Source organism: Accipiter gentilis, chromosome 17, assembly GCF_929443795.1.
Source record: "Accipiter gentilis chromosome 17, bAccGen1.1, whole genome shotgun sequence".
Classification (NCBI taxonomy): domain Eukaryota; kingdom Metazoa; phylum Chordata; class Aves; order Accipitriformes; family Accipitridae; genus Astur; species Astur gentilis.
The window spans coordinates 11,463,490-11,521,560 of record NC_064896.1 but is presented as its reverse complement, the minus strand read 5'-3'; the positions used below and the strand labels follow the sequence as shown (position 1 = coordinate 11,521,560).

The 58,071-nt window shown below is 41.4% G+C and overlaps 2 protein-coding genes across 2 annotated transcripts; one reads left to right on the top strand and one right to left on the bottom strand.

Annotated features, from left to right (window-relative positions):
• Window positions 1-9,151: 9,151 nt before the first annotated feature.
• On the top strand, window positions 9,152-10,540 carry LOC126047276 (uncharacterized). Its single transcript, XM_049820697.1, has 2 exons — window positions 9,152-9,583; window positions 10,208-10,540. Exons 1-2 carry the CDS (start codon window positions 9,152-9,154, stop codon window positions 10,538-10,540), a joined length of 765 nt encoding a protein of 254 aa, XP_049676654.1.
• Window positions 10,541-12,002: 1,462 nt separating this feature from the next.
• Window positions 12,003-43,872, bottom strand: LOC126047275 (mucin-5B-like). The gene is made up of 36 exons (XM_049820696.1): window positions 43,695-43,872; window positions 41,894-41,962; window positions 40,939-40,992; window positions 40,266-40,527; window positions 39,742-39,856; window positions 39,190-39,280; window positions 38,233-38,342; window positions 37,805-38,021; window positions 36,752-36,877; window positions 36,161-36,278; window positions 35,193-35,331; window positions 34,017-34,127; window positions 33,358-33,427; window positions 32,405-32,542; window positions 32,156-32,320; window positions 31,582-31,676; window positions 30,657-30,783; window positions 29,647-29,902; window positions 27,480-27,532; window positions 26,975-27,075; window positions 25,976-26,127; window positions 25,406-25,544; window positions 25,205-25,318; window positions 24,492-24,671; window positions 22,983-23,222; window positions 22,114-22,270; window positions 21,702-21,830; window positions 21,201-21,327; window positions 20,467-20,510; window positions 20,184-20,375; window positions 17,916-18,905; window positions 16,930-17,792; window positions 16,026-16,416; window positions 13,150-15,590; window positions 12,106-12,636; window positions 12,003-12,017 (listed from the first exon to the last, which is right to left on the bottom strand). Exons 1-36 carry the CDS (start codon window positions 43,870-43,872, stop codon window positions 12,003-12,005), a joined length of 9,300 nt encoding a protein of 3,099 aa, XP_049676653.1.
• Window positions 43,873-58,071: the final 14,199 nt, after the last annotated feature.

Here is a 58,071-nt window from a genome sequence, read left to right as displayed (position 1 = left end):
GAAACAACATCCACAGCCTTTCCCTCCTCCACTAAGCAGGTTGCCTTGTCACAGAAGGAGATGAGGTTAGTCAAGCAGGACCTGCCTTTCACAAACCCATGCTGACTGGGCCTGATCACCTGGTTGTCCTGTACGTGTCGTGTGATGGCACTCAAGCTGATCTGCTCCATAACCTTCCCTGGCACTGAGGTCAGACTGATAGGCCTGTAGTTCCCCGGATCCTCCTTCCAGCCCTTCTTGTAGGTGGGCGTCACATTTGCTAACCTCCAGTCAACTGGGACCTCCCTAGTTAGGCAGGACTGCTGATGAATCTTTGAAAGTGGCTTGGTGAGCACTTCTGCCAGCTCCCCCAGTACCATTGGGTGATTGATTAAGTTGACAGACCAGTATAAATGAAGCCATAGCGATGCTAAAGTAAGATTTTGGAACTTACACTGAGGAGCCCGGACAAGTTCCTTCACAGTATGCCAGCTCAACAGGTTCATCAGATTCACAGTTACCGTGGCGAATCACAGTTTCTTTGCTGTAAAGTTTGCAGGGCGTAGCTTCGTAAAAAGAGGGAGGGGGGGAGGAGAAACATATACTTCAGATTTCTAGTTCTGAATGAAATGAATGCTAAAACAATTTCAAAGTGCATGATGTCTGATTATTGAGAATCTGTAGTATGTGATGGTGGGGATACTGTGTAATGTATCTGGAGTTTTCAGGTTATTCTTTGATCTCAGCTGTACAGTGTCTTTGGAAGATAATGCAGAGGTTTGAGCATTGGTGGTTGGAGTTGTGGTATTCTATATCAGGAAAACAAATTTTCTTTTTCCTTTTGAATAAATAGTGAACCACAAGGTCTTGATAAATAGAAAATCGGGGGGGTGAGGAATCCTTCCATCCACTCAAAGATAGAAGTTGAATATGGCGCTCTTCAAGCAGAAAACATGAACACAGCATTACTTACGTTTACATATTTTGCAGCAGCCATCAGGAGTAGTGTCTACTTCATCCTTTACAAAAATAAAGGAGGATTTGTATTAATGCACAGATGAAAATCTGAGTAAGAATATGAGTTAGCATTACTGATACTGGATAGAAGGCTTCTCTGTTTGATGAACACTGAATGAAACAATGGATGACTTAACTGTCCCCACCACAGAAGTCTTGAATCCTTGTAGCCTCATGTAAAAATACTAAGCTTTTCTTATTACTAATGTTACAGCAAGATGAACTTCATTCTTAAGACATTCCTGCAACTTTAGTGAAAGTGATTTGTTGTATTCTTCCTTGCTCCCCCTTGTTCTTTTAAACTGCATTCAATCAGTGAAGAATTGATTAAAACTTACAGGTTCGCACTCTCCTGGGTTGTACTCAGGGCATACTTTTTTAGTTTGGACTGCAACAAGTTGATCTTCAATTATTTCACATTTGTAATGGCTGCAGTGATCAAGTAGCAGGATTTCACCAACCTAAAATTTTATAAGAAAAGCAAACAATTATTTTTTTCATTGTGATAAAGCATAGTATGATTACTTCAAAAATGTCTGAGCTAATTATGTTCTCACACTTCAAAGATTCTCAGATGCTTCTGAGCTTCTTTCAAGTGGCAAAAGTGAAATTTTGCAAACTGTGGCTGGCTTGAAAGTTTAAATCCTGGTTCTGAACACTTAGACAACAAATGAGAAACAATTATCTAGTTAAACACACATATCAAGAATTTGTTATTCCAAGTAGGTGTTCAATTGTGGTGAGTTGACCCTGGCTGGACACCATGTGTCCACCAAAGCCACGCTATCATTCCCCTCAGCTGGACGAGGGAGAGAAAATATAATGAAAGGCTTGCGGGTCAAGACAGGGAGAGATCACTCACCAATTACCATCACGGGCAAAACAGACTCAACTTGGGGAAATTAGTTTATTTCATGACCAATCAAAACAGAGTAGGATAATGAGAAATAAACCCAAATTTAAAAAACACCTTCCCCCCACCCATCCCTTCTTCCTGGGCTTAACTTTACTCTTGAGTTCTCTATCTCCTCCCCCCAGCAGCGCAGGGGGATGGGGAAGGGGGGTTGTGGTCAGTTCCTCACATGTTGTCTCTGTTGCTCCTTCCTCCTCAGGGGCAGGACTCCTCACATTCTTCCCCTGCTCCAGTGTGGGGTCCCTCCCATGGGAGACAGTCCTCCACAAGCTCCTCCAACCTGAGTCCTTCCCACAGGCTGCAGTTCTTCATGAACTGCTCCAGCATGGGTCCTTTCCACAGGCTGCAGTCCTTCAGGAACAGACTGCTCCAATGTGGGTCCTCCACGGGGTCACAAGTCCTGCCAGAAAACCTACCCCAGCACAGGCTTCCCACAGGGTCACAGCCTTCTTTGGGCATCCACCTACTCTAGTGTGGGGTCCTCCCCGGGCTACAGGCAGATATCTGCTCCTCTGTGGACTTCCATGGGCTGCAGGGGGACAGCCTGCCTCACCATGGTCTTCACCATGGGCTGCAGGGGAATCTCTGCTCCGGCACCTGGAGCATCTCCTCCCCGTCCTTCTTCACTGACCTTGGTGTCTGCAGGCTTGTTTCTCTTACATGTTCTCACTCCTCACTCTGGCTGCAGTTGCACAGTTCTCCCCCTGCCCCCCTTAAATACATTCTCCCAGAGGCACTACCACCATTGCTGACAGTCTCGGCCTTGGCCAGCGGCAGGTCCATCTTGGAGCCGGCTGGTATTGGCTTCATTGGACATAGGGAAAGCTTCTAGCAGCTTCTCACAGAAGCCACCTCTGTAGCCCCCCTGCTACCAAAATCTTGTCATGCAAACCCAATACATCAATTCAGAAAACTAGTTTGTTGTTTTCAGAGTAATTTCAGTATTGATTAGATTTTTACTAGTAAGGGACATGAGTTGAATTTTAGCTGTTCTAACCAGTATTGGCTAATAGGGAGATGTGAAAATGAAAGGAATACTTACACTGAGCTCATGAACAGTGTTGTTACTTAGTTTGATGGTGCAAGATCTTTTACTACATTTCCCACAGCACTTTCCATCCTCGGTCACGTATTGATGACCCTACTCACAAGGAGATGAAAGTATGTTGCATTGGTGATGGAGAATTCTAGTCTTCCTGTAATTGAGGGCTGACTAGGCAGCCTAGAGAATCTGAACTCACCGGTGGGCAAGATTTTTCACATTGAACTCTTTCACAATGCCAAATATTTTGCCAAGATGCTTTATCTATCTCAGATATGCAGGTACAGTTCATACATGAATCGGTTACTGTTGATGCTCCAACCTGGAAGACAGAAAAAAAATCAATTGGCAACAGTTTCTATATAATGTATAGGCAGAGGTGAAAGCATTGCTAAGAACCATTAAGGTTGCCGAAATGTAAGTGTGACTGAGTTGTTCAATTCTCTTCGAACATACAGTTGTTTGGCTTTATGCCTTGCAACAAAGTACACATTAGGAGAAAACTAAATAAAGCAATATAAAAGACAAAAGTAAATTAATAAAATGCAAGTAAGGCCGGTTTGTAGTGCCTTATTATTTTACCAGCTTTTCAGTGTTCCATTTAAGATTTTTTTCCCTGTAAGTCATCCTCAGTGGTTATAAAACAATTATAATTTACAAATGGAGATTAAAATAATTGGATACATATGCAGATATATAAGCAGAGATAAAAATTTACACACGGATTTCAGTCTTTCTGAAATGTATCCCCAAAATGCTCCAGTGCTAATGTTTAAATTTTTTGACTAAATGACCTAAGTACCAATTTTAGCAAAAGATTTAGGTATCAATTAAAGCAAAAATCCTAGCTATCCTTTTTGAAGGTTCTCTGGGCTTATTTCAAAAAGTGGTTAAGTTTGGGCTATTCATCAGCTCATTTGGAAAATTCATTAATTCCAGAAGTGGGAGAGCGCTTAAAAAGAAAGTACATCACTAAAAATGGTACACTTATTTTATGCTACATGTTGAGGAACTCTTCTGTGACAATTTTGGGTCTGACTTTAGAAAAAAAACCAACTTCCAGTTAAGGGCTAGAGATAAAAAAATGTACTGGGAAAAAGAACTTTCTCAAAGGCTTATTGTGGTAGAAAATGTGTACATTTCAATTCCAGCAATATACCACTGTAAGTGTAACATTCTCACCTTGTACGTTGTACCATTAATCACACAGTAGTCAGGCCTTGGTCCTGAAAAAAACAAACAAACAAACAAAAAATTCCAGAGTAAACTCAAATTGTGAAACTTCATGAGAAGTCAAGATGTTACCAAGTTTTGTTAGTAACACAGAGATTATGGAAGACTTGAATTCAATCCCCCCTACATACTTAGACCTCATGTTTAGTATAGCTGGATGTTTAGTATAGCTGGATGTTTAAGTAAAGTTTCTTTTTTGAAATTAGCTGGAAGAGTTGAGGAGGAATGGCTTCAAACTCAAGCTATGCATGAAAAAAATCCCTTTTTTGCCCTTTCGATATCAGATTCACTTCAAATTAAACTTTGAAGCCTAAATGTCCAGTAACTTTCAAAGATGCCTTTGTTATTGATTCTTTATGACCTCTCAGAACATGGTGTGCATGGAAGATTGACTCTGAGTGAAAAAAAGGTATTCTAACTGCAGTAATATAAATAATTTGACAACATGGCGGAGCGCATTCATGTCTTTCACAGAACTACTTCAAATTGGCTGTTCCTTTGTTTTGAGCTTCCTGTTTCAGGCTTAATTTATGGCTACCTTTTTATTCTTTTCTATAAATGTATGTGTATAAAAATATATGTATATAAAAAATTATGTATGTATGCAAACATATATAACTGTTGGACTTCTAAATTTTCATGAGCATTCAACAACAGTGTAAGTATAATTATTATTTTTCATACATTGACAATTCAGTTACTGATTACAATTAACTTTGTATTATTGCTTCACGTTACTTGCTTTTGTAGTTAACTGTTAAGCTTTCTGCTGGCTTATTCTTAATGTTTATGCACCTTAGTTTAGCTACAGTTAGGCTAAAGTTAATGTGCTCCAATGTTACATTAATAACATTAAATAAAATGTATTAATTATTTAATGTATTAAAATGTATTAATAACCTTTATGATTACAGATAGTTGAGCTACACAGACCACTTGAAGGTTCCAAGTATTATCCTGCTCTCCCACCCATTCCAATACTCTCAGCAAACTTCATTGAAAATAACATTTTGTTTCTAAATAAACTTCTAATGCATACTTAGCTAAAAAATTGATACATGTTCACTCAGCCAGAATAATTTAAGGAAGGTTTTGCTGTTATTGTGATACATGAAGAACTTGCTTAGATATTAACAGAAGTGCAAATGTAACTTACCAGTGTGTAGCCTGGTCTTTATGTATGTATTTTTAATACTTACGGCATTCATATTTAGGACAACATGGGTCTTCTAGTGGTAGTGCAGTCACAACAGCAAATTCGGGGTCACAAATTGGTGTCTGAGCTGTTTGGCATGGGAGCGGCTGGCATTGTACCGTAGCATTGAGGGGGTCACAGACACACTTACGGCATTCACTTATCCAGTTCTCTCCAGGCTGAAAATATGTAAATTATTTATTCTTAAGTGCTCTCTCACCCTAGTTGTTTCAACTTGAGATAGACTCTCAAAATTGGTAGGGAGTTCAGATTACAGTTTTCTTAGCATATGATTTCAGGCCTTAACAGCAGGCAAGCTGAGAATAATCATAGAATTTTCTTCTGTGTAGGGAGAATGAGATTTTAACACTTTCATAGCTGGTCTACTTATTTCTATGACATTTAAATGTCTTGTATTAAAAAATAAGTTTCTGCCATGGTATTAGTGAGCTTTTCCATCGCCAGATTACTTAGAAGCCTGGTAATGCCAGGTTGAAGAATTGTGTGCCATCAAGTCATTTGTAACATGACCAACTTTGTTACTGAAGTACACACAAGTTGATTTGAACTGGCTATTAGAGGACAGAAGTTGGGTTGGTTTTGCAATGGTGGTATATTCGAAAATAAAGAGGGCAAACCACCTTTCGTGGAGGATTGACATCAGTACAGTTTCTTTCTACTGAAGTTGTGAGGGATGTTGCTGTGGTTGGTGAGACAGAAGAAAATACATGTTCTGTGGATGAGGTGGCTTGTGTTGTAGTTTCTGAGGTGCCTGAAGTGAAAGGAGTTGTCGAATAGCATGGCCCCTGGAATGGCTGAATTTCGCATTCCTTGCTGCAAAGTGCATAAAAGTTACAGCCAGCCCTGTCTGTTCTGTTGTATACCACTTCCCCTGCAGAGGAAAATCAGAAGAGAAATTAAAAGACCAATGAATATACTTAGGGTAAAAAAGCCAAGAAAATATTGTGAAAATATAAAGTGTATTCGTGTATCAGAAGTTCTATGTTTAGGTGATTTTCACTGGTTATATTTAATTAAATAGAGTATTAAGGGTTTATATTGCTATGAAAATTTTTATAACCATAAAATAAGACACTTACCAGGAGAAAAAAGGTTACCAAACACATGACAAAAACACGGAGTTGTTCTGCTTGATGTAACATATGTACTTGCTTCTGTTATGATGGGTGTGCTGGGGGAAGAACTGAAGGGTGCAGAACTACTTGCTGTAACATGACTTGATTGTGGTGTACCAGTTGTAGCCACTGTTAAGCACGAGACATACTTTAGTTTGCAGCACAGAATTTTGATCTCATAATTTTAACATATTGGAGAGGACTGTTCAACATTCCAGCAAATCAAGCCAACATTTTTGTTAAATTCAATGATTTCACCTGTTGCTAAGTAGAGATTGTGGAAATCTTTGAGCTCTACACTGAATATCATCTGGGATTTGGCAAATCTTATGACATGTAGCTCTAATGTTTTTTAAAGTTTCAAGGTCAATACTGTCTCACTCGATAAGAAATATCAATCCATGGGGTGCACTCATACACTTGTCTAACACAGATACTAGTAGCAGAGGGACAGAAGGATTAAAAAGTGGTTTATGTGTTGGAAGAAATAGGCATGATAGTGGAAGAAGTCACAGAATACAGTGAAACCAAGGATATTCTGATGAAATAGCTATTTTGAAACCTTTCCAGAGATAGACAGGGACATACCTGAACTGTTTGTGGTAGTCAAACTTGTAGGAAAAACAGTGGTGGCAGTACTTTGTCCAGTTAAGGAAACAGAAGTTAGAAGAATATCTGTACTGAATATGGTGCTTGTAATTCCTAAGTGGGCTGAAGTGGAGGCAGTAGTAGGAGAAAATGGAGCATGGGTTGCCACAGTAGAGATTTCTGCGGGTGTAGATGGGGCTTTGGACATTGTGGTGGTTGTTGTGGTGGTCCTGGAGGTGCTGGTAGTGCTCCTGGCTGAGGTGGGTGCTGTGGGAGTGGGTGGGATGCTGGTGGTTGTGCCTGCTGTTGGAGATGGAGAGGTCTTGGTGGTGCTGGCCCTGCTGGTGGTTGTGCTGACGGTCGTGCCTCGTATTGGCGGGGTAGTGTTGCTGGGGACAACCGTGGTGGCAGTAGCGGTTGTCCTTGCTGTCGGTGGGAGGGTGGAGGCAGTAGTTGGTGGTGCAGGAGTTTTGGTGTTTATGGTGGAGTATTCTGCAAGAGGAGATGTGGTGGAGAAGCCTGCAGTGGTGCCTGTTGTTTCTGATGTTGTCTCGCAGTGGTTACGGTCACAGCACAGCACCTTGATCTCGTAGTCAAAGCACATGGGGTACTTTTTGATCTGATCCTTATTTCTGCACACAAGCCCAGTGTCAAGGCTGCACTCAATTTTCTGTCCCAGTTTGTCCAGACTCCTGTTAGGGTAATCTTTAGCACGGCACCTGATGTCTTGTGGCTCGTCGCACAGTGCATACCCAGCAGCTCGGATTTTTGCAAGCGTCTCTATGTCTCCATTTTGGCTACCGGGGCTAGGGGAATCCAAGTCAAACCACTGCGTCCAGGCACAGTGCTGCGGGCAGCTGCTTGTGGTCATGGAGGTGCTAGCAGTGAAGGTGGTTGGTGAGGTGGGTGCTGTTGGAGTGGGTGTGATGCTGGTGGTTGTGCCTGCTGTTGGAGATGGAGAGGTCTTGGTGGTGCTGGCCCTGCTGATGGTTGTGCTGACGGTCGTGCCTCGTATTGGTGGGGTAGTGTTACTGGGGACAACCGTGGTGGCAGTAGTGGTTGTCCTTGGTGGCTGGGAGAGGCTGGTGGCGATAGTGGGTGTTGTTGGCGTCTGCACTTTCAGAGAGGAGGTTTTTGTGGGCACAGATGTGGCTTTGGACGTTGTGGTGGTTGTTGTGGTGGTCCTGGAGGTGCTGGTAGTGCTTCTGGCTGAGGTGGGTGCTGTGGGAGTGGGTGGGATGATGGTGGTTGTGCCTGCTGTTGGAGATGGAGAGGTCTTGGTGGTGCTGGCCCTGCTGGTGGTTGTGCTGACGGTCGTGCCTCGTATTGGCGGGGTAGTGTTGCTGGGGACAACCGTGGTGGCAGTAGTGGTTGTCCTTGGTGGCTGCGAGAGGCTGGTGGCAGTACTGGTTGTTGTTGGCGCCTGCATTTTCAGAGAGGAGGTTATTGCGGGCACAGGTGTGGCCTTGGACGTTGTGGTGGTTGTGGTGGTGGTCCTGGAGGTGCTGGTAGTGCTCCTGGCTGAGGTGGGTGCTGTTGGAGTGGGTATGATGCTGGTGGTTGTGCCTGCTGTTGGAGATGGAGAGGTCTTGGTGGTGCTGGCCCTGCTGGTGGTTGTGCTGACGGTCGTGCCTCGTATTGGTGGGGTAGTGTTGCTGGGGACAACCGTGGTGGCAGTAGCGGTTGTCCTTGCTGTCGGTGGGAGGGTGGAGGCAGTAGTTGGTGGTGCAGGAGTTTTGGTGTTTATGGTGGAGTATTCTGCAAGAGGAGATGTGGTGGAGAAGCCTGCAGTGGTGCCTGTTGTTTCTGATGTTGTCTCGCAGTGGTTACGGTCACAGCACAGGACCTTGATCTCGTAGTCAAAGCACATGGGGTACTTTTTGATCTGATCCTTATTTCTGCACACAAGCCCAGTGTCAAGGCTGCACTCAATTTTCTGTCCCAGTTTGTCCAGACTCCTGTTAGGGTAATCTTTAGCACGGCACCTGATGTCTTGTGGCTCGTCGCACAGTGCATACCCAGCAGCTCGGATTTTTGCAAGCGTCTCTATGTCTCCATTTTGGCTACCGGGGCTAGGGGAATCCAAGTCAAACCACTGCGTCCAGGCACAGTGCTGCGGGCAGCTGCTTGTGGTCATGGAGGTGCTAGCAGTGAAGGTGGTTGGTGAGGTGGGTGCTGTTGGAGTGGGTGTGATGATGGTGGTTGTGCCAGCTGTTGGAGATGGAGAGGTCTTGGTGGTGCTGGCCCTGCTGATGGTTGTGCTGACGGTCGTGCCTCGTATTGGTGGGGTAGTGTTACTGGGGACAACCGTGGTGGCAGTAGTGGTTGTCCTTGGTGGCTGGGAGAGGCTGGTGGCGGTAGTGGGTGAGGTTGGCGTCTGCGTTTTCAGAGAGGAGGTTTTTGTGGGCACAGATGTGGCTTTGGACGTTGTGGTGGTTGTTGTGGTGGTCCTGGAGGTGCTGGTAGTGCTTCTGGCTGAGGTGGGTGCTGTGGGAGTGGGTGGGATGATGGTGGTTGTGCCTGCTGTTGGAGATGGAGAGGTCTTGGTGGTGCTGGCCCTGCTGGTGGTTGTGCTGACGGTCGTGCCTCGTATTGGCGGGGTAGTGTTGCTGGGGACAACCGTGGTGGCAGTAGTGGTTGTCCTTGGTGGCTGGGAGAGGCTGGTGGCAGTACTGGTTGTTGTTGGCGTCTGCATTTTCAGAGAGGAGGTTATTGCGGGCACAGGTGTGGCCTTGGACGTTGTGGTGGTTGTGGTGGTGGTCCTGGAGGCGCTGGTAGTGCTTCTGGCTGAGGTGGGTGCTGTGGGAGTGGGTATGATGCTGGTGGTTGTGCCTGCTGTTGGAGATGGAGAGGTCTTGGTGGTGCTGGCCCTGCTGGTGGTTGTGCTGACGGTCGTGCCTCGTATTGGCGGGGTAGTGTTGCTGGGGACAACCGTGGTGGCAGTAGTGGTTGTCCTTGGTGGCTGGGAGAGGCTGGTGGCAGTACTGGTTGTTGTTGGCGTCTGCATTTTCAGAGAGGAGGTTATTGCGGGCACAGGTGTGGCCTTGGACGTTGTGGTAGTTTTGGTGGTGGTTCTGGAGGCGCTCGTAGTGCTCCTGGCTGAGGTGGGTGCTGTTGGAGTGGGTGTGATGCTGGTGGTTGTGCCTGCTGTTGGAGATGGAGAGGTCTTGGTGGTGCTGGCCCTGCTGGTGGTTGTGCTGACGGTCGTGCCTCGTATTGGCGGGGTAGTGTTGCTGGGGACAACCGTGGTGGCAGTAGCGGTTGTCCTTGCTGTCGGTGGGAGGGTGGAGGCAGTAGTTGGTGGTGCAGGAGTTTTGGTGTTTATGGTGGAGTATTCTGCAAGAGGAGATGTGGTGGAGAAGCCTGCAGTGGTGCCTGTTGTTTCTGATGTTGTCTCGCAGTGGTTACGGTCACAGCACAGCACCTTGATCTCGTAGTCAAAGCACATGGGGTACTTTTTGATCTGATCCTTATTTCTGCACACAAGCCCAGTGTCAAGGCTGCACTCAATTTTCTGTCCCAGTTTGTCCAGACTCCTGTTAGGGTAATCTTTAGCACGGCACCTGATGTCTTGTGGCTCGTCGCACAGTGCATACCCAGCAGCTCGGATTTTTGCAAGCGTCTCTATGTCTCCATTTTGGCTACCGGGGCTAGGGGAATCCAAGTCAAACCACTGCGTCCAGGCACAGTGCTGCGGGCAGCTGCTTGTGGTCATGGAGGTGCTAGCAGTGAAGGTGGTTGGTGAGGTGGGTGCTGTTGGAGTGGGTGTGATGATGGTGGTTGTGCCAGCTGTTGGAGATGGAGAGGTCTTGGTGGTGCTGGCCCTGCTGATGGTTGTGCTGACGGTCGTGCCTCGTATTGGTGGGGTAGTGTTACTGGGGACAACCGTGGTGGCAGTAGTTGTTGTCCTTGGTGGCTGCGAGAGGCTGGTGGCGGTAGTGGGTGAGGTTGGCGTCTGCGTTTTCAGAGAGGAGGTTTTTGTGGGCACAGATGTGGCTTTGGACGTTGTGGTGGTTGTTGTGGTGGTCCTGGAGGTGCTGGTAGTGCTCCTGGCTGAGGTGGGTGCTGTGGGAGTGGGTGGGATGCTGGTGGTTGTGCCTGCTGTTGGAGATGGAGAGGTCTTGGTGGTGCTGGCCCTGCTGGTGGTTGTGCTGACGGTCGTGCCTCGTATTGGCGGGGTAGTGTTGCTGGGGACAACCGTGGTGGCAGTAGTGGTTGTCCTTGGTGGCTGGGAGAGGCTGGTGGCGGTAGTGGGTGTTGTTGGCGTCTGCACTTTCAGAGAGGAGGTTTTTGTGGGCACAGATGTGGCTTTGGACGTTGTGGTGGTTGTTGTGGTGGTCCTGGAGGTGCTGGTAGTGCTTCTGGCTGAGGTGGGTGCTGTGGGAGTGGGTGGGATGATGGTGGTTGTGCCTGCTGTTGGAGATGGAGAGGTCTTGGTGGTGCTGGCCCTGCTGGTGGTTGTGCTGACGGTCGTGCCTCGTATTGGCGGGGTAGTGTTGCTGGGGACAACCGTGGTGGCAGTAGTGGTTGTCCTTGTTGGCTGGGAGAGGCTGGTGGCAGTACTGGTTGTTGTTGGCGTCTGCATTTTCAGAGAGGAGGTTATTGCGGGCACAGGTGTGGCCTTGGACGTTGTGGTAGTTGTGGTGGTGGTTCTGGAGGCGCTCGTAGTGCTCCTGGCTGAGGTGGGTGCTGTTGGAGTGGGTGTGATGCTGGTGGTTGTGCCTGCTGTTGGAGATGGAGAGGTCTTGGTGGTGCTGGCCCTGCTGGTGGTTGTGCTGACGGTCGTGCCTCGTATTGGCGGGGTAGTGTTGCTGGGGACAACCGTGGAGGCAGTAGCGGTTGTCCTTGCTGTCGGTGGGAGGGTGGAGGCAGTAGTTGGTGGTGCAGGAGTTTTGGTGTTTATGGTGGAGTATTCTGCAAGAGGAGATGTGGTGGAGAAGCCTGCAGTGGTGCCTGTTGTTTCTGATGTTGTCTCGCAGTGGTTACGGTCACAGCACAGCACCTTGATCTCGTAGTCAAAGCACATGGGGTACTTTTTGATCTGATCCTTATTTCTGCACACAAGCCCAGTGTCAAGGCTGCACTCAATTTTCTGTCCCAGTTTGTCCAGACTCCTGTTAGGGTAATCTTTAGCACGGCACCTGATGTCTTGTGGCTCGTCGCACAGTGCATACCCAGCAGCTCGGATTTTTGCAAGCGTCTCTATGTCTCCATTTTGGCTACCGGGGCTAGGGGAATCCAAGTCAAACCACTGCGTCCAGGCACAGTGCTGCGGGCAGCTGCTTGTGGTCATGGAGGTGCTAGCAGTGAAGGTGGTTGGTGAGGTGGGTGCTGTTGGAGTGGGTGTGATGATGGTGGTTGTGCCAGCTGATGGAGATGGAGAGGTCTTGGTGGTGCTGGCCCTGCTGATGGTTGTGCTGACGGTCGTGCCTCGTATTGGTGGGGTAGTGTTACTGGGGACAACCGTGGTGGCAGTAGTGGTTGTCCTTGGTGGCTGCGAGAGGCTGGTGGCGGTAGTGGGTGAGGTTGGCGTCTGCGTTTTCAGAGAGGAGGTTTTTGTGGGCACAGATGTGGCTTTGGACGTTGTGGTGGTTGTTGTGGTGGTCCTGGAGGTGCTGGTAGTGCTTCTGGCTGAGGTGGGTGCTGTGGGAGTGGGTGGGATGATGGTGGTTGTGCCTGCTGTTGGAGATGGAGAGGTCTTGGTGGTGCTGGCCCTGCTGGTGGTTGTGCTGACGGTCGTGCCTCGTATTGGCGGGGTAGTGTTGCTGGGGACAACCGTGGTGGCAGTAGTGGTTGTCCTTGGTGGCTGGGAGAGGCTGGTGGCGGTAGTGGGTGTTGTTGGCGTCTGCACTTTCAGAGAGGAGGTTTTTGTGGGCACAGATGTGGCTTTGGACGTTGTGGTGGTTGTTGTGGTGGTCCTGGAGGTGCTGGTAGTGCTTCTGGCTGAGGTGGGTGCTGTGGGAGTGGGTGGGATGATGGTGGTTGTGCCTGCTGTTGGAGATGGAGAGGTCTTGGTGGTGCTGGCCCTGCTGGTGGTTGTGCTGACGGTCGTGCCTCGTATTGGTGGGGTAGTGTTGCTGCGGACAACCGTGGTGGCAGTAGTGGTTGTCCTTGTTGGCTGGGAGAGGCTGGTGGCAGTACTGGTTGTTGTTGGCGTCTGCATTTTCAGAGAGGAGGTTATTGCGGGCACAGGTGTGGCCTTGGACGTTGTGGTGGTTGTGGTGGTGGTCCTGGAGGCGCTGGTAGTGCTCCTGGCTGAGGTGGGTGCTGTTGGAGTGGGTATGATGCTGGTGGTTGTGCCTGCTGTTGGAGATGGAGAGGTCTTGGTGGTGCTGGCCCTGCTGGTGGTTGTGCTGACGGTCGTGCCTCGTATTGGCGGGGTAGTGTTGCTGGGGACAACCGTGGTGGCAGTAGTGGTTGTCCTTGGTGGCTGGGAGAGGCTGGTGGCGGTAGTGGGTGTTGTTGGCGTCTCCATTTTCAGAGAGGAGGTTATTGCGGGCACAGGTGTGGCCTTGGACGTTGTGGTAGTTTTGGTGGTGGTTCTGGAGGCGCTCGTAGTGCTCCTGGCTGAGGTGGGTGCTGTTGGAGTGGGTGGGATGATGGTGGTTGTGCCTGCTGTTGGAGATGGTGAGGTCTTGGTGGTGCTGGCCCTGCTGGTGGTTGTGCTGACGGTCGTGCCTCGTATTGGCGGGGTAGTGTTGCTGGGGACAACCGTGGAGGCAGTAGCGGTTGTCCTTGCTGTCGGTGGGAGGGTGGAGGCAGTAGTTGGTGGTGCAGGAGTTTTGGTGTTTATGGTGGAGTATTCTGCAAGAGGAGATGTGGTGGAGAAGCCTGCAGTGGTGCCTGTTGTTTCTGATGTTGTCTCGCAGTGGTTACGGTCACAGCACAGCACCTTGATCTCGTAGTCAAAGCACATGGGGTACTTTTTGATCTGATCCTTATTTCTGCACACAAGCCCAGTGTCAAGGCTGCACTCAATTTTCTGTCCCAGTTTGTCCAGACTCCTGTTAGGGTAATCTTTAGCACGGCACCTGATGTCTTGTGGCTCGTCGCACAGTGCATACCCAGCAGCTCGGATTTTTGCAAGCGTCTCTATGTCTCCATTTTGGCTACCGGGGCTAGGGGAATCCAAGTCAAACCACTGCGTCCAGGCACAGTGCTGCGGGCAGCTGCTTGTGGTCATGGAGGTGCTAGCAGTGAAGGTGGTTGGTGAGGTGGGTGCTGTTGGAGTGGGTGTGATGATGGTGGTTGTGCCAGCTGATGGAGATGGAGAGGTCTTGGTGGTGCTGGCCCTGCTGATGGTTGTGCTGACAGTCGTGCCTCGTATTGGTGGGGTAGTGTTACTGGGGACAACCGTGGTGGCAGTAGTGGTTGTCCTTGGTGGCTGCGAGAGGCTGGTGGCGGTAGTGGGTGACGTTGGCGTCTCCATTTTCAGAGAGGAGGTTATTGCGGGCACAGGTGTGGCCTTGGACGTTGTGGTAGTTGTGGTGGTGGTTCTGGAGGCGCTCGTAGTGCTCCTGGCTGAGGTGGGTGCTGTTGGAGTGGGTGTGATGCTGGTGGTTGTGCCTGCTGTTGGAGATGGAGAGGTCTTGGTGGTGCTGGCCCTGCTGGTGGTTGTGCTGACGGTCGTGCCTCGTATTGGCGGGGTAGTGTTGCTGGGGACAACCGTGGTGGCAGTAGCGGTTGTCCTTGCTGTCGGTGGGAGGGTGGAGGCAGTAGTTGGTGGTGCAGGAGTTTTGGTGTTTATGGTGGAGTATTCTGCAAGAGGAGATGTGGTGGAGAAGCCTGCAGTGGTGCCTGTTGTTTCTGATGTTGTCTCGCAGTGGTTACGGTCACAGCACAGCACCTTGATCTCGTAGTCAAAGCACATGGGGTACTTTTTGATCTGATCCTTATTTCTGCACACAAGCCCAGTGTCAAGGCTGCACTCAATTTTCTGTCCCAGTTTGTCCAGACTCCTGTTAGGGTAATCTTTAGCACGGCACCTGATGTCTTGTGGCTCGTCGCACAGTGCATACCCAGCAGCTCGGATTTTTGCAAGCGTCTCTATGTCTCCATTTTGGCTACCGGGGCTAGGGGAATCCAAGTCAAACCACTGCGTCCAGGCACAGTGCTGCGGGCAGCTGCTTGTGGTCATGGAGGTGCTAGCAGTGAAGGTGGTTGGTGAGGTGGGTGCTGTTGGAGTGGGTGTGATGATGGTGGTTGTGCCAGCTGTTGGAGATGGAGAGGTCTTGGTGATGCTGGCCCTGCTGATGGTTGTGCTGACGGTCGTGCCTCGTATTGGTGGGGTAGTGTTACTGGGGACAACCGTGGTGGCAGTAGTGGTTGTCCTTGGTGGCTGGGAGAGGCTGGTGGCGGTAGTGGGTGTTGTTGGCGTCTGCACTTTCAGAGAGGAGGTTTTTGTGGGCACAGATGTGGCTTTGGACGTTGTGGTGGTTGTTGTGGTGGTCCTGGAGGTGCTGGTAGTGCTTCTGGCTGAGGTGGGTGCTGTGGGAGTGGGTGGGATGCTGGTGGTTGTGCCTGCTGTTGGAGATAGAGAGGTCTTGGTGGTGCTGGCCCTGCTGGTGGTTGTGCTGACGGTTGTGCCTCGTATTGGCGGGGTAGTGTTGCTGGGGACAACTGTGGTGGCAGTAGTGGTTGTCCTTGGTGGCTGCGAGAGGCTGGTGGCGGTAGTGGGTGACGTTGGCGTCTGAGTTTTCACAGAGGTGGTTTTTGTGGGCACAGATGTGGCCTTGGACGTTGTGGTGGTTGTTGTGGTGGTTCTGGAGGTGCTGGTAGTGCTTCTGGCTGAGGTGGGTGCTGTGGGAGTGGGTGGGATGATGGTGGTTGTGCCTGCTGTTGGAGATGGAGAGGTCTTGGTGGTGCTGGCCCTGCTGGTGGTTGTGCTGACGGTCGTGCCTCGTATTGGTGGGGTAGTGTTACTGGGGACAACCGTGGTGGCAGTAGTGGTTGTCCTTGGTGGCTGGGAGAGGCTGGTGGCGGTAGTGGGTGAGGTTGGCGTCTGCGTTTTCACAGAGGAGGTTTTTGTGGGCACAGATGTGGCTTTGGACGTTGTGGTGGTTGTTGTGGTGGTCCTGGAGGCGCTGGTAGTGCTCCTGGCTGAGGTGGGTGCTGTTGGAGTGGGTATGATGCTGGTGGTTGTGCCTGCTGTTGGAGATGGAGAGGTCTTGGTGGTGCTGGCCCTGCTGGTGGTTGTGCTGACGGTCGTGCCTCGTATTGGCGGGGTAGTGTTGCTGGGGACAACCGTGGTGGCAGTAGTGGTTGTCCTTGGTGGCTGGGAGAGGGTGGTGGCGGTAGTGGGTGTTGTTGGCGTCTGCGTTTTTAGAGAGGAGGTTTTTGTGGGCATAGATGTGGCTTTGGACGTTGTGGTGGTTGTTGTGGTGGTCCTGGAGGTGCTGGTAGTGCTTCTGGCTGAGGTGGGTGCTGTGGGAGTGGGTGGGATGATGGTGGTTGTGCCTGCTGTTGGAGATGGAGAGGTCTTGGTGGTGCTGGCCCTGCTGGTGGTTGTGCTGACGGTCGTGCCTCGTATTGGCGGGGTAGTGTTGCTGGGGACAACCGTGGTGGCAGTAGTGGTTGTCCTTGGTGACTGCGAGAGGCTGGTGGCGGTAGTGGGTGACGTTGGCGTCTGTGTTTTCACAGAGGTGGTTTTTGTGGGCACAGATGTGGCCTTGGACGTTGTGGTGGTTGTTGTGGTGGTTCTGGAGGTGCTGGTAGTGCTTCTGGCTGAGGTGGGTGCTGTGGGAGTGGGTGGGATGATGGTGGTTGTGCCTGCTGTTGGAGATGGAGAGGTCTTGGTGGTGCTGGCCCTGCTGGTGGTTGTGCTGACGGTCGTGCCTCGTATTGGTGGGGTAGTGTTGCTGGGGACAACCGTGGTGGCAGTAGCGGTTGTCCTTGCTGTCGGTGGGAGGGTGGAGGCAGTAGTTGGTGGTGCAGGAGTTTTGGTGTTTATGGTGGAGTATTCTGCAAGAGGAGATGTGGTGGAGAAGCCTGCAGTGGTGCCTGTTGTTTCTGATGTTGTCTCGCAGTGGTTACGGTCACAGCACAGCACCTTGATCTCGTAGTCAAAGCACATGGGGTACTTTTTGATCTGATCCTTATTTCTGCACACAAGCCCAGTGTCAAGGCTGCACTCAATTTTCTGTCCCAGTTTGTCCAGACTCCTGTTAGGGTAATCTTTAGCACGGCACCTGATGTCTTGTGGCTCGTCGCACAGTGCATACCCAGCAGCTCGGATTTTTGCAAGCGTCTCTATGTCTCCATTTTGGCTACCGGGGCTAGGGGAATCCAAGTCAAACCACTGCGTCCAGGCACAGTGCTGCGGGCAGCTGCTTGTGGTCATGGAGGTGCTAGCAGTGAAGGTGGTTGGTGAGGTGGGTGCTGTTGGAGTGGGTGTGATGATGGTGGTTGTGCCAGCTGTTGGAGATGGAGAGGTCTTGGTGGTGCTGGCCCTGCTGATGGTTGTGCTGACGGTCGTGCCTCGTATTGGTGGGGTAGTGTTACTGGGGACAACCGTGGTGGCAGTAGTGGTTGTCCTTGGTGACTGGGAGAGGCTGGTGGCGGTAGTGGGAGTTGTTGGCGTCTGCACTTTCAGAGAGGAGGTTTTTGTGGGCACAGATGTGGCTTTGGACGTTGTGGTGGTTGTTGTGGTGGTCCTGGAGGTGCTGGTAGTGCTTCTGGCTGAGGTGGGTGCTGTGGGAGTGGGTGGGATGATGGTGGTTGTGCCTGCTGTTAGAGATGGAGAGGTCTTGGTGGTGCTGGCCCTGCTGATGGTTGTGCTGACGGTCGTGCCTCGTATTGGTGGGGTATTGTTACTGGGGACAACCGTGGTGGCAGTAGTGGTTGTCCTTGGTGGCTGGGAGAGGCTGGTGGCGGTAGTGGGTGTTGTTGGCGTCTGCACTTTCAGAGAGGAGGTTTTTGTGGGCACAGATGTGGCTTTGGACGTTGTGGTGGTTGTTGTGGTGGTCCTGGAGGTGCTGGTAGTGCTTCTGGCTGAGGTGGGTGCTGTGGGAGTGGGTGGGGTGATGGTGGTTGTGCCTGCTGTTGGAGATGGAGAGGTCTTGGTGGTGCTGGCCGTGCTGGTGTTTGTGCTGATGGTCGTGCCTCGTATTGGTGGGGTAGTGTTGCTGGGGACAACCGTGGTGGCAGTAGTGGGTGATGCTTGTTTCTGGATTCCCACAGTGGTGATTTCTGATGGATTTGGCGTGGTCTGGTAACCTAATATTGAGACTTGTGATGTTTTATCTGTACCTGAATTTTTAGTCAGGTGAATTGTGCTTTCTCTGTGTTCTCGTGACGTTTTAGGTGGTTCGGTATTTTGCGTTGCAGTTCCTTGTGTTTGCTTTGTCTTCGTAGTTATTTTAAGTGTTGTTGATTTTACAGCAGTAGATGTTGTGAATTCTTGTGTGGTTCTTAGTGTTGTAGTTTGTATTTCTGAACATGGTTTGTAGCTGCAGCATGATATTCTGATTTCATAATTATAGCAGGTCTTATTTTGTTGGTCTTTGTTATTGCATATTAATCCTCTGGTTTGATTACATTGTACTGTTTGGTTAAGATTGTGTATTTCTGTATCTGGGTGTGTTTTGGCTCTGCATTGAACACCATTTCGGTTTTTACACACATTGTAGCCTTTATCTCTGAGATTTTCAAATGTTTCATTATCTCCACTGTCCTCTTTGTCTTCAGGCTGTGTGCTGTCATACCATTCTGACCATGCACATACTTCCTTCACACATACGGTTGTCACTGGTGTTGCAGTTGTCGTTTCTGCAGTTGCAGGGGGAAATATAGGTCTTGTGTATTCTTATTAAAGAAAGTGCCAGAAAAAAATTATTCATCTTCCATACATTTTCATGTTGTATATAGTATTATATATGTTAATGTAGTGTTTTCATTTTAATGAACTTGCTTTGACAGTCTTGAATTTAATTTCCAAGGTAGGTTTTGGTCTCATGTCTGTATTATTTTTTTGTGGTACTTTATGTGACATTTAGTAAAAATTTGTAGTTAAATATAGCTGATATGATATCCTTTGTGTGGAATGTCAATACACAGGATAAAGTGATCTCACAATTTCTATGGTATAAGTAAGGAAGTTTTATTCTCCTTGGTATTATCTCTGTACTTAATTACACTTAACTGCATAACCACATAGGCTTTAAAACATTTTTAAGGGATAATGATTTTTCTACTTATTTTAATATTATAACATTTAATATATTTATACGTATAAAATATATATGTAACACATATGTATTTTATATATAATCATTTAAATTTAGAATACATATATACACTATAGATCATATATATAATTTAATAAGTATTTTCTACTTCTTTTAATAAGATTTCTTTTCATATTCTTAGCATTATGAAGATAACCATGTGGAATATATACCACTTTCTTCATATGAATGTTGCTTAAAAAAAGACTTAAAGCTGAATATTTATTTCTTGCTGTAGTATTGTATAATTTTGTGGAAATACTTCTCAAAATTTCTCAGAATTACATGGTCTCATGTAATAGTAACTCATTACTATAATGAGTTAACCACAGGAATAATGTAGAAGTGTACTGCAGGAGTAGAAGGAAACTGTTGATTTGGTTATTAAATACAATTAGGAAAGGTTCCAAAGAATGGGTTTAAATAATTGGAGCGTTCCCTCAAACTAGATTTCTTATCTTCAGTTTGTGCTAATGTGGTTAGTAATTTAAAAAATGGCAGTAATTGTCTTTTGTGTTTTCGAAAGTTGGTCTAGAACTGCTGGTTATTGTTTGCAATGAAACGAGGAGATTCTCCAGAGTACAATGATTAATAAGGTCTGTTATTTTTTCCTCTGGAAAAATTATGGTTAAACAGTAGACACTGAGTTTGTAAAAAATGCTGTATTCATTTCTACATCCTTTATTATGGTTGTCTTTAGCAACCAAAGCTGCCAGATGAATTGGTGGCTCCAGCAGAAGGCAACAGTTTCAGGTAAAATTATATGCCATTAATTGGCGAAAAAGCCCTCCCTTTCAGGCAATTTTCAGTCATCTCCAGAAATTTTTCAGTTATTTTAAAGAGTATTAATGCGTACCTGAAGCAGTGGTTGTAGGCTGACTTGAAAATGTAAACGGGGTTGTTGTAGAGATGCCACATTTAAAGATATTTCTGTTTATTGTTCCATTGACATCGCACATTGCATTGAAACACCATCCAGTTCCATCTGTGGTGCTGTAGATGAGTTCACCATATTTATAGCTGTTCCTTTCATATATGCAATGGCATGCTGTAATTCAGAAGAAGTTTACTGTCAGGCAGCTATGAAAAGATAATATCCAGTATTTAATTTTCTTAATAATTCTTCTTAGCTCTCTTACCTTTATCATCAAACTTGCACTGTAAACCTTCTGATGTGCATTCACTGAAATAAAAAACATAAAAACCCACTTATTTTTTGATTATGAGGTAATTTTATTAGTCATCTTTCTGCCAGATACTAACATCAAAAGACAGGACACTTTGTGTTTATTCCTTGAGTGTCCAGTTCATGTTGGCTTTTTTTTGCCATTGTTTTCCAAAATCTTTCCTTCTATTAAACCCAAACTTATAAATAGAAGTGAAGCTAAATTTATGCAAAGCTACAGATAGAAGTCTTAAGGAAGGCTTGCCTTCTTTCTTCCTTATCACTTTCTTTGCACTTGCAATGTTTTTGTACTAAAAAGCAGGCTAAAAAGGGAATACTACAAGCAGTATAAGAATGTAATAAAATCCTTGGGAGTAGACCCCTATTAGATATGTGTACTCCTGGAACTATATTTTCCTGCCATAGGAATGGGAAATAGAGAAAGCCTGGTCATAAAGGACTTGCTGTTCTTGTTGTGTCTTTATGCTGAGGATTTACAACGTAATCAGGAGCAAATTCAACAGAACATAAAATCACATAAGAACTTCTTACTACAAATGTAATAAGGAACTGGCATTAGATAGTAAGGCATTATTTTTACAGAGGCAGCATAAACTAGTCCTGTCATGTAACAGGAACATGCAATTTCTCACTGCTGTTTTGATTGCTGTTCCTTGTACAAGATGAGGCTGGTATGTTAAGTCTTACCACACATGACATTCATCCCGTCTATATATCTTTCCATCTTCGTTATCATAACAGTCACAGAGACTAACACACTTCATCTGATCCTCATGAAAATATGGCTTGTCTGGTGGGCAGTTAGGGTAGCAGCCTGAAGGAAGGGAAAGGGCATATAGAAGGGCATAGAAAAGGTGCGAATGAGATACAGTCAGCAAAAGTTTTATTTGTGCAGAATGTGTTTGCAGGTCTTGTTTTTAATAGTCATAATTTTTACTACTGAATTCTTTCCAATAATTCCACAAGAAATGCAGAGTACTAGCATCAGCAGAGCCCACCCACTAGGATTTTGTCCTAGAGATATTTTTAACTCTGATTTCCATCCTCTGCCTCCATTCATGTGGATGCAATGACGTTGAAGAGATTGAAAGGTGCAAATGCAGCTGATGGGGGAAATACACTCCATTAAAGACCATTAAAAATATAATAAAATGTACCCACTTACAGGTACTTGCAGCTCTCTTTTACCTTCTAAACCTGGCAAGTTATGGATGCATTTTCCACTTGGGTTCCTACAGGTCTTCATACAGGAGGCTCCACAAGGCTTATAGTGCCATTCACATTCCCCTTGTTGATTGTAGTAATCACAGAACAGTGCTAAGGAGAAACAGAAATTTGGACATGTTCAGGAAAAAAAAAGAGAGCTTTTTTTTTGACTCATGTCTGTTCTTCATGTCCCCGCAATGCCGCTTGAATAGTCTCAAAAACTGTGAATAAATAGGTGAAATTGTGTGACCATCAAAACAGCTTAGTGTGAAAAGTCTACACAGTTAGATTATAATGTTCATACATAAGGTACCCAGACTGTGCGTTCAAAGACATCAGCAAGGCACTGTACATTTAACTACACTCTCAGAAGTATTTATGACATAAAACTCACGACAGATTGATGGGGTTCTCCAGGCTATGCAGACACCAACTTCACTACATGCTTGAGCATACGCAGCTACTGCTGTACAAAAGCAATCACAGTCTCCTCCAGTGTCACATGCACAAGCATCTGTCACACATGCTTGGTAATATTTTGCTGGTTCAACCTGTTATTAAAAAGAAATGTAATACTATACATCCTGCCTTCTAAATTCTTTCTTAGCTTTGTGAGGGTGATTTTCTTAAAATTGTAGTGTCTCAGAAAAAAGGCCTACATCAGTAATTTCTTTTCCTTTTGTTTACATACACTGTTAAACACCAGAAGTGATGCCAGATGATACATCCAAATCACGTATTGATGGATTTTTAGACACACAGACTTGGGTCCTAGTGGAAGATTAGATTCATGTTCCCAAGCAATATTAGGCAACTGCACTTGAAAATGAAGGCCTCTGCCAGTGGAAAGAACTAAGGTGATAGGAAGAGCACAGAGTTACCCTGCATTGTTTGGTATGTACTTAGTGTCAGATAAAGGCTATGCTGATACTTCATTACTATGTTATTTTTTCTTTGAGATTGTGTTCTGTACGTGGCATATGAGAATTTTTATTTGAGTAACACTACAAGAAAATATGTAGTAATTATGAAACTACTGTTCTTTTATAATAGGTTGATATTTCCTATGAACTAAATGTCCTATTATTTCTTACGGGTAGGGACTATAAATCTCTCCCATTGAGTGGGGTTTGGATTGAAGTTTTCCTGACACAATTCAAAGTGAAACATGCTAATGAATTAGGCATGCGTGTTAAAATGTATGAAGATACCAGCCTCAATAATACACAGACCTAATACAGTAAACTTCTGCCCTGGTAATACCTGGGAGTGACAGGCAGCAAAGATGTTGCTGTTGATGATGCTACACTGTTTCTCTGACCAGGACTTTCGATAAAGGTTGGTAGAACATGGGTCCTTTATGCTGTGAGCATCAGGACATGTAGAGGATACTTTCCAGCTGTTTCCAAACTCTAGGACATTCTCTACCACAGACTGACTCCTTGTGGTAAAGTCATTGATGCCATTGCCATCATAATTTCCACAGAGGCCGCAGATCTGGCCCTGCAAAAGGAAGTAAATAAAATAACAATGGATGTGAGGAAACTTGAAACAACATCTGAGACTGAAAGAATACTTGAAATTCAGCTCTTAGAATGGTGCCATTCTATTCCAGCGTTCCTGAACATCTTCATCTTTTGTTTCCTCAGCAACAGAACATGACCACTAAGGGTAGGATACCGCTGTTTACTTTTCTTCTTTTAAATCTGAACAATAAAACCATGTTTGTCATTGTAACCTTCTGTCTTTGAGCTATGTCTTTAACAAGGAAATGAGGTCTCAGCTGACTAAGTTTTCCATTTAAGCCTTGTTTTGTACAATAGATGTACATATGAAAAACAGCCTTACAAAGCTGTCATAAATACTACCAGTCCAGCCACATAGTCTACTCATTGAGTCTTTACTGTTACGACTGCTCACAGGTATAAAAATAAATTACATTTTCCTCACACATCCAGAAATATCCCTTATTCTAAATTTATGGATCTGTAAAACAGTGATAGGCTACAATAGATGCTATCCATTCTGTATGAATATAAGGTGCATACTTTCCATATTACTACTATTTTTATAAAGTACCAGTGGGTGAGGCAGCAAAAGAACCTATGATACTGGAATAAATTTGTATATCTAGTTCTAAATTACACTTATTTTACATATCTAATTGAAATGTCACTATAGTATACAGTAAGATAGCAAATTCCTTGTTTACTACAGTTTTTAGTACTTATCTATCATAAGCTAGGAGGAGTATGACAACAGGAATGTTTTCCTTATCACCTGTGTATATATATGCTTGAAAAATACATGGTAGCATTTTACAAGAGGCTTTCACTCATAAAATTTCACTTCCTTTTTCTTGAAGTAAGATAATTTGATTTGTGTGTCAATGAGAACCAGAAACAATGTATTACTTTCAAGATCAAGGCTACTTAATTGATTTCTACACATGCAGCTATGTAATTTTAATAAGGTCTAATAACCTTTACCAAGGTTCAGTGGGTAATTTTAACAAAGTCAAGTCTGAAAAAGTGGTTTGCCAACTTAAGTTCTGTCAGGCCAAATAGGCACTGAAACCTGCCTTCAGGGCTCAGAACAGCAGCAGGATGATGACATGGCTTCATGAGGCACCAGAGGAATGAAAACCAACATGGGATGTCTTTCAGGAATGCTAGACACATCACCTGTTTGGAATCTTGGCAGACTCTCAACAAAATTCACACCCAGTCCAAATCTGGACTGTAAATTGCCATTTAACTCCTAGTTCCACACCTTAAAATCAGGGCTGAGCTTGATGAAGATGCTGGTTTTCTTGTCCCACATAAGGATCAGTCCGCTTGTTGTCTCAATTACCAAGTACATTCCCATATAACGGACTGTGTATGGCACCTCATCATTTTGTCCTCTCTTTACGACACTGACATGCTCCTCACCAAGTATCAGTTCATAGCTCTGAAAAAGGAGGAAAAGGTGATTTGAAATGAAGTCAATAGCTGCAGTTGTGCTCTCAAACATGTTTCCTGCTTTTAAGAGTACTATGAATAGTTTATATAATGAAAACAAATAATCCAAATGTGATAAATCAAAACTATATAGTTCAAATCTCAGGTTCCTGGCACTGTGGTAAAAAGGTATTTTAAATGGCGTAGGTCAAAAAAATGGGTGTTTTGGCAGTCATGAAGGAGCTACATTGCACAGAATAAAATAACCTTCTGACATGACAGGCTAAATTTCTGCTAAAGACAATTTTTCTGTAGACCTGTAGTTTGCCCAAGAGTGGTATAAGATAGGGTGGGAAATGGAAAAGATAGAGGGCTGGGAAGCTCTAACAAACATTTCACTTGAATCTGATTTAAGCTTAATTTACAAGTTTATTTGCTTTTTAAAATATTTTTCCAACTTTCTTGAAGGAATGGATATCTAGGCTTCTCCTAAGCCCTAAACAGACACAGAACAAAAGTGGTCTATATGCAAAAACTTTTTACCTCTAAGAAAACTTTGATAGATTTTGAGCAAGTTGTCCCAGTGTTGCCACAGGGAATATTTTCAGTGATAACCCTGAAGGTCCCATTGGCTGTGCCACTCTTCCCACAGTGGTCCTGGATAGAGAATATAATTTAAAAATGTATTATTTTTGTAGACATGATCAAGATTACACCTCATTTACTATTGCTAATTATCAGTACCTGGACTAGTGTGTATTCACAGTTTCCGTTGAAGCTGAACCTTTTGTCATCAAAGGTATTATAGTGACCATCTCCATAAACAACACAAGTGCCCAGACATTGATCTTTGGTGCATTCCCACTTCCTATTCTTGCATACACTAGGAATAAGAATAAAACATTTTAATAATAAAACAACTCACTTTTTTGTGTAGACATACCCCAACAACTCAGTATGTGTTTGGCAACTCATTGCTGGTAAATGTTATACTGATTCTGGAGTTAAAGTAGTCTTTTACATTTTTCCTGTAAAGAATTAAAGCAAAGTTCTGCTCTGCTACTCTGAATGCATTAACTGCAAAATAAGATAATACTTAATGAACACTGTAGTCCCAAAGGTTTCCTCCAATTCTGTCCTTTGACCATCTGCCTACATCAGAAAGAAACCTGCTCATACTGTTTAATCCAAAACTAAAAGATCCATCAATTGATGAAATGTGCAATCCAAATCTTTCCTCACTGCTATGGTATTTAAGATCTTTGGAAAGGCAAATGATGGAACCAGGAATGCTACTTCTGAGGAAATATTTACCAGGTGTTACAGTCAACGTTGATCTTTTCCCCAGGCTGATACATGGCTTCATTGTGAATACATGGACATTCCTCTTCAGGAATACAACCACCATTCCCATCTAACACGAGCCCAGCTGGGCACATGCAGCCAGATACACATTGTGTGCTATACTGGAAAAGTCAAGAGAGAGATATAATTTCAGAATGAAATAATCACAACAAAAAAAGGAAGATTAAATTCTCATAAAATGTCTTTATATGGTCTTATTGCTGCCCGGCTTAAATGGGAGAGGACTAAGAATTACTTATAGGACAATGAGGCAAAAAGGAAGTTATTAGCTATTGATTTAACAGAATATAAATGTGTTAAAGATAAATGTTTTATGTATGCCAATCCTGTTTGCTCTGCTGGATCCTGTGAAATTTGAAATACATTGAATCTTAGGTCTTGTTCTGAGTTAGCTGAAGAAGCGTTGCACTTTGTACTGGGTGATTTGTTATTGAATGGATCTTTAAAAAGAAAATAAGTAATATTTTTTTCCAGTTTGGTTGAGTTACATTAAAATCTGCTTATCTCATATGGTACTTATTCACAAAATGGCATGTGGCTACTATGCACCTAGGTGGAGTAATATAATTATATGTGTAAGAAGTTCACAATTGTATCATGGTATGAGAAAGTATGATTTCTCCTAGCCAGTTTATAGCCAGTAATTTTCTCCTAAAGAAGTAAAATGTGTGGCAGAGCCCTAGATATTTTCACTACTCATTACTGTTACCTGAAGTAGCTGAATAAAGCTAGACACTAATCTTATTAATTAAATTGGATGTTACTTTATTATGTTTTGGTCTAAGGGTCCCATTGTTAATGCTTCATAACATAGTTTTAGACTTTTGCTACAAGAACAAAGTATCTGTGTTTTAGATTTGGAGTAGATCAGATAGATCAATTACTTTAGCACCAAGAGCACAGACAAAACCTGGAAATAACCATTTCATCCAACCATGGCATACTTACACACTGCATATCCAGAGTCTGGCAACTTTTTTGACATTCTGCTCCAGTTGCTCCTGCAGTGATATTTCTACAGTCAAAGTAGACCATGGGAGATTCACAGACTAGAGGAAGGAAAGAAGCGAGAGCAGTAAGAAATGGCACAAAGTTTATACCACAGCTGTAGCCATTAAAACCATTTAGAACTTCTTTGCAAATTATGTATTTAATTTAGTAGGGATTGCTGTCCCTATTCAATCTGCTAAATAGATTCACTTCAGAGCATTGAATTCCTAGGAAAAAACCTCACAGTATTTCAGAAAAAAATCTTTGTGAAAAATAGGTCTTATCGTTAATCTAGGTTCACTCCTGCCTTTTATGATAACTGTTGCCCTATAACTACATGAGAAATACTTCCATTATTTAAAAATCCATTAAGAAAAATCAATTCTATCAACTATTTTTGTCCAAAACCTGGCATGGAGAAAAAGATAAGTGTAAGATTTTTTTTAAATTTTTTTTTTTTTACCTGGAGTTGGATTGGGTGCTCCAATGCAATTCAGTCTTCCCTGGATGCAAGTGCTGTAAGAGAGGGAAAAACATTTTTTTCTCCTTCTCTCAACCCATGTACTAAGACTGAGAGCTACTTCTCTCTTACCAAGTTTCAGAATTTTCAAAGGAATTCCAGAATGCTGTTTTGCAGTCTCAGGAAAGAATTTCCCTCAATACCACTACCATTTCTGCTTTCATATGAGATCCATTATTGCTTAAAAGAAAAAATCATAGGTTGAAATGAGTACATGTCTCCGCTTGTTACTTACTTTCTCATAAGATCTCTCCTTGCTGGTGTTGTCATAATTTTATGCTTGAAAAATCATAGAATTAAATAGAAAAGGCAGCTAAATACAATTGTTCTATAAATCTGGAAATATCATAGAATCATGCAGATTGGAAAAGATCCTTAAGATCATCAAGTCCAACCTAAACCTAACGCTGCCAAGTCCACCGATAAACCATGTCCCTAAAGTGCCACATGTACACATCTTTGAAATATCTAGGGGTGGTGACTCAACCACTTCCCTGGGCAGCCTCTCCCAATGCTTGATAACCCTTTTGCTGAAGTAATTTTTCCTAATATCCAATCTAAACCTCCCCTGGTGCAACTTGGGGCCATTTCCTCTTGTCCTATCGCTGGTTACTTGGGAAAAGAGACCGACCCCTACCTCCTTTCAGGTAGTTGTAGAGAGCGATAAGGTCTCCCCTCAGCCTCCTTTTCTCCAGGCTAAACACCCCCAGTTCCCTCAGCTGCTCATCACAGGACTTGTTCTCTAGACCCTTCACCAGCTTTGTTGCCCTTCTTTGGACACGCTCCAGCACCTCAATGCCTTTCTCGTAGTGAGGGGCCCAAAACTGAACACAGTACTTAAGGTGCAGCCTCACCAGTGGCGAGTACAAGGGGATGATCCCTCCCCTAGTCCTGCTGGCCACACTATTTCTGATACAGGCCAGGGTGCCATTGGCCGCCTTGGCCTCCTGGGCACACTGCTGGCTCATATTCAGCTGGCTGTCAACCAGCACCCCCAGGTCTTTTTCCACCAGGCAGCTTTCCAGCCACTCTTCCCCAAGCCTGTAGTGTTGCATGGGGTTGTTGTGACCCAAGTGCAGGACCCGGCACTTGGCCTTGTTGAACCTCATACAGTTGGTTTCAGCCCATTGATCCAACCTGTCCAAATCTCTCTGTAGAGCCTTCCTACCCTCCAGCAGATCAACCCTCCCACCCAGCTTAGTGTCATCTGCAAACTTACTGAGGGTGCGCTCGATCCCTTCGTCCAGATCATTGATAAAGATCTTAAACAGAACTGGCCCCAATACTGAGCCCTGGGGAACACCACTTGTGACCGGCCGTCAGCTGGATTTAACTCCATTCTCCACCACTCTTTGGGCCTGCCCATCCAGCCAGTTTTTTACCCAGTGAAGAGTATGCCCGTCCAAGCCTTGAGCAGCCAGTTTCTCCAGGAGAATGCTGTGGGAAATGGTGCCGAAAGTCCAGGGAAACAACATCCACAGCCTTTCCCTCCTCCACTAAGCAGGTTGCCTTGTCACAGAAGGAGATGAGGTTAGTCAAGCAGGACCTGCCTTTCACAAACCCATGCTGACTGGGCCTGATCACCTGGTTGTCCTGTACGTGTCGTGTGATGGCACTCAAGCTGATCTGCTCCATAACCTTCCCTGGCACTGAGGTCAGACTGATAGGCCTGTAGTTCCCCGGATCCTCCTTCCAGCCCTTCTTGTAGGTGGGCGTCACATTTGCTAACCTCCAGTCAGCTGGGACCTCCCTAGTTAGGCAGGACTGCTGATGAATGATTGAAAGTGGCTTGGTGAGCACTTCTGCCAGCTCCCTCAGTACCCTTGGGTGGATCCCAAGCAGCCCGATAGACTTGTGTATGTCCAAGTGGTGTAGCAGGTTGCTAACCCTTTCCCCATGGGATTATGGGAGCTTTGCTCTGCTCCACATTCCTGTCTTCCAGCTCAGGGGAATATGTACTATTCTTAAATTTGAAAATAAATTTGAAAAATATGAGAGAGCATTGTATTGAAATTCAGGCAAGGCAGGGTGAGACAAGTTTAAATGCAGCAGATTTTAATAAGAAAATACATATACTATTGTTTGAGTGTTTTGCAAAAGATTCACTTACCATACCAACCCATTTTCATGGACAACTTCTCCAAGTGGTATGGGAGATCTTCTGTAGTAGCAGGGGCATTCATTAGCAGGCACACATTTGCCATTCTCATCCATGTAGGTTCCATCTACGCAGGTGCACCCATCAACTGGGACAAACTTAATGTTGCATGTAACATCGGGCTCACTCAGAGACCGACAAGTGGGTTGACAGGAAGCAATGGTATAGCTGTAGTTTAGCGATTTGGGACATGAGGTGCTGTATTTTGCTGGAGAGAAGAAAATAGAATAGGTTTGTTATTTCCAGGTGGCAATTTCTGGTGCGAAAAAAAAATAATCAGAAGTAGTAGGTATAACATGTAAACAATACTGTACTACCTCTGTCTATGTTGTATCTTTCATGTAAATCTATTTCTGAATAATTCCAGAGTTAGACCTGAAAAGCTAATGTAAATGTGGAGTAAATGATGTATGCAAAGAAGAAAATATTTTTTCAAATGAAATTTCAGAAAGAAACCTCCATTTGGTGCTGCCATTCATTGCCAAGACTTATAAAACTTTTGAAGTATGAGAGAAGATGTCTCCCTGAATGTCTCCTGGTATGCTGAAAATAGACCTAGTGCATCAGTAGAATGTAGCGTGCAGCTTCAGAGACCTTTCCTTTGCAAGTGTTCTTGTTAGTATTACTAGAACTGTTATTCTAATACCTCACATTTGCTCTACAATAACTTGTGATATATAAAACTGCAGTGAAATTCAAAGTTGCACAGAAACAGGTGGAGGCACTTCCATAACCGTTGTCTCTTTCCTAAGCAACCTATGTCTCCCATCTCTTTGTATTCACTCTTGTTAGCAATGAATTGATTCTAAGGGAACAGCAGAGAATTACTTGCAGGAGTGCACTTAGCAAAATCCCTTCCTCAACACTTACTATATTTGCCTGGAAATCAGTATAAAATAATCTCTGACCAGCACTTTTTTTGATGTGTGTTCTTAGGAAAAGGGATAGTTAAGAGTACTTACAGCAGACATCAGTCCTCCATCCATGCAGCTGGAGTCCTTTTGCAGCACAAGCTCTCACATAGGAAGACAGGGCTGCACACAGACAATCCTCACTATTTTCACAGTTACATGTGTCAAACATGCAGTTCTAAGAATGCAGAGAAAAATAAAATCTCAGCACTGGTAACATGGTCAATCTTAAAAAAATGAATGTTGTTTTTCTGGTCTTATGTGCTAATCCTTCTTCAAATATGCTTACTCATAGAAAACACTGACATAGCTTTATCACTTTCCAGTCTTTGCCTAAGTTTTCTGACAGGGGAGAATGAAGGTAATGGAAATTCAGTAGATATCTGCAATTATTATTGGGAAATAGTGGTCTTAAAGTCTGTTATATATTTAACAGCTTCATGTTCCTCTGAACCATATTTATGAATATGCTACATAATAGCATACAAAGCTCTATTCACAGTATGCAGTCTAGACATGTCATTTCACCAGAGTCCATACCTGGACGATTCATAGTGAGAAGAAAGATTGGCAACACATTGATAGCAGAATGATAATAATTAGCTAATGGGTTTTCTGTGCAAAGTAGTTATTAATAAGATACAAGGCTGATGAGACAAAAATTCACTGATACTCAAACAAGCATTTGACATGCCTACGTACATTCCTACTATATGTGTATATCCATCCAGGAATAAATAGCTGCCTTTTCATTTGCAAGCAAGTCAGGATCCTGAAGCCAAGACTGACAATTGAAATAAGGTAATAGTACAACACAAACAGAAACACATGTTGAAAGAAGGAAATGTTGCAGCACAGAAATGAAAGTACAGACATTGCCTATGATGAGACATGTCTGGAACAGTCCTTTTCTGGTAGCTAGTTGCAGTGATCCTGTTCTGTTGTTTCTAAAGGGAAAAAAAGTCTAACAAAGTACCATGTGGTAAACAGAGGGATTCACTGCATAGTGACAATCAGCAAAAGGTCCCTTGCTGTCAGTTAGTAGTCCACACCAATGCTGAGCATATTTTTCTGTGAAGAGAACAAACAATACAAATGCACATTACTCTGTTTTTCGTTAGTCGCAAAACCACACTGCCCTGGTCCATGAAGCCAGTTCTGAAATTATATCAAATCTCTCCTTCTCCTGTCTTTTTTTCACTCAGCTTTTGGGCTGAGGTTCCTAAAACCAAAGAAGAGGACTTGCTGAAGGGGACAAATGAAAGATTTCCAAAGATACTCCTGCAATCCACTCCTCTAATACCAAGTTGTCAGCTTAGACATCATCTCTGTTTTCAATGACCATACAGTTTCATGCAGTTATGTTTCTATGACTCTTCCCTGTTTTGTTACTTATCCCTAGTGCTTTCATTTTGACTATTTGTTTCTGATTTCAAATGTATGTTTTTACCAAGTATGTAAGTCTTCATTCTCTTAACTTTGCTTTCCAACAGATGTGTTTTCCTTAGGGACAGGCAAAAAAAACCCTAGAAAAAATTCTAAGTACACACCATTATCAATGCTGAGTGCACAAGGGTTCTCAAAACTGTGCTGGATATTAGGACATGAAGCCTGAGTTTTCCATGTATTAGCAAATGCTGTTGCTGTTCCTTCAATTATTCCACTCATGACCCTGAAGTCATCAGTTTGGATATTATTGAAATTTCCACAGAGACCTGTTGAAAAGCAGTGAAAAGTTTATACTGCTCATACTAGACAAAAGACATTAAGCAAGATGTTCTTATATTTCATTCACTTACCACAGGTCTGGTCTTTGAAAATAAGATCCAGTCGCACAAACACTTGCATGATGGGTATGATTTGGATTTCAAGGTGGACGCCAAAGTTTGTCTGCATGATGATGAAGAATGATGAAGGTCTGAACACAGTGACATTAGCTACAGATGAAAAACAGAACGATCACTTTCTGAATGAGGTCAAATGCTGGAAACAGTGCATCATTATACCATTATTCTTGAATTCCTATCGCAATTGTTGCAAATTCTGAGGTCAAATAAAGCCAATCTTTATGACAATGAATGAGAAATCTAAATCTAAATTTGCAGTTCAGAATTTGCTTGTAGCTACCAAGTTGTTAACTTTATTTGCTGTCTCAACATTAAGCAGTTCAAGATTACTCCTTCCAAGAGAATAAGAAAACTGTATGGCACTGAGCATTAAAAAGAATACTTCTGGTTTTGTTTGTCGGATTGTTCAGCATACATTGGAGGCCTCACTTCGCTGGAAAGGGAGAATAAGCAGATCTGGAGGTCAGAGATATTGCATAGAATCATTAGTTATTGAGACAGAGAGCAAAAATCAAATTTCTGTCTGAGAAAGTGTGAGCACAGGAGTGGTAAGTTAAAAAAAAAAAAGAGGTAGAAGAGGTAAATAGATGTCTTTTGTGTTCAATTTTGTGCAGTGAGAAGGAAGTAATCCTTACAGTGATCAAATCAGGGCAGTCTAAATGCTCTTTGCTTCTGTTTGAACTCTTGCCTATGCTTGTACTGTCTCCTATTTCTTTATGATACTAAACTTCCCACTTCCACTTCAGAAGCACTTGTGTGACTCAGGAAATACTGTGAAGAGAACTGAGGTGTGAACATGCAGGTTCTGAACAACTCCTTTTATCGTCCATAGTTTAAGAAAATAAGCAGATGTGGAGTTGAAGTTCTGAGATAATTGCTCACGGACTGTTGGAGAAAAAAAATACCTGCTGAGATGGGCAGCTGGGTGTAGATAGAGTTCATAAACACACCACCGTCAGGTTTGACCTCGATGAGCTGATAAGGAAGAGGAACAAGAGGCAACTGTGTAAAGGATAACTATAGTCCAAAGAGTAATAATGGCAATGACTCCAGTGATATTAGTTTAATTAAGATTAACAGATATTAAATGAAAAGGGTAGGTTTTTGTGATTTCACCTCTTCCCTCTTTCCACTTTTTACACTTTACTATTTTTCCCTGCCATAAAAGTATTATTTTTAAAGAGACTTTCTTAGCTTCTTAGGGAATTACATCATCTTGGTTTCTTTGAACGCATCTTTGTGATGAATTACATCCCTTACTGTTGTACTTGTAGTTTCTAACCTAAAAGCTCATGTTTTTTCCTTCTAGTTGGTAGAGAAAATAGCTTTTTTCTGCTTTGTGAGTACAATGTTTTTCTTAACAAACTTCCACAAAGCCAAATTTATGGCTAATCTGATTTTCTTAACAAAATCAATTTCTTTTCACTTGAATAAAAATAACATGTACTTAACACATATGCTGACCATTTGAGAGAGAAATGCAGTTCCCTGACTGATTAAGGCCTGGCTTCTTTGCTCCCCATATTTTCAATAGTCGTTTCTCATGCTTATTTTGCATTCTTACAGTTTGTCCTTTATTCATGTTGAGAGTCACTGTCCTTAAGCATGTCTCGGTGTCTGTTCGGCCACATTTACGTAGTTCTACAAGGATGGTGAATGTTTCATCTTTGCAATGCTGAAAAAAAATGACAACAGTTATTTAATGAAAGGCTAATTACATCAGCTTTCCCTGTAAATTTTTCTCTCAACTCTAAAAAAATATTTCTGTTTCTGAAGAAGATCCAGACTCTCCCAAATCCCATCCCTTCTTTGGCCTAAGATTCAGTTTTGCCTTTTGTAGTGATTAGGAACAATGAGAGAATTATAATCTGGTTTTGCATTTTATTGATGATATCCATATTTGGAGTTTTTATTCATGCCCACTTCTAATGTTTGATTCAATTCTACTGTATCTCTCATCTTTCTGTAGCTGGTATCAATGCTAGACAAAAATTTCAGATAAAACATTTTTCAGGAGAACAGTAACATACAGCTTTTTTTTTTTTTTTTTTTTTTTTTTAATTGAATTGTGCAGATGGGAAAAAGGAAAGCAAAGAACAAACAGGAAAAGCCCCTAAAAGAACAAAACATTTCACCTGCACATTGCTGTAATTAAATCTTTTTATTATATTTAACTTTTAATTTTTCTACTTCTTTTGACCTATTTTAAAATCTGTTTAAAATGTTCACAACCTAAATGAAATGTATCAGTTGACTTGAACTGATTTTCTGTATTTGAACTTCCCAGAAATGAAATAAAAATATTAGTCTTATAAATTTAATTATTTATTTTTTTTTTTTCAGAACTGTTAGTGTAATTTTTCAGACTTGTACCATTTGGCTCAATACCATATACTATAGTAACATGGCAAAAATTATGCAACTCGGTAAGAAAGCTGGATTAATCACACTGAAGACTGTAGACAAACAAGTTCTTAAAAAAGGCAATGTTCTTCAGCAATTACTACATCATAGAGCTGGAAATTCCCCAGTAAACACCACATACTGTTACATGACATCCTAATAGTTAACCAATGATTGTCATTTGAATCACAGCATGTGTTCTAGTAAAAATCTGGCTAAGTGAGAGACAATTTAACATCTGTATGTCAAAAGAGGTAAGTTTCAAAAGTGTTTATTGAGATCACCCTTTCTTTCTATAACAGAAAGGCTTCATGACCTAGTAATATCTGATTCCCACCTTAGAAAGGATGTAAGTGCAGTCTCCATGGTGACTGTAATGTTTTTTATCATATGTGGAAATGTGTGAACCTCCCTCTAGTGAACATGTTCCTGGGCATGACATGTCTTGGCAACTCCATTGGCCTCCATTACAGGTACTGGAAGAGAGAGAATAAAGTTAGCTGAAATCACTAGCAGTGGTCCAGAGTAAAAGGAATTACAGTGACGTCAGGTTCAGATATTTTACTACTGTTTTGCCCTTCAAGCTGTAGTTTGACACACAGTAAATCTAGGTTTAAGACTTTCCGAAAGGTTGTGGACGTGTGATGCAACGTGTTAAAAAGAACGACTGTGGTATACATTCACTTTGCTTATTTAATTGTTTTCCTTCTTTGGACAGGTGAACTCTCTAGCAACAGGTATTGGATGAGTAACTTCTTGGGTTTTGCAGCTAACATAGAGCACAATGACAAATTAAATTCTCTTCTGTTTTGTTATACAAATGTTATCAGAAACTAACAGAAATGTAACCCCACATCTACTCCTGATGCAGACATATCTCTTTTCTAAGATGATGTGGTAGTGCACAGGTACAGGATTAATAATTGCGAAATCAAGGTTGTATTGTGTCATCCTTTGCTTTCTCCAGAGAAAATAAATGTTTGCAAATGCATAAATGACTGCAACTTTGTTCCTCTTGGAGTAGTCCAAATGTTTGAACAAAATAAGCAAAGAGGAAGTATTTTAATTGACTGGTGAGAAATCTAAACATTGTAAATCCTTGCTTTGATCTCCTTGAGTCAGAGTGCAAAATTAGTTAAGGCTGTTGCTAAATAAAACAATGAATGTTCTTTAGAGCTATTTTGGAACTGTAGCGGTCAGTTAAATGCACATATCAATTACCAATGACGCAATTGCATATAATAAACCATTAAACTCATTAAATACGGAGAGGAAATAGTAAGTTAGAAAAGTAACAAAGATTACCAGGAATGGCACTGCTCTGAAAAAGACGTTCCTGTAGTGTAGGTCTTGCCATTGTAAACACAGGAGCACTGCTGAGGGGGAATGCAGCCAGAATTGTTGATGTCATCAAATACAGTCCCTAAATTAAAAAAAAGACAAAACCTTGATCAGTTAAAGAGGCATTTCCTATACACTACTTTTGTTCGTTACAAATCCTAAGTATTGCCTTAGAGACAGATCTGCAGCTGTCATGAATGGACATACCTATGCTGAGGACAGTAGGACTGTGCCAATTTGCATAGAGAAGGATTCAACCTTTGTATTATTAAATTCCACCTGCTTCGAAAGAGGGACTTATTGTAGCACAGGTGGCTTGTTGAGAGACTGGTCTTCATCTGTTTGCTGTTCTGCTTTCCTGCTTTCTTAATATTGCACATGTATTGGCAATTAATTCAGATATCTTTTCTCAGCTGAGACATGACAAATGCTTGTCACTTGCAGCTGTGAAAAATGCAAATATAAAAGGCTTCAACCCCATGGAACCTGCCCAAATCCTGCAGGTAAGCTGCTGTTGTTCTTTGAGATCAGACACATGAGTACATAAGAACTTGCCTGGGGGGCAGAAACAACCATCCATACAGTGTTCTTCGCAAAACTGAGATCGTTCAGGGTTGGTGCATGTGTCAGCACAGGGGGAGCTGCACTCCTGGTACTGCATGTTAGAAGGACACTTCTTGGCTGAAATTTTAAAGGAGGATAGAATTTTTTTCAGTATTTCTAGCCACTGTATATGAAAATATTTACATTCATTTAGTTTTTTCAGCTAGATGTAAAACCACACTAAACTGCTGATCAATCACTATCTCTCAAAATTTGCAAATTTAGTCACCTAGATCCATATTTTACAGTTGAGATGTACTTTCCATGACTGCCTGGTGCTGAACTGGCTCAATGACTGGATTTCTGGGGACAGCAAGGTAATGACCCCACAGAATCAACAAGGCCTGTGTTTCTACTCAAGGCACCCTTCTCATGAACACCTGTATTGCTAGTGGAATGTAAGTCGTAAGTTCCTAAAGCTTTCGTATATTTGCATTTTTCAAATACCATTGGAAGGGCAAATAGTATCTCGTGGGTTTTGGAGCAAATGCTGGTGACAGTTTTAGAGCAAATGCTGGTGACAGTATCAACAGCTACACCCCAAAATCTAGTACGTGTTTAGTTCAGTGCAAATCTCTGTGAAGATTACAGTGGTGAAGACTCCTCACTACCAAGCAAGAGGAGATAAGTGCTTAACGAGCCAAACACCTATGAAGACCCAATCAGTTAATAATTGAGAATAAAAAATGCTGTAGCCACCATGAGAAAAGGAAAGAAACAGGAACACAAGCAAGCAAGCCTCATTCTTTCTCCTTCTTTCTCCTTTGCTTCCTTTACTGTCCCAGTTAATTAAATAACACTTTGACTTTCCATTAGAGTATCCATGTAAGTGTTTGAGAGTGTTTAATTCAGTTTGCATTAAAACCCTTAGCTCTTTTGTCTTCTCCCTTTGGGGAAGACAATCTTGAATGGCCTGTAACTTCTTACACATCCTCAACATCATCTGAGAGCTTGTTGTTTGTTAGTTACCGAGCATAAAGTAAGGGTATCTCCAGTGATACTTACGGCACAGTTTTGAGGTTCTCCAGTTCAGAGGATGCCCACCAGCATGAGCACACTGCCGAGAGTATTCAGCAAAGGTGTCACAGATACATGAGGCATTTTTAGACTCTTCAGAGTGGCACAAGTCATCTTGGCAAGCCATAATGTACTCTCTAACATCAACTAGGTTATTACACTCTGCAAATGCAGAGCTGGTCAATGTTTTCTGGCATATGTCATCCTTGGGAGAAAAAAAAATTAAACAACCTCCAGAAAATAGAAAGGAACAATTTTTTGGTGTTGTTACTTTGTATAATTATTCTTTAATAGAAACTTATATCCCTCTCTGAGTTGCTGTCACCCGAGGGCTTTTCCTGTTGACATATCTGAAGCTGTAGAAGGTTACAGATAAATTTGAAAGAAAAATAAAAGAATAGTCAAAAGATCCTTACAGAATTATCAGTGCAATTATCTGGCAGGGTAGAAGTGGAGTCTTCACAGTGTTCTGTTGGCCCATCCATTTTCTGCATATTCCCAAACTGCAAGGGTGTCATCTTAATATCTGTACAAAAGTTTAATAATAAGGGTTGGATTTTTTTGTTCAATGCAACTGCCTATTATCTTTTTCTCCTCTCGAATTGTGCTCAAGACTGGCCAAGGCAGCTAGTTCTCTTAAGTCTTTAAAATTGACCATCAGCCCTTCCAAAGGAAGCACTACACCACTGTCTCAATTTACCTTGTACAGCACCCTGGAAAAAGCAAACATTAGAAAACAATTCTCAGCCTATTACATCTAGATGCAAACTAAAATTTTGACCAGAAAAATAACAAACTGTTTTCAGATTATATTGACCCCATGCAGGGAAGATAGAAGAGAACCTAAACAGGGATTTGGACATTGGAGACTGCTGTAAGACAAGGTTTAGGAGAAAGCTCAAGCTGGGAATAGAATGATGAAGATAAGATCTTACAAAGATTATGCAATTCAGCAGGCTTATGTGGTTATACCAATTTTAAGACAGAACTGAAACAATAAGTGTACTGACTAGACAATACAATTACTTCTTGTTTTATTGAATATATTTCTATATTTATTTATGTTATTAATGAAAATCTGGCTCATTTTAATGGGGTTAGCTGATTAGGTAAATAAAACCATGGCATACAAGAAATATTGTTGTTAGCAGCAATCAGTTGTTAGCAGCAGTACTATATTTATACTTAAAGTATTGAATCATATTATCTGATCTCTGTACTACTTATTTTTCAATAGAGATTGAATAATATCCTCTGGGTATATCATTTAACAGGATAGGAGAGAGGAATGTTGATGATGTTAGAGTTAAAAGAATACCAAAGGAGCATATTGGAGACTCCAGAAGCCAATTTTTATTATTTAAAAAACTTACTGTTTGAATAGAACTCATTGTAAATTGGAAAGCCATTGAAGTCCCCACAGAGTCCACAGGTCTGATTGGCATATTTCTCATTCAATTCTAGCTAAAATGATGGACAGTAAGTTGATAAGTTAGTATAAACATTCTAAAATATATTCAAGACCACTGAAAGCACCTGCACCTGCTGCCTCTAAGTATTTTTCTATTCATTCTTCAGAAAGAAAATCAAATCCATAGCAAAAATGAAGATCTAAGAGAGTGAAATTCTGCTAGAAAATTATATTTGAAGGGGTAAGTAGGCCCTGTAACAATGTCAATATGTTAATGATATAATGAAAGTGATTTTTTACCCTATTTTAAGCAGATGCCTGCTATCCACTAGATGTAAATCCATGTAATTTTCTTTAGGACTACCTGGATGCAAACCTATCTTTACTAAGAAAGAATTGCTCAACAGTATGAGATCAGAAGGCAATAGTTAGCCCCTAAACAGATAGGGACCGGCCTAATCAAAGATTAGCTCTGGTCTCTGAAGGTGTAGACAGGTCCCGAAGCAGTTCTTACCAGGATACTGTCATCTTCATTCCACATTAACACAATACCCATTTTGCTGGCAACTTTCACATAAATGCTGCTTTTCTCTATCATAATTCCAGATTGGCTGTAAGGCAGTTGAACTCTGGGAAAAGGCAGAAAGAATGCTAGGTATTTTCTAATTCAGATGTTTGATAAAGAGAAAAAAAAAGGCTTGTGGTATCCAGCTTCTGTAGGGATTCTAAGATAATGCAGTTGTGTGGAAAGAAAAGTGATTAAAAAATAAGATGGTCCAACTTCATCAAATCTGGATCTGAATTTGGATCCAATCTTTCAGGATTTTTCATCCAAATTTTATTTTTGAGGTAATCTTTAAGGGAATGATAAATCTACTGCAAAAGGAATTAATAGCAACCTATTCATTATTTGTGCTGGTAAAGTTGTCAGATTTATTGAAGAACACATAATTTTTTTCCCCCAAATACAGCAAAGTACTTGGAAAGTTTGAAAAAAAAAGTCTGTGGTTACCAAACAAGAGCTACAAATAAACTTACCTGTTGCTGTTGATCATGACAGCATCCTTTGTTAGTTCAGCAGCAACACCTTCAAGTTTCATGGTGATACGGTTGATTGTTGGAGCATTTTCCACCACTGTGCGCCTAATCTGGATGTTGAAATCCTCATAGGGAGCATTGCAATGGGATGCAAAAACATAATTACAGAGCCCAGGGAAGTAAAAGATGTCCCCGTCAAAGGTCTTGAAGTGGAAGTTGCCCCATGTGCTGCACACGCGGCCATTGTGAGCAGGATTGGAAGCTGTGAATTAAAAGTAGCTTTAAAAAAATCCCCAACCTTAACATGGTGAAAATCAACTTGTCCAAAGCTTCATTTTGTCATTGAATAGTTTTTGCCTGCCCACCTCCATTTGTTATTTTCTGTCCATCTATCCATTATAAAACTGTGCATTCATTCTTCACTCATCTTATATCTGCTACTCATCTTATATACCCCTATAAATGGTTATAGCTATGTTCAGCTAGAGCTTATTAGTTGTTCACTTTTCAGCTAAAATAAAAGTTTGATGTTATGTTTCTTAATCACCCTCTTTCTCCTCTTAGTAATCCATGACTTCCTTTACCAATGCCTTTCCCTATTTGTATTAGATTCCTCTGTCTACATCCCCTGAAACTGAAAACTTATTGAACATATTTCATTTCCTTTACTTACATGTTATTACTGGATTTGTCAGCATTGGCTGGATGATGTTCACCTTAGATGAAACTGTAGCAAAAGATAGAAAAAAAGTAAGAAAATAAACAAAAACTAGTATAATACCAAAAATTGCACATAAAATTGACCTAGAAATGACTAGAAAGTTAATATGCCAGATCCAATGAAATAATGTTAAGCCCTTTTTGTTTTATACAGGCCATGGATCAGGTTAAAAGTGCGTACTCAGATTCAAAAGAGGATAGTTAAATCATAAGAAATTGCTTTCAACTGTGATGATCTGCATTTTTCTACCTTTTAATTTTGACCCTTTTATGAAACTCTGTATTGTGTTAGAATAGGCAGAAATTCACAGGTCTGCACATTGGAGTGCAAAAGCGTAGTTGCCTTCTCGTTACACCTCCTCTTTCTAAAGAGGGAATAAAAATTTTAATTATCCCCTTTGCTCTCTGTTTAATATTTTTTCTGTTAAGGGGCTGAAAACCCTTTACAAATGACCACAAATCCATTGTACAGGATGATCGTAAATCATTATATGGTAAAAATCAATGAAGTTGGGTTGACATCTTGATTTCCCAGCATCAGCCCCTGACTTTACAGTTTGCCAAAGTGGTCTTATTTCCTTGTTCATAAGGAACCAAACATCCTGCACATATATTCTACTTTGATGTTATATATATATATATATTCATGCACATAGGCATATAACCTCTACAAACACATATCTACTTTCTTAGTCACCTATTATTATACAAATATAACCACACTTTGTCTGTTTAGTAATTGGTATCTAATAAATATATTACTATTCTTATATAGAGAGATGCTTGTTAATACACATTTATCTTTATTTGACACTACCAGCAATATGCTAGGGAGGTTTTTTAGGCATTTTTATTATTTAGTAGAGAGGTAGCAAATAAATACAAATACACAGTATAAAAGAACGTACTGTTTTGTTTCTGCTGAACAACCTCAGTGTATTTGCTTCCTGGTGTCTGTTGGATTTCAGTCTGGGCTCCTGTGAAGAAATTGTAAAAAGTGTATTAAGTAAGTACAATGTCCTGCATCTGAACTTTTAAAGCAAAGAATTTAGATAGGATCAAAGGACCCAGATACATCTCTGTAAGACAAAGCAGAGAGTCCTTTATCACATCAGAAAAAATGAAACAGTGTCCCCCCCCATCCGTCCCCCCCCGCCCCGATGTAAAATGTAATTATAGAAAGAGACTTTTTATTACAAATACACAGAGTTTGAAATCCAAATAACATTTCAGGTATATCTGCTTTCTTTGTTTCCCTTAAAGCTCACTACAGGGGGTTCTAATAACTGTATTACAGCCCTTATTTCACTACTGCGCTAAATCTCACTAATAGGTGAAACAGTCACAGGAACAATTCACAAAGTGTAAGGGAGTAATTTATTAAAATTGCTGTGTAGTAGCTAGGCAATAATAAGAAAAGGACCAGAACTGGTTAAAAGAAACAAGGGTGTGATCCAATGCTGGTTGCAGATATTTGTATGCTATTTTCTTTAGTACCTAAGCATAGGGCCTTTTCTTCCAGAGCAAATCTAAAGCCTCAATCAGGGATTTAGATTTGTTTTACATCTGGATGCAAGAAGGTACCTCTGCATGATAATACAAGGGCCCATAGCCTAAGCAGTAACCCAGGAGAAGAAACCAAGAGAAACCAGGTTTCCTGTTCTACCCCTCTTCTCACTCTGAGGTGGTTCAAACTCACATCTTCTCTGCAGAAAACCTTAAACATCATACTCAAAGTCTATTTGACCAAGGATTCTTGCTACCCCACCTGAAGCTGAGACATGGTGCCAAAACCAGTGGGACAGTGACAAAGGAGGAAAAAATAGGCCATGTTCATGTGACCACATGATTAGGGAACCCAGCTACATCAAAACTGTCCTATTCTTGTGCCTTGCTTCAAGGCTTATTTTTGTACCTCCAGTTAAATGGATCAACTACATGAACCATTTTCCAGATGAGGTCTTCTATCATGACTCTGTAAGTTTTAAATTCCTTTCCATGCGTGGTGCAGTAATACCATACCAGAGGATGTATTGGCAAAGACTTGAGAAATGACAACTATTGACCTGAACAATTTCATGCCTAGAAAAAGACTGACCCTGAGCTCCTAGCTTGGTGCTCTAAGCTCTTGTCTTTTATAAATAACTATGGCAGACATTTCCTGTAAAAGAAAAGTGGCTACAACTTTATTTTGTGAAAGACTGAATCCTGTCAGCATGTGATAACCACACTTAGAACATGTTGACTAACATGTAGTTATAACCTGCCAAGTCTAAATCCTCAGAGGATTTAGGTGGTGGAATGACTAATACCTTAATCCTGATGAGGAGTATGTGAATGAGCACTCTAGGTGTCTAGAGAATTTCTCAGTCAGAGAGGAACTGCCTGTGTAGTTTAGTCCTAAGTTAAGGCCCCTTTTTCCTTATGCAATAGGTGGGAAGAGTTCACTGACTCAGAACAGGATGCATAACATCCATCTCACTGAACAAGGAACCATGTTGGTGGAAAACAGGGAAATGCTGAAGTCAGCCATAAACCCCAGTCCCCTTTGGTGCTTACTTTCCTTGTTGAGCATTTCTTTCACTTAAGAACCTCAGCCCGGATACCTCCATGAAAGCTGGACAACTACCTTTGCCTTAAAAATAACAGGATCAGGAGCACCTTTTTTAAAAAAATTATTTTTCTAATGTAATTTCTGGCTGTGCCTACCATGTAAGCAGATTGAGTACTTGATCCCAGAGCTGAAGGATGCCTGCCTGAAGAGATTCAAGCCCCCACTCCCAAAGAGGTCCCCAAGAGACTGATGGCTTTGGAGGGGAGGGTTCTGGGGAGCCTCACCGTATGTAGAAGTTGCTGCAGCGTCTGCAGTCTCTTCCAGATCTAACATTTTAATTCTTTTCTCATTTAACTTTATGCGTGACCACTAGTGATGCACAAAGAAGTAACAGGGCAGCTTCTAACCATTTTCCATCTCTTAGTCTTTCAGTATCACAGATAATGTAATTAGGGAAATGCATTCATATCATTATAATTGATACTGATCAGGTGAGAAAAATGCCCTCCGTAAGTCTTAATAATAGGCCAGAATTTGGTCTCGCCCAACACATCTATAGGAATCTCAGCAGGCATAGAATCATAGAATGTTTATTCTAGCATGAGAACTTTTGTAGCAGAGCAAAAGAGTATAAACATGTATTTTGGTCTGTTAATTTTTCTCAAGGAAACAGCAGGGCCTTTTATTTGCTTAGCAAATACATCATTCCCAAGGAAATTCTAGCTGAATTGGTTTATTTAGTAATTGCACAATGCCATGTTGTTGATGATTATAAAAATAAGTGTCTCTCAATTGTAAGAATAGTCAAGATAATTTACTATTTGATAATTTGGGAACTGACCTAATTATTAAGAATACTTCTGGATGTACCTTACTAAGTCTAAATCCAGCTGCCAATCCGCATATGCAATCATCATTACAATCTATTTATAAAAGTTAGTATTTGACCCAAAATATAAAGTCAGGCAGAGAATGTGCGTGGGCCAATATTCTTTAGTCACTCAGGACTTCTGAAAATATTTTCCACAGAGTGTGATTCAAATAAAGAGGGGTTTGCTGGACACTGTCTAACCACTACTCATCAGATTAGGATTGCACAGTACAAATAACTTTCTTGTTCAATGAATGGCTAAAGATGCTTTTGACTGACATTGCGTAACTCTAAATGTAAGCTTAATACTCTGTTTTATTTTGTGCTTAAATCAACTTGCCAGTATTTTAGTGTTTATTTCACAAACTATAAAGTAGCCTAAGATTATATTTGCACTTGTCAATGTTTTGAAAATGATATGAAAGATAAATTTACATAGGCAATCTGAAGATTTAAAAATGTTGGCTGACAGGGCAGTAATTACTGTACATGAATGGGACTAACTTAGCAAGCTTGTACTCATGCAAGTAATTTCAAGTTGAGTGGTCCCATTGACTTAATAGAGCTAACTCATCCTGATAAAAACTGCCAAGACCAGCCCTGATGGATATAGTATTGACAGGAGAAAAAAAAACAATACAAAATGATGGATTGCATGTCAGATAAATCTCCCAGTCCTGCTCACGTTTAACATCAGTAATTTATATAAATATTTTACATAGGGTATTAGCAATGCACAATTAGTTATTGAAAATCATTGCCACATGAATATTCCCTTCTAGTCTCTTTTGCAAGAGAAGTTGCAAGAAATCTTGAGGAATCTGGTATTAGCTCCTGGTAGGTGACAAGATACTGGAAAAGATTGACCAGTGGTCTAATCTAGCAACTGGAAAATGTCGTGTTTTAAATTTCTTAAAAAACATAACATTCATAATCAGTCCTAATACAAAATGCAACAGGAATAAAATGCTTTTGTAAGGCATAAGTGATACTGAAAACCTGACATTTTAAGACATGAATAATGGTTCTTTTTGATTTGATCTTCAAGGCTATCTTCCAAATGCAGTTATATGTAGCAGTTTGACGCAATAGTAAATTAAATCAGTCCAGTTAATAGACAGACATGAAATATTTAATGAAACTGGGGGAAAAAAGATAAAAAGAAATCTTGTTCCAATGCAACCATCTGTTAAGTGAAACAATAAAATTAGTATAGTTGTTTAAAATATATTATTAGATCTAAACAGAGTAGTTTTTCTTTTCCCAATAAAAAAGAGAACTTCTTACTTATCTGATGGATACAGCAAACTGCTAACAGGAAAGCCCATTCTGGTACCCATATCCCTCTGCCAAACCCCATCTTCAGTGGAGCCTGGCACAAGGATGTCGGGTCTGAAGTTGGTCAGAAGGAGTAGTTCACCTGTGCTCTGTCAGTCTTATATAGTAGGTGACTTTGGCTTCAGTCCCAGATTGATTCAGAAAGTCTAGTAAGGTGAGGTTTGGGGGATTTTAGCAAATGAACAGGTAAACAGAGGATGGTCTTCCTTCCTCAGAAGCTGGCCAATGGTATTTGCATTTTGGGAGGAGTATATGCATATACATATGTATATTTTGTTAAGGTTCAATCTAATAAAGAAACATAACATGACTGCAAATCAAACACAACTCCTCCACCAATAACAGGTCCTGGAACAAATTTGATTTGGTGTTGCTTTACAGTTGTTCAGGTGACATGCAAGTAACTATTCTAGATTTTTCAATACTGATGCTAGGCAGCTCCTTGGCAAAAAGATCCTGCTTATTTCTGAAGTCTGAGGAGGTGTGGAGTATTTCCTATGTGGAGACCCAGCATTAGGAAGTCACGCCGTGCCTCTTGGGGCAGCTATCTTCTAAAATTAATGGACTAATAACCTTGAAGGGTCCTGTACTATCACACAGTCACACTGAGTGTATGCCGTGGAAACCCTTCTGTGTGGCACTGGCAAGCATTAGACACCTATCTGAGGAACATTAAGCTAGCTTCACCTAAACTGTATCCTACATTTATTTGAGATGGGCTTAAACCTTGAAACCTACTTCTGAATTCTCTGCATAATCTGATTTTGACTTCTCGTGGCAAGTATCAGGAGTAATTTCATCCTTACACCAGCTTTGCAGGAGAAAAAAAAAAATGTTACATTGATTATGGCCTGCGATTGCGATCACATTGTTTCAGTATCATTCCTGTGTAATTCTATTCACATCCATGGACTTATAAGGACTACAAATTAGAGAAACAGGCAATGAATCAGGCCTATAAGGCTTGCCAGTAAATGTTTAACATATTTTTTTCTGAATATTGGCTTTTTGCAGTTCTACTGGATTATCATTTCAAAAGCAGGAATGAATGTATACTTCAGTAAACAGACAGTATTGCTACTTGATGTCACTTTATCCTTTTTTAGCTTGGCATCGGAGAGCACTAGGATGAGTTGCTCTGAGCAGATTTCTGTCTCTTTCTAAGGTCAATAGACCTTACTTTAATATGGTAAAAGGTGGACAAAAACGTTCAAAGTTAATGAAGCCATTCTTTTAAATCTGCTAGGTCTGGTAAAAAAGATGTACAGTCCAGCACTTGGTATACACATAATGTTTGCCCTCAGTTCATCTTCAACCTCCTGCCAGTTTACGAGAATGAAGGTGGCTGATGAATCCAAAAATCTTCATCATAAGAAAGGGAATGAGAGCTGCTGCTCAGTGGGGGATTTACCAAGAGGCATCTGGGAGATATATTTCAGGTGGGGGAGCCACAGGAGAAAGAGAGAAAAAAAAAAAAAAGATGTATACTAGGTAGGATGTGTAGATATGTAGAAAGGACTTTCTTTTTGTAAAATGGGACAGTATTATCTTTGGCATGCCTGGCAAGATTCAGTTCAGCAGTCTCTACTGATATTTGTCCTTTTTGCTGAAGCAGGGTAAGAAGACAAAGTTGAGAAGGTGTCCTAATTGTAAAATGTGATCACAGCTGGATGCCTAATTCCCTTGTGTTCTTATGAAAAGCCTAATCCACAATTACAAATTTTAAAATATTTCAGTAAAAGAATAGGAAATTATAATACAATATTCCATTCAGGTGTTACTGAACTGAATGGTGCTATTTTTTTTTTTTCAATTTATTTCAGTTCAGCCCTTATTTCCACTTTTGTTTAGCACTAAATATATTAGATACGCACTCTATTATTATAAAATAAACAAAAAAAGTTCCTTTATGATGTGGATTTGATTTTTGGACTGAAAGCAGTGGTAACTTGCTATGGCAAGGTTGGGGTACTTAAGTCAACATGTTGGCCTGCTATAGCATGAAACATGTTCCCTGTCAAAATATCCAGGATGTTTAATGAAGTTACATCTTCATAATCAGTAGTAAGCTGTTTACACACCCTAGATCTATGTCTTCATGCTTCAGCAGACCAGGAGAAAAGAAAAAACTTGATTTCCTGCCCATAGAATGTTGTTTTATTCTATGCCAGTACTCATAATGAATATAAATCCATCTGTACATAGAGAAGACAAATGATATCTTGTTTACGTGACCAGTTAGCTATATTAAATAAATATACACTAGTCTCACTTAAGCAATTAAGCAAGCCACCCAAGAGACTAGGCTTTCAGCAACTAATGTGCATATACCTTTAGCAGTAGGCTACATGTGATGGTCAGAAATAGCAGAGCTTACCTCCCTTCTCAGTTACATCCACCTCTGCATGAGGAGAATAACAGAACAACAGGATCCTCTTCTGTTACTTTAAAACAGTTGGAAAAAGTTTCTTGTTTCCCATTGGGTGTACTAGAGCAAGGGACTACTGATAAAGGGAGGAGTTTTCTGAGGAGGCAATTAGTGCTTCTGATAATCATATGGTGAAGGTGAGGAGGGTGTCTGCAGCTAGGATGACTACGTGTGTCAATGGGGTTAAGGCTGTTTTTTTCCTTTGCCTTGTCTTTTTTACTGGAGTTGTTGCTAAGCAGAGTGCTGATATCAAACATTTCTTTCTTTTTCTAAGACAGTTTTTAGTTTTCACTCATTATAACTCTTATGACTAGAACAATGCATGTCAAACTTGAATATGCTGCTTCACTAAGCATTTACCAGTGCACAGTATTACATAGCTGTTGTGAAGGTTGTCCCAGTTGTATTTGAAGGTGTTCTTCAAAAGGTGTTGCTCAGAAATATTTCTCAAATCTTTACATATTCTGGAGTTGTTATGATTGCTTCTGCTCAGACTGAAATTTTTGATCTCCAGGGAGCAGTGATATTCAAATGATGTTCAGCTTATCCAGCCACACAGCCGCCTCCTTCTCTTCCTCCCTCTCTACCACAGGGAGTGGGTGAAATTGGTAATAACAAAACAGGTACAGAAGAAATTCAGGTCATTCTGTTAGGTGGCTTATGAAATGTTGAAAGTTATCAGGCTATGAGCTTTTACTGATTGCTGGGGGAATCATATCTGTAGATGAGAGTATCATAAAAACCAGAAGGGTTTAAGTAAACATGTTTATTAGCCATGTGGGTAGTTGCTCCAAGTGGTTCTTGTAGATTAAAAAAAAAAGTAGTTGGAGGACTTTTGAGTTTCCCAGATGGTACAGTGAAAAAAGCCTACCTACGTAGATCGGGAGGAGCAAGGTGTCCTCTTCAGTTGTATGACGGGTGAGAAACCTCAAAGCAATTTTCAAGTATTTTAATAACAGAAACTGAAGTAACTGTCTTTATTGTTAATGTACACCAGGAATCCACTAAGGGACCACAGTTTTGGTATTGCCTGGTACTAAAACAAAGCACTTTTGTTTGCAGGAGGGAATGTTCAGGGAGGTGTTGAAAGGATTTCTGTTTCTTTCCCGCATTTTTGTCTGTTTTTCTCAGTTTTAATGCTGTGTGAAACCCAGAAGGTTACCTTGAAAACCCAGTGTCAAATAACATATAAATTAATTTAGAATAGATTTGTAAAGTTGATATAGACCAGCTCATGTTATAGGAGGTTATTGGAAATTAATTACAACAGCCAAGGATCCAGCTTACACATATACTTCTGACTCTTATTTTGATCTTGTATCAAAAATCTATACCAGTGGATCAGTCACTAAAAGTACCTCTTGTAAACAGTAAATCCAATATATGTTATTTGACCCATAATTCTGACAATATATATTATCTTTCCAATTCTCTTTTATTCCTAGTTCCTTGCATAGAAATAGGGACAAAATTTGAGGTGTTGATTATACCCATTTAATGCAAAATTTCAAATGCCAGATAAAATGTGGATATCATATATACTGTAAATACTATAATTACAACCTGAAAGTAGATCATATAATATCAGGGTGGCAAAGGCAAGCATCCAGAAGTTAGGAATTGGTAGTATTAAGGCTATTAATGAAACCTTCTGTGTTCAAATTACAACTCCACTGGTGTTGTGAACTTCTACCTCCTTACAAGTGTGATAAACCAGAGGTGTAGCTGGGACCTGGGTAAAGCCGCATTGTGCTTCAGAGCTGTAAAGTCCTTGCCTGCCATGTGAACTGGGAAAATGGATGAATAGTTGGATTGGTTAGAGAAGAGAATATTTATTGTGGTGTGAATAGTAATGTAAGATAATGACAGTCTGCAATTAGTGTAAGCCAAGTTAGCATTAATCTAAGCAGAGAATCCAGCACACCCTTTCAACCTGGGTCTGTAAAGGTTTAGTTGCTGTCCTTGGCTTGCTCTGCTCATGGTTTTCTCACCTTTCTCTGATAGCCTCAACCGTTCTTTCCTTCCATCAGTCTACAGGTGACTCACCAGGGTTTTGCTTTCCAGCCCTACCCAGGGATTCATGCTCACTCTCCACCGTTTTTTCAATGGCCTGTTAATTTCCCCCTAATAAATACATGCACTGCCACTGTGGAAGAAACTGATGGACACACTTTGTCCATAGGCTCCTTTCCCTGGTTCTTGGATAGGTGATGCAGTCTGTTTTCTCTTTAGTATAATGTGTCACACCACTTGAGAAGTCTCAGAGACGTTTCTCCATGGAAAACAAAGCTGTGCACAGCTTTCACCTTACAGTGAAAGGCATGTAGAGATAGTGTTAAACTCTTACAGTGAATGGCAGATGAGCTTTTTGCTGTATATGGTTTTTAGTGCTTTCTAGTTTGCTACAGTAACTTTAGCACTGGTTATGCAAGGTACTAGGGAGTGTGGAAGAAAACTCTGTCTGTAGAGATTAGATCATTTAAATGGAAAACAAGTGAGAGCTAGAAGTAGTGAAGGTTAGAAGAAATGAAGTAAATTGCCTTATTTTTCAGTGACATTAGTCATAGTTCCTTAATTACAGAGTGACACCTTAAGTGCACAGTTGCGCTGTCTTCCTTTTTCTTGATTCTGTTTTAAAGGATCTGGAAAAGGAGCCTGTAACTGGTATCTTGAACAGCTGGCAGGCAAGGAACAGCAGAGCTCTTGCTCTGCTCACCGTAACTAAGGGGAATGAAAGATGCAAGAAAAATAAACGAAACTCATGTCTAATACCTTGACAACAAAGGCTTCTCTGCATTTCAAATTGAATTAATGACATGTGGTCATTCATGTTGTGGTTTTCAAATGTTATAGCTCTTCTTAAGCACACAGCTTGCTTGACTTCTACGTGGTCAGCGTGTAACCCAGGAGAGCTCAACACCTTTCTTATTGTAATTCTTGCTCCTGGGCTTTAACTATGTGAGTACTCAGCTGTACTGGCTGAATAATTTTTTTGTTTAATTGCCATCCTGTAAAAATATCTGGAAAAAATTTAATAGCTTTGCTGCCAGAAAGCTGCCATGCCTTGTCTTATCTCAGTATTTTTGACTGTTGGGTGCTTTTTTTTTTTTAAAGTTGGGAAAATGTATATATGTATGTGGTGAATTATTTTTACCAGGTTTAATGTCCTTAGGTTCATTGTGCACTTAATTCAGCTGAAAGCATAACTTTTCCATTGTACCTGCTATCTGAAATCTCAGCTGGTAGATTTTTCAACTTCAGTATTTGTTTGGTTCTCACAGTTTTAAGATGGTGTTTATAGCTCTCATTTGTTTTTTTTCTGGCTGTATTTCAGTTTTGTTTTCCTCTTCTGCATAGTGCTGAGTATGCCTTTCTGGACTAATATCACCAGTGATGCTTTGTTATCTGTTTGGCATTCACTGTCCTATATGTTATTGTGCTCCTGCTTTGCCTATGCATCTTTTCTTCATTTCATAAATTGCTTATTCTGTGCGATACTAATAACATACATGAGCCAAATCTGGCCTTTTGAATCCTTGGTGGGAGACTTAGATATAGTTCATTTTTTCCTTTGTTTTTCTTCTCCACAAGCTTGGCATAATTATTTCTCCTGCCCCAGTAATTGCATGTAGTCCCTCATTGTATTAATTCTTTTTTTTTCCAAAGCACCCTCAAGTTTCTATTTGCATTTCTTTGGCTACTTCAGAATCTACTGTTGAACACATTTTGGTGTATTTTTCCCTGTATTAAGAGACATTCTCAGTGATACTTGGTGAGTCATTTCTGCATCTCTTCTATGAAAAACTGTTTAGATTTGAGTATGCTTATTAGTGCTGCGCATATCCTCAATGCTTGACAGACTAAATTTATGCCCATATTGGTAGGCAACTTTAAGTTCAGTCTGAAGACCGTATGTGGGGACCAGGATCTGCAGTGCTGACTGAGTTTAGAGGCTCAGCTGAACTTCTGCCTAAGGAGTCAAGCTTTTATCATCCCTTATTCTCATTGTCAGCACTATTCTTCAGATTAATGGAAGTTACCTGGCTCTGTTGTGAGCAGACGAACAACAATGCAACAATTCAGTTTTCAGTTCATGGGTCTTCTGCTCCCTCTTTCCCTCTCTATCATCAATAGAGAGTATGAGACAAAGCTACAAGTTGAGAAAAGTCTTACACAAACTGACTCCTGGAATAGCCCAATTTGCAAATAAAAGCTCAGTATAGTTTTGTTGTGGGCTACCAAGTGTGCAGCAGAGTCCATCTGTTTTGTGATGGCTGATGATAATGATCATTGCAGATGACCACAGCAGTTCCTCCCACTGCTTGCCTCTGTGACATCTGTGACACTCCATTCTACCCCATTAGTTAAGATGTGGTTCCTAAGAAGTTTAAACCCACCTAAAGCAGAGCTGCTGCTATCTCCTTTTGCCCTGCAGTGGCTACACATGACCACTCCCTCCCTTGCTCCAGACCTGGCACTCTTATGACCCCCACAGTGAACCAGCTCAGTGAATGACCCGGCTCCAAAATTTCATCACCATTTTGTGCAAGATTATCCACCATGAGTTTAATTATTTTCTAAAGTTTTGACAGCTACAGGAATCAATTAATTTTTGTGGTTTATGGTCTATTGCTTCTCAAAATTCTTGGGTACATGAACTGAAAACACATCTTTTATAGCTAAAATTTGCTGCATGAAATTTTTTGGAGGGAGCTTCTAGGACTTCACACAAGCCCTCCTTTTCTTCTTGTAGCACATTTAGATGCTGCAGTAGCACCTGTAAGCCTTTTCCCTTTCCTACTAATTCTGTTTCAATCTTTCTTTTCCTTACTTATTCCTATTTCAATTTCAGAACTCCTCTTTAATGTTTAAAAATCACCATGAGATCGTTAAATGCTCTTCTGTCTGCTCAGGGACACGGAATCAATGTTCTAGTTTAATTCCTTTTTCTATATATAGTCATCTTTCATCAAATCCTTCCTAAAAATAGGATTTTCTGAATCCCTAGGCATTGTCCTGTACATAAGACATCACAAGGACTGCCATATTCATGGGGGAGAAGGGCTGTGAGCTGTGTAGCTGTGGCTATATTACCCTGTTACAATGCTCTCTGAATGCTATCTGTCAAAACACTAGTAAGGACTAGACATTCAAAACACAGTCCAGGCTGATGATGAGTTCAGCACCTGCTCGCTGAGTATGTTCTGTAGCCAGCAAACAGAATAAGAGAGGCAAAGAATGGATGCGGATTTGGTGTTATTTCCCTTGCCCAGTCTAATCAAAGAAGCTAGGCAGGAATAGGGGTAAGCAAACTCCTGCTTTCCACAGACTGCAACATCATCATTTAAGACCAACCAAGAATTATGGGACATCAAAGTGCTGCCTGCCACTGCTGGAGTAGGTAAAGCAGTTGAACTGAGTTTAAAACCACTTGCAACTCATTCAAAGTGCTTAGGAGACAAAAGCTGGGTATTTCTGCTTATGTCTGAGTATGAATGTGGACACAATTAACGGTAAGAATCTTGATGTTTCTCTGACTGCACTGTTTGACTGCTTCTAGTTGCAGCAGAAGGTTTCAAAGTAATAGAGCAGTATTACTTACTGTTATTCTTTTACTGCTGAGGTGAGTTTTAATTTTAAGTATCGTTCCCTACAAACAAAGAACATGCAAAGCAACTTGCACTTGGTTTAAATTAATTGCCATTCTGCATACGTTATTTAACAACCAAAGAAGAATGTTGATGGATCTCATGCAGTCAGGCTTTGCTCTGGGAGAGGCTGCAAGTCACCCATTCTATTTATTATTTGCACATTGTAACCTTTTGATGTATGCACGTATATGCATGCTGCTCTGCTGGTTTACCATAATTAATATATAGCAGCTGCTGAAGGAGATGATCCTGATAGCTGTAAGGGGGTTTGTTTCTTCACTTCTAGTTTCAAATTCCCAAAGAGAATTTGAAATAAAAAGCAGGCTTCACTTCTTCTCATTTCTGTGGCATATGTCTGTAAAGAAGAAGGGAGTCTCCACAACTTTAGCAATTTTATTTCATCCAAACTCAACTGTATTTTAGGACCACATTCAATAATTGTGCTGACTGATCTGTAGAAACATTGCAAAGAACAGTAAAAACTACTCTTGCAGCTTTCTGAACATAATGAGCAAGATTCTTATCTCATTTACATTCTTGTATGTTATAGCCAAAGGTACTCAGGTACCGTGCTTACAGATAAGAAGCTTGAGGATCAGATTAAATGCAGATAGTGTGGTATTAAAGTGGCTTAGTTAAGACAGGAGGCTATACAATGCTGAAGAGGTGCTCTGAGATCCTGAAGGTCATCATCCAAATACCTGCCCATCACAGGCTCTTTGTGAAACTCATGTCACTACACATATGATCTCTTTAAATTTGTGAGTTAAGGTATGAACTCTTTGGATCCTATGTAGGAAGGATAGACTTCAATATGAAAACCAGTCCCTGGGAACAAAAATCTTGCTGCCATCTCATTGCTGAGCTTGTCTGTTCTCTTTCAGTAAACAGCAGACAATGGTGTGAAGGGCTACACACTGCTTGCTTTCTTCACCACTCCTTTTTCTTTGCTGATGGATTTCCATGCACCTCAGCTGCATATTCTACAGCAGCCCTCATCCCTTTGCCTAACTCTTCAATCTCACTGTTACCCACAGACAGCAAACAGCCTCCTCTGCAACTCCAAGCTGTTTGTACTCACCGAAATGTCCTACCAAATGGCCTTCCAACTTCCTTTTAAACTCAACATGTGCTGCTTGCAACACCTCTACTTGTACTCCAGTATTCACCCTGCCTATTGCTTCGTAAACACCTCCACAGAAGAGCACCTCATGCTTTCTGGCCCTTCATGGAAATAAGATCCTTGGACATACGTTTGCTACGTACTCCTGAAGCAGCCTGTCAATCACTGTTTCTCGCTGCAGAAGCATGTCTTGCCATTCTGAAAAAGGGAAGTGAAGAGGGGCATAATATGGGTATAAAAGAAGCAGAAATATCAGGAAAGGGACTGGAGAAGCAGAAATACAGTTGTGTTCCATAAAGATGTGTCTTCTGGCTCTGATAATAACAATTCCTGTGTGCAGCTTATTGTAGCTCAAGTAACTGCTCAAACCTGTTAACTCTAACTTCTTTAGATAGCATCTAAGTCATGAGTAAATATTAAAGTAGCTTATTAAACAGCATTGCATATAGAAGTGCTTGAAATTTCCCATCATAATGAAAAAAAGGAGGATACAGATCATTTCATTACATGTTTCTTAGGGTATCCTATACCCATACTACCCTGAGATAGCATAGCTCATGGTCAATGTAGAGCATAATATACCCAGTGCTGAGGACTAAGATGAAGTGTGTTAAACAACCTGACAATCTCTCCTAACCCATCTGTTGATAGAGTAGGTAAAGCAGCTGAACTGTTTCAAACCACTTGCAACTCATTCAAAGTACTTAGGAAACAAAAGCAGGGTATTTCTGTGTATGTCTGAGTATAAACGTGGATAGGACACAATTCACAGTAAGAATCTTAATGTATATTGCAAGAAACATTATTAGAAAAGATATCAAAATAAATTGGCTGTAATTCAGAATCAAAGTAGCAGTGTGATCATTAACAGGAATCTGGTGGGCCTATGGTCTCTTACAAAAGTGGCTATGGCAGTCTGCTGAGAGTCAGGAGTCCTTGAATTTATTTTCAACTTTATGATTTCCTTGCAGAATGCCAATGTGCAAAATTTCTCTATGTGGGTGATTTCCCTTCTATCTTTTGCATGGCTAAAAGAATTTTATTATAAATGTCTCTACATTTACATACTAGTATGATAAGAACTTGATACTGGTTGCTACTGGAGTAAAAAACCCTAATTACTGAAAATTGCTAATTTAAAATGCTAACCTTTTTTCCCAGAGTTTGGTGTGCAAAGGGTAGGAATGGGCTTTTCCACCTGCAATGACTTTGTTATATCTTGGCACTAGGAGCAAATTAAAGTAGCTTTCAGGTTGTCCTAATCTGAGCAAAGGAACTAGTCCTCTCTTGTTCTACTCGTGGAAGCAGTGTTTCACCTCCCGCTTTGACTGTATTGAGTATTGCTCAGATGAAGCCAAACATCTGCTCTGCCATGTCCTTCCACACACGGAGGTATATGCAAGGCCTTATGTCTATCCTTTGAGTCACAGGTCAGTATCACAGCAGCCCTTAGTTTGGTACAGTTGTTCCATGACATTTCCAAAGATAATTTCAAAGTAATGTTTAAAGTTTCAAGCCACAAACTTGGCCAACTCAAGGACTTTTTAGGCACATTTTATACATTTGAGAGATAAATTGACTTCTTTTCTGCTCCCTTTCAAGTTGATAAGGAGTTTTTCCATTGTATTCAGTTTGAACATAATCATGTCAACTGCAAGGGAACCTTTTGGGGCTCTTGTATGTAATAAAACTTATTGTTGGATTAACACACCTTAATCATGAAGGCAAAGGTGGTCTCAACCACAGAGCATTGTGTATATACACCCTGGACAATCCAGTGGTTTTTTCCAAAGTGCTACTTTGCTCCTAACAGAAACAACATCCTGTATATATCAAGATCAAAGACAAGTAGGACTTTGGGAAGGAATTTCCAGTTTGACCACTCATGAAACAATTAAATGAGGTCATTCTGTACATCAGAGACGTTAGCTGTACCCAAGAAGACACCTGGCTCTAGAATTATTTGGTAGGATATTTGTGGATCAAACCCAAATAAAAGTTCTGAATGGAGTAAAACCTTTGGTTTATTATATTTTGAAACCAAGGAGAAGAGAAGAGAATGTCAGGAAACTCTTATGTTTGTTCTTCTGGGTGTACCTGCTAATTAGTCACTCTTCTACCTAATATTTGCTCATAAAGATAAAGGAATGTAAGTATATTTATGCATGTAATTTATCCAGTTCTACACCAAAACTTATTTAAAAAATCATTTTCCTCAGACCTTTTTTATTCAATGGCCCTTGAATGTTAATGTGGGAAAGTTGTTCCTGTGGGTTTACAGGCAGGAAGATTAGCTGAATTGATTTAGCGAAGAACACCTTGGGAAAAGAACTGTGTTTGGGTATTTTTTCTGTGGTCCAGAGATCCAGATAATGAAAGTGATGACAAAGATCTATGCAAATTAATATTTTTCTTAAATTATGCTAATTTGCTAAAACATAAGAATTTGCACTTGTATTTTAGTGATTAACCTTAGATATCCTCTATTCTTCACAGCTGGGCAAGAATTTAACATATGTAGAACATTATTCATCTCCCACCGAAATCAATGAAGAGACTTCTATGGAAGCTCGTACAAATTTTATGAATCCTTTAATAATGTATACTTTGATAATGATTGTATCCTTTCACATGCTGGCTTACTAAGTGGGCAAAAACCTTCCTATTCCAAGGCAATGTATAATGCAGAATTGTGGAAGCTGAATGACTGCATATCTACTAATATGAATTAGTATCTCGAACCATCAGTTATACATTAGCTAGAACATGACCGACTGTAGTTTTGATTTGTTCCTGAATCTTTCTTACATCTTTATCTTACAGTACTGCCAGATGTGATTACACAACATTTTCCATGCTAAGACGTTCTTTCCAATTGCTATGATTTGGTCAAGCTTTTAATAATTTAGTTGAGATTTTACAGACTTTTGATCTACTTGTGCCAAGTATTTTTGGAAGGTGAAGCAGGAAGTTTTTCAGTCAGAATGATCCAGCTGTTTAGAAAGTGGCAAGAATAAATTGCTTGATATATCATTTAACAAATCAACGTGTTGCAGGATAAGGGAATTTGGGGGGATCTTGCTTCTGTTTTAAAAGCATGTCTTGACAGCTATGCTTGAAA

What these genes read in the sequence shown, in the direction of transcription:
- LOC126047275 (XM_049820696.1), bottom strand. Translation starts at nt 43,872, where the DNA reads ATGTTAGATCTGGAAGAGACTGCAGACGCTGCAGCAACTTCTACATAC. An exon ending in GTACTCAATCTGCTTACATG is followed by an intron (nt 41,963 to 43,694) that starts GTAGGCACAGCC and finishes ATTTCTTCACAG; the next exon opens with GAGCCCAGACTGAAATCCAA. An exon ending in TCAGAGCAGTGCCATTCCTG is followed by an intron (nt 35,332 to 36,160) that starts GTAATCTTTGTT and finishes TCTCTCTTCCAG; the next exon opens with TACCTGTAATGGAGGCCAAT.
- LOC126047276 (XM_049820697.1), top strand. Translation starts at nt 9,152, where the DNA reads ATGTCTCCATTTTGGCTACCGGGGCTAGGGGAATCCAAGTCAAACCAC. An exon ending in TGGTAGTGCTTCTGGCTGAG is followed by an intron (nt 9,584 to 10,207) that starts GTGGGTGCTGTG and finishes CTCCTGGCTGAG; the next exon opens with GTGGGTGCTGTTGGAGTGGG.